The 72089-nt window shown below is 45.1% G+C and overlaps 1 protein-coding gene across 1 annotated transcript; it reads left to right on the forward strand.

Annotated features, from left to right (window-relative positions):
- The first annotated feature begins 15246 nt into the window (after positions 1 to 15246).
- On the forward strand, positions 15247 to 52946 carry LOC139263972 (vimentin-like). The gene is made up of 9 exons (XM_070880071.1): positions 15247 to 15965; positions 26208 to 26268; positions 33135 to 33230; positions 36963 to 37124; positions 42300 to 42425; positions 46644 to 46864; positions 51795 to 51835; positions 52335 to 52423; positions 52547 to 52946. Exons 1-9 carry the CDS (start codon positions 15460 to 15462, stop codon positions 52616 to 52618), a joined length of 1374 nt encoding a protein of 457 aa, XP_070736172.1. The 5' UTR covers positions 15247 to 15459; the 3' UTR covers positions 52619 to 52946.
- The last annotated feature ends 19143 nt before the right edge of the window (positions 52947 to 72089 follow it).

The following is a 72089-nucleotide window of genomic DNA, read 5'->3' on the forward strand; positions in this document are numbered from 1 at the left end:
ACGCCTTCAGTGCCTCTGAGCTCCCTCTCTCTGTGTCTCCTCTTCTGCGCATGTCATGATGACCCTGGACCTCCTGAATCGCGAGAATCGAGCGTTGCCATGCCGTTGCTAAGGACGGCCACACGTTATGGCAGAAGGTCAATAAAATTTAACGCTACCACCCATTTGATATCGCTCACGGTAATGCCCATTTTCAAAAATGTAAAATAGGTGTTTTGAGAATGGGCGAGACGTCGGTGAGCTGAAAACCCTTTTTTAATGCCCACGCCGGAAATAACGCCCATTTTTGGGCGATAAGCACAAAAGTGGAGATTCTAGCCCCAAGAGGGTAATCTCTGTGTGGAGGTGGAAGATGTTGGTATGGTTCTTAATGAATACTTTACGTCTGTTTTCACAATGGAAAGGGGAAATGTAGATACTGCTATTGAAGAGGAGTATGAAGTTCTCGATGAAATAAACACAGTGAGAGAAGAGGTATTAAGGGGTTTAGCAGCTTTGAAAGTAGGTAAGTTCCCAGGCCCGGATGAAATGTAAGAGTAAAAGCAGAGGCCTTGACCATCATTTTCCAGTCCTCTTTGGATTCAGGAATGGTGCTGGAGGACTGCTAATGTGCTACCCTTGTTTAAGAAGGGAGAAAGGGATAGGCCGAGTAATTACAGGCCTGTCAGCCTAACGTTAGTGGTGGGTAAATTATTGGAAAAAATCCTGAAAGGCAGGATTAATCTACATTTAGAAAGACAAGGATTAATTAGGGATAGTCAGCATGGATTTGTTAAGGGAAGTTAGTGTTTGACTAACTTGATTGAATTTTTCGAGGAGGGAACAAGGAGGGTTGATGAGGGTAGTGCGTACGATGTAGTGTATATGGACTTTAGCAAAGCTTTTGGTGAGGTCCCTCTTTGTGGACTGGTCATGAAGGTTAAAGCCCATGGGATTCAGGGCAAAGTGACAAGTTGGATCCAAAATTGGATTAGAGATCAGAAGCAAAGGGTAACGGTTGATGGATATTTTTATGATGGGAAGGATTTTTCCAGCAGGGTTCCGCAGGGTTCAGTACTGGGTCCCTTGCTTTTTGTGGTATACATCAATAATCTAGATTTGAATATAGGGAGTATGATTAAGAAGTTTGCAGATGAAACTAAAATTGGCTGTGTGGTTGATAATGAAGAGGAAAGTCATGGACTGCAGGAGGATATCAATCTACTGGTCAGGTGGGCAGGACAGTGGCAAATAGAATTTAATTCAGACAAGTGTGAGGTAATGCACTTGGGGAGGGCTAATTGATAGAGATTGTTGGTATGTGGGTGATGGGCATCCAGTCAATTGAGCAGTGGATGAGGCTAGTGGTGCAGTTGGTAGAATATGCCTTTTGAAGATGATCTCACTCACCTTGACAACTCGTGTCTTCTTCATGCACTGCATCCAAGTTCTTGGTGCAACACTTCTGGCATTGACTTCCACCGCTACTTCTTTTCACTGTCTCCTGAGCATATATCTGGAGGGCTACCTGTCCTCTGCGAATATAGGATGTCTCTAATTTTCACTTCTTCCACCAAGACCTCCAGTGCATTATCTGAAAACCTTTGTGCTCACTCTCTCACATGTTCAGCCATTGCTCAAAGTATCAGAGACCAGAATTGTTTCTGAAATAACTTCCACCACTTCTGCAACCACAATGCACATCCCCTTTAAGAGGAGCAGGCTGCCTTTAAGTAGTGGTAGTCACTCGTGACTTGGACAGGTTAGGTGAGTGGGCAAATGCATGGCTGATGCATTATAATGTAGATTAACGTGAGGTTATCCACTTTAGTGGCAAAAACAGGAAAGCAGAATATTATCTGAATGGTGACAGATTAGAAAAAGGGGAGGTGCAACAAGACCTGGGTGTCATTGAAAGTTGGCATGCAGATACAGCAGGTGGTGAAGAAGGCAAATGGCATGTTGGCCTTCATAGCGAGAGGATTTGCGTATAGGAGCGGGGAGATCTTACTGCAGTTGTACAGGGCCTTGGGGAGGTCACACCTTGAATATTATGCACAGTTTTGGTCTCCTAATCTGAGGAAGGACATTCTTGTTATTGAGGGAGTGCAGCGAAGGTTCACCAGACTGATTCCCGGGATAGCAGGACTGACATATGAAGAAAGACTGGATCGACTAGGCTTATATTCACTGAAATTTAGAAGAATGAGAGGGGATCTAATAGAAACATAGAAAATTCTGATGGGATTGGACAGGTTAGATGCAGGAAGAATGTTCCCGATGTTGGAGAAGTCCAGAACCAGGGGTCATAGTCTAAGGATAAGGGGTAAGCCATTGAGGACCGAGATGAGGAGAAACTTCTTCACTCAGAGAAATGTGAATCTGTGGAATTCTCTACCACAGAAAGTTGTTGAGGCCAGTTCATTAGATATAATCAAAAGGGAGTTAGATGTTGCCTTTACGGCTAAAGGGATCAAGGGGTATGGAGAGAAAGCAGGAATGGGGTACTCAAGTTACATGATCAACCATGATCATATTGAATGGTGGTGCAGGCTCGAAGGGCCAAATGACTTACTCCTGCACCTATTTTCTATGTTTCTATGTGATCCCCACGCACATTTATGGAGGTTGTCCTATTTCTACCATTTGTGTCTGCAGTTCAGGAAAGAGCCAGGTAAATTTATTGACTAGCTGTCATGGGGGCTTGTGGTTGTTTCCGCTCAACTGCCTCCAAATAAGCCCCTTTGAAAAGGGCTTTGTCCATCACTAAGTGTAAAGAACCAGTAACATTCTGTCATGTATGTACTTTTGGGACCACTAGCCACTAGATGGCGTCACTGTTGGAGACCATTGGCTACACGCACGTGTGTGCAGCCCAAGTATAAAAGGCCAGCAATTTTGTATATTTGTCACTTTGGGCCTTAATAAAGCAGAGCCAATGTCATACCTCTTGGAGTTAAACAGTACTCAGTCTAACAATTATTGCATACACAACATTTGGCGACAAGGCAACAAGAACCTTTGCATGCAAAAATGAGCACAATTGGATTGTTGGATTTGTGGAAGGAGAAGATTGGGCAGACTTTGTGAGCCATTTGAGCCAGTTCTTCGTGGCCAACAAAATGGAGGAGGTCGGCGACGCAGATCGGCGCCGGGCGATGTTCCTCACGGTTTGCGGTCCAAAAATTTATCGTCTGATAAAGAATCTACTGCTGCCTGTGAGTCCAACAGATAAAACATATGAAGAATTGTGTACACTGGTACAGGACCACTTTAAGCCAGACAAAGGCATCATCATCTCGAGATACAGATTTTGCATGCATGTTCACTCAGAGGGCCTGAATGCGGCGGAATTCATTGCCGACCTGAGACGTCTAGCAGGACCGTGTAAGTTTGGGGCTGTGTTGGCAGACATGCTGCGGGACTTCTTTGTAATCGGCATCAACCATGAGGTGATCCTGCGTAAACTACTGGCAGTGGAGACGTTGGACTTGAACAGGGCCATCACAATCGCTCAGTCATGTATGATGACAGATAGAAGTCTACAGCAGATATCAGTGAAAAATCGAAACTCGGCAAGTACTGTAAATATGATTGATTCAGCATTCGGCAGGGTGGCACATGGCAGGGCCTACCCAACTGCGTACACGAAACCTGTGGCTGCCTAAAGTCTGCCAGCGGGAATGCATCCGATTCTCCGTGTTGGCGTTGCAGGGGAAATCACCGGCACCAGCAGTTCTGATTTAAGCAATATAGTTGCAAAGACTGTCTGAGAGTAGGGCATCTCCAGCGCAAATGTCCGCAGATGAGCAAGTGTGCTGCGACACACTATGTGGAGGATGATGGTCAGACTAGCGTGGATCCGGATACGCAATCCAAGATACCAGAGGAGGAAGTATATTGACTGTACTTGTTCCTAACTAAGAGCAAACCAATAATGATCAACGTGAAATTTAATGGGGTGCCAGTAACGATGGAACTGGACACGGGGCTGAATCAATCGATAATGAGCCAGACGGCATTTGACAAGCTGTGGGATACTAAGGCTGTGAGGCCCAGGCTGAGTTCAGTCACTGCCAAGTTGCGCACGTTCACCAAAGAACTCATAACGGTGATTGGCAGTGCCACAATTAAAGTGTTGTATGACGGTGTGGTTCACGAGTTACCGCTATGGCTTGTCCCAGGCAATGGCCCTAAGCTGTTCGGCAGGAACTGGCTTGAAAAAATCAGATGCGATTGGAACGATATTATGGCGTTGTCGTCGGAGAAAGATGCATGTGCCCAAGTACTGAGCAAGTTCCCCTCGCTGTTCGAGCCAGGCATCGGCAAGTTCATGGGAGCCAAGGTTAAGATCCACATGGACTCGGATGCAAGACCCGTCCATCATAAAGCTTGGACAGTTCCGTATATGATGAGCGAGAAGGTCAAAATCGAACTGGATAGACTCCAGTGTGAAGGGATCATATCACCGGTTGAATTTAATGAATGGGTCAGCCCCATTGTTCCTGTGCTGAAAAGTGATGGCACAGTCAGAATCTGTGGAGACTACAAAGCTATGATCAACAGGGTTTCCAAACAGGATCAGTACCCATTACCGAAGGCTAATGACTTGTTTGCAATGCTAGCTGGGGGGAAGTCATTCACCAAACTGGACTTGACGTTGGCCTACATGATACAGGAGCTGGTAGAGACGTCGAAGAGACTTACGTGCATTAACACGCATAAAGGACTGTTTATTTATCACAGGCGCCTTTTGGAATTCGCTCGGCTGCAGCAATATTTTAGAGGAACATGGAGAGTCTACTGAAGTCCTTTCCCAGAACCGTCGTGTTCCAAGATGACATCTTGATGACAGGTCGTGACTCAGAGGAAATTCTACATCGTCGAAACAAAGTGGGACTCAGACGGAAATGCTCAAAGTGTGTCTTCATGGCACTTGAGGTCGAATTCCTGGGGAAGAAAATTGTTGCTGACGGCATCAAGCCCATGGACGCGAAAACCAAGGCCATCAAGAATGCATCCAAGCCGCAGAATGTGACGGCGCACCGTTTGTTCCTGGGTCTACTCAACTACTTCGGTAACTTCCTACCTAAATTGAATACAATATTAGAACCACTGCACGTGCTGCTCAGAAAAGGCGACAATTGGGTGTGGGGTGCGTCTCAAGACAGAGCTTTTGAGAATGCTGGTATATTATGACCAATGTAAATGTTTAGTATTGGCCTGTGATGCTTCATCATATGGAATTGGTTGCGTACTCCAATAAGCTAATGAGTCGGGTAAACTTCAACCAGTTATGTATCCTTCATAGAAGCATAGAAACATAGAAAATAGGTGCAGAAGTAGGCCATTCGGTCCTTCGAGCCTGCACCATCATTCAATATGATCATGGCTGATCATGCAACTTCAGTACCCCATTCAAAAAGTTTGTCTCAAGCGGAAAGAGCCTACAGCATGGTAGAGAAAGAAGCACTAGCCTGTGTGTATGGGGTTAAAAAGGTGCATCAGTATCTGTTTGATCTTCGGTTTGAACTGGAGACAGATCATTGGCTGCTCATTTCACTGTTCTCTGAAAACAAAGGTATCAATACCAAAGCTTCATCCGCATCCAGAGGTGGGCACTGAAATTATCCGCTTATGATTATGTCATTCGCCATAGACCTGGCACCGAGAATTGTGCTAATGCTTTGAGCCGTCTGCCATTGCCGACACCGGAGGTGGAAACGCCACAACCGGCGGACCTATTGTTAGTTATGGACGCTTTTGAGAGTGAAGGAACCCCTGTCATGGCTCAACAAGTTAAGACCTGGACCAGCCAGGACCCGATTTTATCGATGGTGAAGAGTTGCATCCTCAAAGGTGATTGGTCTGCCATACCCAAGCAAATGTGCGAAGAGACAAAACCTTACATTCGTCGCAAAAAAGAGGCATATAAATTGGTGAGAAAAAGCAGCAAATCTGAGAATTGGGAGAAATTTAGAATTCAGCAGAGGAGGATAAAGGGTTTAACTAGAAGGGGAAAATAGAGTATGAGAGGAAGCTTGCAGGGAACATAAAAACTGACTGCAAAAGCTTCTATAGATATGTGAAGAGAAAAAGATTTGTGAAGACTGACATAGATCCTTTGCAGTCAGAATCAGGTGAAGGGTCCACAGCCAGATAGGGAATGAAAGTCCAACAGGAAGAGCAGTGCAAGGAAGGTAGTGCAGGGATCCCCTGCGGTCATCCCCCTGCAAAACAGATACACCGTTTTGAGTACTGTTGAGGGGGCTGACTCTTCAGGGGAGAGCAGCAGCAGCCAAGTTCATGGCACCGTGGCTGGCTCTGCTGCATAGGAGGGCAGGAAAAAAAGTGGGAGAGCTATAGTGACAGGGGATTCGATTGTAAGGGGAATAGATAGGCGTTTCTGCAGCCGCAACCGAGACTCCAGGATAGTTTGTTGCCTCCCTGGTGCAAGGGTCAAGGATGTCTCGGAGCGGGTGCAGGACATTCTGAAAAGGGAGAGTGAACAGCCAATTGTCATGGTGCATATAGGTACCAACAATATAGGTATAAAACGGGATGAGGTCCGACGAGACGAATTTAGGGAGATAGGAGCTAAATTAAAAAGTAGGACCTCAAAAGTAGTAATCTCAGGATTGCTACCAGTGCCACGTGCTAGTCAGAGTAGGAATCGCAAGATAGCTCAGATGAATACGTGGCTTGAGCAGTGGTGCAGAAGGGAGGGATTCAAATTCCTGCGACATTGGAACCGGTTCTGGGGGAGGTGGGACCAGTACAAATCGAATGGTCTGCACCTGGGCAGGACCGGAACCAATGTCCTAGTGTTAGCTAGTGCTGTTTGGGAGGAGTTTAACTAATATGGCAGGGGGATGGGAACCTATGCAGGGAGACAGAGGGAAATAAAATGGAGACAGAAGCAAAAGATAGAAAGGAGAATAGTAAAAGTGGAGGGCAGAGAAACCCAAGGCAAAAAACAAAAAGGGCCACTTTACAGCAGAATTCTAAAGGGTCAAAGTGTGTTAAAAGGACAAGCCTGAAGGCTCTGTGTCTCAATGCGAGGAGTATTCGGAATAAGGGGGGTAAATTAACTGGTCAGGTGGCAGTTAACGGATACGATGTGATTGGCTTCACGGAGACATGGCTCCAGGGTGACCAAGGCTGGGAACTCAACATCCAAGGATATTCAACATTTAGGAAGGATAGACAGAAAGGAAAAGGAGGCGGGGTGGTGTTGCTGGTTAAAGAGGAAATGAATGCAATTGTAAGGAAGGACATTAGCTTGGATGATGTGGAATCAGTATGGGTGGAGCTATGGAATACCAAAGAGCAGAAAACGCGAGTGGGAGTTGTGTACAGGCCACCAAATAGTAGTAGTGAGGTTGGGGACAGCATCAAACAAGAAATAAGGGATGTGTGCAATAAAGGTACAGCAGTAATCATGGGCGACTTTAATCTACCTATTGATTGGGCTAACCTAACTGGTAGCAATGCAGTGGAGGAGGATTTCTTGGAGTGTAGTAGGGATGGTTTTCTAGACCAATATGTCGAGGAACCAACCAGAGAGCTGGTCATCCTAGACTGGGCGATGTGTAATGAGAAGGGACTAATTAGCAATCTTGTTGTGCGAGGCCTCTTGGGGAAGAGTGACCATAATATGGTAGAGTTCTTCATTAAGATGGAGAGTGACACAGTTAATTTGGAAACTAGGGTCCTGAACTTAAAGAAAGGTAACTTTGATCGTATGAGGTGCGAATTGGTTAGATTAGACTGGCAAATGATACTTAAAGGGTTGACGGTGGATAGGCAATGGCAAACATTTAAAGATCATATGGACAAACTTCAACAATTGTACATCCCTGTCTGGAGTAAAAATAAAACGGGGAAGATGGCTCAACCGTGGCTAACAAGGGAAATTAAGGATAGTGGTAAATCCAAGGAAATGACATACAAATTAGCCAGAAAACGTAGCAAGCTGGAGGACGGGAAGAAATTTAGAATACAGCAGAGGAGGACAAAGGGTTTAATTATGAGGGGGAAAATAGAGTATGAGAGGAAGCTTGCCGGAAACATAAAAAATGACTGCAAAAGCTTCTATAGATATGTGAAGAAAAAAAGATTAGTGAAGACAAACGTAGGTCCCTTGCAGTCGGATTCGGGTGAATTTATAATGGGGAACAAAGAAATGGCAGACCAATTTAACAAGTACTTTTGTTGTGTCTTCACAAAGGAAGACACAAATAATCTTCCGGATGTACTAGGGGTCCAAAGGTCTAGTGAGAAGGATAAACTGAAGGATATCCTTATTCGGCGAGAAATTGTGTTAGGGAAATTGCCGATAAATCCCCAGAGCCTGATAGTCTACATCCCAGAGTACTTAAGGAAGTGGCCCTAAAAATAGTTGATGCATTGGTGATAATTTTCCAACAGTCTATCGACTCTGGATCAGTTCCTATGGACTGGAGGGTTGCTAATGTAACACCAGTTTTTAAAAAAGGAGGGAGAGAGAAAACAGGTCATTATAGACCACTTAGACTGACATCAGTAGTGGGGAAAATGTTGGAATCAATCATTGAGGATGAAATAAAAGCACATTTGGAAAGCAGTGATCGGATTGGTCCAAGTCAGCATGGATTTATGAAGGGGAAATGATGCTTCACAAATCTTCTGGAATTTTTTGATGATGTAACTAGTAGAATGGACAGAGGAGAACCAGTGGATGTGATGTATTTTGACTTTCAAAAGGCTTTTGACAAGGTCCCACACAAGAGATTGGTGTGCAAAATCAAAGCACATGGTATTGGGGGTTAAGTATTGACGTGGATAGAGAACTGGTTGGCAGACAGGATGCAGAGAGTCGGGATAAGCAGGTCCTTTTCAGAATGGCAGGCAGTGACTAGTGGAGTGCCGCAGGACTCTGTGCTGCGACCCCAACTCTTTACAGTATATATTCATGATTTAGATGATGGAATAGAGTGTAATATCTCCAAGTTTTCAGATGACACTAAACTGGGTGGCGGTGTGAGCTGTGAGGAGGATGCTAAGAACTGCAGGGTGATTTGGACAGGTTACGCGAGTGGGCAAATACATGGCAGATGCAGTATAATGTAGATAAATGTGAGGGGGCAAAATACATCAGAATTTTAAACATTTCTATGAGATCCCCTCTCATTCTTCTGAACTCCAGTGAATACAAGGATGAGAGGGGATCTCATAGAAACATATAAAATTCTGACGGGGCTGGACAGGTTAGATGCAGGAAGAATGTTCCCAATGTTGGGGAAGTCCAGATCCAGGGGACACAGTCTAAGGATAAAGGGTAACCCATTTAGGACTGAGATGAGGAGGAACTTTTTCACTCAGAGAGTTGTTAACCTGTGGAATTCCCTACCGCAGAGAGTTGTTGATGCCAGTTCATTGGATATATTCAAGAGGGAGTTAGATATGGCCCTTGTGGCTAAAGGGATCAAGGGGTATGGAGAGAAAGCAGGAACAGGGTACTGAAGGAATGATCAGCCATAATCTTATTGAAAGGTGCTGCAGGCTCGAAGGGCCGGATGGCCTACTTCTGCATCTATTTTCTATGTTTCTATGTTTCTATGTTTCTTCTATTTATAATAGGGAACAAAGAAATAGCAGACCAATTGAACAAATACTTTGGATCTGTCTTCACGAAGGAAGACACAAATAACCTTCCGGAAATACTAGGGGTTCGAGGGTCTAGCGAAAGGGAAATCCTTATTAGTCAGGAAATTGTGTCAGTGAAATTGATGGGATTGAAGGCCGATAAATACCCGGGGCCTGATAGTCTGCATTCAAGAGTACGTAAAGCAGTAGCCCTAGAAATAGTGTGTGCATTGGTGATAATTTTCCAACATTCTATTGACTCTGGATCAGTTCCTATGGACTGGAGGGTAACTAATGTAACACCACTTTTTAAAAAAGGAGGGAGAGAGAAAACGGGTAATTATAGACCGGTTAGCCTGACATTGGTGGTGGGAAAATGTTGGAATCAATTATTAAAGATGAAATAGCAGCGCATTTGAAAACCAGTGACAGGATCGGTGCTAGTCAGCATGGATTTATGAAAGGGAAATCATGCTTGACAAATCTCCTAGAATTTTTTGAGGATGTAACTCATAGAGTGGACAAGGGAGAACCAGTGGACATGGTGTATTTGAACTTTGAAAAGGCTTTTGACAAGGTCCAACACAAGAGATGGGTGTGCAAAATTAAAGCACATGGTATTTGGGGCAATGTACTGACGTGGATAGAGAATGGGTTGGCAGACAGGAAGCAGAGAGTCAGAATAAACGGGTCCTGTTCAGAATGGCAGACAGTGACTAGTGGGGTGCCGCAGGACTCAGTGTTGGGACCCCAGCTGTTTACAATATACATCAATGATTTTAGATGAAGGAATTGAATGTAATATGTCCAAGTTTGCAGATGACACTAAACTGGGTGGTGGTGTGAGCTGTGAGGAGGATGCTAAGAGGCTGCAGGGTGACTTGGACAGGTTAGGTGAGTAGGCAAATGCATGGCAGATGCAGTATAATGTGGATAAATGTGAGGTTATCCACTTTGGTGGAAAAAACAGGAAGGCAGAATATTATCTGAATCATGACAGATTATGAAAAGCGAGGTGCAACGAGACCTGGGTGTCATGGTACATCAGTCATTGAAGTTTGGCATGCAGGTACAGCAGGCGGTGAAGAAGGCAAATGGCATGTTGTCCTTCATAGCTAGAGGATTTGAGTATAGGAGCAGGGAGGTCTTACTGCAGTTATACAGGGCCTTGGTGAGGCCTCATCTGGAATATTGTGTTCAGTTTTGGTCTCCTAATCTAAGGAAGGATGTTCTTGCTATTGCGGGAGTACAGCGAAGGTTCACCAGATTGATTCCCGGGATGGCAGAAGTGACATTTGAGGAGAGACTGGATCAACTGGGCTTGTATCCACTGGAGTTTAGAAAATTGAGAGGGGATCTCATAGAAACATATAAAATTCTGATGGGATTGGACAGGTTAGAGGCAGAAAGAATGTTCCCGTTGCTGGTGAGTTCCAGAACCAGGGGTCACAGTCTAAGAATAGAGGGTAAGCCATTTAAGACCGAGATGAGGAGAAACTTCTTCATTCATAGAGTGGTTAACCTGTGGAATTCTCTACTGCAGAAATTTGTTGAGGCCAGTTCGCTAGAGATATTCAAAAGGGAGTTAGATATGGCCCTAACGGCCAAAGGGCTCAAGGGGTATGGAGAGAAAGCAGGTTGAATGATCAGCCATGATCTTATTAAATGGCGGTGCAGGCTCGAAGGCCGAATGGCTTACTCCTGCACCTAATTTCTATGTTTCTATGTTTCTATGAAGTGTCTCTTCAGTCGGATTGTATACTTTTGGGTAATCGTGTTGTTATGCCCAAGAAAGGGAGAGAGAAATTTGTATGTGAACTACATAGCACACATCCCGGCATTGTAATGATGAAAGCTATTGCCAGGTCTCATGTATGGTGGCCGGGAATTGACTCTGAGCTGGAATCATGCGTGCATCAGTGCAACACTTGCAGCTCAGCAAGGCAGCAGCGGAATCGCCGCTGAGTCTGTGGTCATGGCCGTCGAAACCATGGTCCAGGATCCACATCGACTTTGCAGGTCCTTTCCTGGGGAAGATGATTTTAGTTGTGGTGGATGCATATTCGACGTGGATAGAGTGTATAATCATGTCATCCAGCACATCCACAGCTACCATTGAGAATCTCAGTGCCATATTCGCGACACATGGTCTGCCTGACATCGTTGTTAGCGACAACGGATCGTGCTTCACCAGTCAGGAATTTCAAGAGTTCATGAAACTCAATGGTATCAAACATGTAAGGTCAGCACCTTTCAAACCTGTATCCAATGGGCAAGCAGAACATGCTGTCCAAATCATAAAGCAGAGTATGAAGCGAGTAACCCAAGGGTCACTGCATACTGCTTAGTTACAGGACAAGACCACACATGCTTACTGGCGTCTTGCCTGCTGAACTAATGATGAAGAGAGGTCTTAAGACCAAGCTATCTCTTGTACACCCTAACTTGAATAATCATGTTGAATATAGAAGACAAATCAGCAAGGGTGTCACGATCGCGCAACTATGTCACGCGATATTTCTGTAAATGATCCTTTATATGTTCTGAATTATGGTTAGGGTCCCAAGTGGATTGCTGGTATTGTCGTGGCCAAGGAGGGCAACAGAGTATTTATTATCAAGCTCAAAAATGGGCAAACATGCAGGAAACATATGGATCAGACAAAGCTGCGGCACAAAGACGAACCAGAACAGTTGGAGGAAGAGACAATCGACGACCAACCAACCTACCCTCAGTCTTCAGAGGACTCAGTGGTCATCAGTGAATCGGGACTTTCAATCACTGACATGTTCAATGAAAATGGACTTTCAATCCCTGACATGGCCATTGCCACTCCCACCAGGTCAGCCACACAGCCACCAGTCACAGCAGACTCTGAACACTCACCCAAGGCTGGAGTTGAACTGAGATGGTCAACCCGGGAGCGTAAAACACCGGACCATCTCAATTTGTAAAAGACTGTGTTAATATCTCGACGGGGGCGGGGGGGGGGGCGGCGGGTATTGTCATGTATTTACTTTTGGGATCACTAGAAACATAGAAACATAGAAAATAGGTGCAGGAGTAGGCCATTCGGCCCTTCGAGCCTGCACCACCATTCAATAAGATCATGGCTAGCCACTGGATGGCATCACTGTTGGAGGCCATTGGGCTGCATGCACATGTGTGCAGCCCAAGTATAAAAGACCAGCCATTTCGTATATTTGTCACTTTGGGCCTTAATAAAGCAGAGCCAAGATCACACCTCTTGGAGTTAAACAGTACTCAGTCTAACAGTTATTGCATACACAACACATTCTGTAACAAGTACAGAAGCAACAAAACAATGTGTTATTCAAAAAGCAAAAATAAAGACCTTTCTTGGCAATATCAGCCTGTCCTTTAAAACAGATAGAGGCCGAGATTCAGTCGCGCCCTGGTTGGGCGGTAACCACTGCGAGGCGGGATTTCCTGCGCCCGGCATGGAAGACATGCCCCGACAGCGAAATTGGAGTTTCACGCGCTCCATTTCCTTTCGAGGGCGGGACTGGGATGCTAACCACGGGAATATTCCAATGCTAGTCTGGCAGGAACACAGGGCCCTCCCCTTCCAATTCTGCATAGGGGAGAAGGAACCACCACTTCACCACTAGGGTGTCTCATGTCGGGCATGCGAACGATATGGCCTGCTCAACGGAGCTGGTTGAGCGTGGTCAGTGCTTTGATGCTGGGGATGTTGGCCTGAGCGAGAATACTGACGTTGGTGCGTCTATCTTCCCAGTGGATTTGCAGGATCTTGCGGAGGCAGCATAAGTGGTACTTCTCCAGCGCTTTGAGATGTCTGCTGTATATGGTCCATGTCTCTGCATATGGTCCACTGTCCTGTAGACTATAAGCTTGGTGCCAGATTTAAGGTCCTGGCCTTCAAACACTCTCTTCCACAGGCGACCGAAGACTGCGCTGGCACACTGGAGGCAGTGTTGGACCTCGTCATGGTCCACGTTGTGCAAGGCTGCATTGTGGATTTTGATGACCAGGGGCCGTGCTGTGTGGTGGGGTCAGGTTGGTGGAGGACCTTTGTCTCACGGATGGTTGGTGTAAGGTCCATGATTTCGTACGCCTCGGTGAAGGTGTTGATGATGGCTTGGAATTCGGCCTCTGAGTGTGCACAGACGTAAGCATCATCCGCATACTGAAGTTCAATGACAGAGGATGGGATGACCTTGAATCTAGCCTGGAGGCGGCGAAGGTTGAACAGGTTCCCATTGGTTCTATAGTTTAGTTCCACTCCAGCAGGGTGCTTGTTGAGAGTGCAATGAAGCATTGTCGCAAGGAAGATTGAGAAAAGCATTGGTGCAATGACGCAGCCCTACCTGACCCTGGTCCAGATATGGATTGGGTCTCTGGTAAATCCGTTGGTCAGGATCACGGCTTGCATGTCATCATGGAGCAGGTGGATGATGGTAACAAACCTTTGCGGGTAGCCGAAACTGAGGAGGACGCTCCATAGTCCCTCATGGTTGACAGTGCCAAAGGCCTTTGTGAGGTCAGAGAAGGCCATGTAAAGGGTTGATGCTATTCCCTGCATTTCTCTTGTAGTTGTCGCGCGGTGAAGATCCTAAGCAAGTGCTCTAATTGGAACTCCTACATGGCAAGCGAGCCCAAGGTGGGCAGAGGAAACGTTTCAAGGACACCCTCAAAGCCTCCTTGATAAAGTGCAACACCCCTACTGGCACCTGGGAATCCCTGGCCCAAGACTGCCCAAAATGGAGGAAGCGCATCCGAGAGGGCGATGAACACCTCGAGTCTCATCGCCGAGAACATGCAGAAATCAAGCGCAGACAACCGAAGGAGCATGCGAAAAACCAGTCTCCTCTCACACCCTTTCCTTCAACCACTGTCTGTCCCACCTGTGACAGAGACTGTAATTCCTGCATTGGACTGTGCAGCCACCTGAGAACTCACTATTAGAGTGGAAGCAAGTCTTCCTCGATTCCAAGGGACTGCCTATGATGATGACCAGTGAGCGGGGTGCCGCGGCAGCAGCCTGGCACAGAAGCTGAGTGGCGGGCTGTAGCATCGCGGCACGGACCCCGCAAATTGGACAAGGCAAGGCCGCAAGTGCAAAGTCCCAGGCGAGAAGTTGCTTGCGCACCGTTAGCTCCCCCAGAGGTGCTAATGGGAGGCACAAACAATGCAAGTTTCTTCCCCATAGAACCTAAAGGGCAGCTTAGTAATCGGTAGCGGCAACTTTTTCTGGGAGCCGTTTGCCACTGAAGTGCACTGTAGAGGAAGTTTGTGTGTAATGCTATTCAGGTGCAAAATGGCAGCAAAGAATTAATGCCCATTTTTACTCTGAATTGCATTATTTTCTCAGGCACAATTTGGAAGCAGAGCAGTTTGGAATCAGCACTAATAGTTTGAATAATGACTAATATTTCTTTTTGTTTCTGTGTCTATTATTTCGAATATAATTTTTAACACATTTGTTTTCTACATATTAGTAATTTGAATACAAATGACTGACTTGTGAAACATTGTACAGGAAGACAGATAAAGTGGAAGTGGCATTTATGCAATGAGTAACGGGCTTTTGCAAATCACCACTTAATAAAATTGAACATTCAACATACCAGCAAACATTCCTACCCTCAAACCACACTGATTGTTGCTAAGAACCATTATCAACTCCTGGTTGGTTAGTTACAATGTCAGTCACAACATCAGCTGCTACCTCATAGCCTTAAAGCATTTAGGAGAAGCGTGTTACCTCGCTATAACTATCAAGCAACTTTGAGTCACTATCCTGTGCTGCTGAGTAGGAACGTGACTTCTGGAAAAACCTGTGCTAAAAAAAAGCAAAAAAATTATAAAATGAATAGTTCTGCAAATTCCAGATCATCATTCCGCAGATTGAGTATGAGGTCAAATTCAAATTCACAATTGTCTGCTGCCGGCTCATATTCCTCACCAGTTGTTTGCTCCTTCAAGAAAACAATGAGCTATTCCACCCCATCCACCACCTCAAGTTGGCTGAACAAGGACAAAATGTTTGCTGATAACCAATTAGACTTTTCCCTGCTGGACTCCGTAAGTGAGGATTTCAAAGTCTGCCGCACCAACGAGAAAGAAAAACTGATAGACCTGAACAACCGCTTTGTGAGCTACATCGAGAAGGTGAGGTCCATGGAGCAACAAAACAAGATCCTTAATACTGAACTGCAGGAACTGAAGGGCAAAGGCACTTCCAAGATCGGGTACATCTATGAACAGGAGCTTAAGAAACTGCGGCAAGAGGTGGATCAGATCTCGAAGGAGAAATCCAGGATTGAAGTGGCAAGAGACAACTTGTTGGATGATGTCCACAAACTCAAACAAAAGTATGATTGTCTTTTTTACCTTCTTTTTATTTTGAAAGGTGGGGGATAGGGGAGTTGGAGATTATTTCGAGTGTCAGCCATGGCTCAGTGAAGAGCATCCTTGCCTCTGCGATAGAAGGTTGTGGGTTTATAATCCCACTCCTTGAGCATGAAAATTTATGCTGACACTCTTATGCAGTGCTGAGGGAATGCTGCACTGTCAGAGGTGCTGTCTTTCAGATAAGATGTTAAACCGAGGCCCCGTCTGCTCTTTCAGGTGGACATAAAAGATCCTATGGTGCTATTTCGAAGAAGAGCCGGGTAGTTATTCCCCGTGTCCTGGCCAATATTTATCCCTCAATCAACATTACTAAAATTAGATTATCTGGTCATTATCACATTGCTAATTGTGGGAGCTTGCTGTGCACAAATCGGTTGCTGCGTTTCCTACATTACGACAGTGACTGCACTTCAAAAGTACATCATTGGCTTTAAAGTGCTTTGAGATGACCGGTGGTTGTGAAAGGCACGCAATTAATGCTAGTCTTTCTTTTTTTAATTTTCTTTCCACTTCTGACTGGTAAAAATATGAAACTTTTAGTGAGTAGAATTTCTTGTCAATTTCAAATATTTCATAAACTTAATCCAATTTGTTTTTTAGTTACCTGCAAAAATGGTTTAGTTTTAAAACAAACGGGCACTGGGTCTCATTTTGTTGCCCCTCCCAACGAGACTAAGGCCGAGAAATTCGGGTCATTGCTGTCTCCTGTTAGCGCCCCAGACCCTAAATTGGGTATCGCTCCCTAAAGCTGCGCCAGGCGATGCCAGCGACAGCTTTAGGGGAAGTGAACTGGGTGGCCAGCCACTCGCAGGGCCATAGTTAATGGGGACGTGTGGGCCTTTTAAAATAAAATATCTCCGATTTTGTCGTTGGTGCTTTGAACGCGGGATCCGTGCGGTGATCGGTTAGCCTGGCACTGTTGGCATTGCACACTCGCTCCCCGGTGGCTGAAGTAGGACTCTTTCATTACTGCAGAGTTTGCAGCTTGGGCCCTTCCCTTTAATTAAGGGAAGAGCCCCTCCATGCGGCCCAGTGTGTAGCGCTGCACCCCGCTCCTGACACGTCTGCCCCACTACTGCGGCAGAAACAAAGTGGAGTGTGTTATTTCAGGGGTGGTAACCCTAATTTCTCACGAGAGTCGAGACTTCTGCGCCTCGCGACTGTTACCACCCCCAAACGGGGAGGTGCGCAATTCTTCTCCCGAAGTTTGAAAAGCATCCAGGATAAATACTTAAATTGAAACTGCCTCGTATACATCAACATTTTCTTGTGTCTTCACAGTTGTCCCATTAAGCTGATATTTTAAAAAGTGTGATGTCTTAAAATGTCTGTTGGAAACAGGAAGCTTTGATAGTTTACAAAATGTCTAATTTTCTCACATAAATGAAATAATAATGACTATTCAAGTGCTATTCCCATCATTATTTTCTCCAGCAAATTGAAATTAATACATTTTTTTGAATTAGATTAGCCTGACACAATCTATTTACTGTTAGTTTTAAACATCTTGAATCTATGTTCCTATAAAAATTACCCTGAGCAAAGTAGAACTAAATCACAAGTACTGTCTATTCAGTCTCCCCGTGGAAACATCATCAGATTCCCTGACAATCATACTATTGGAATGAAAATCAGATGTGCTCTATAACATGTGAGTGATACACCCACCAGATGAACAGTCCTTGTTACCCCCTTCACCACTCCTGCCACTTTGCATTAAAGAACAGTCAAACCATTCAGCTAATCTCTATATCACTGACATTCTGACTATGCAGACTAACTACAGCTGTATTTGCAATGAAAAGAGACCACACATCAAAATTCCAAATACGAAAAAAGAGCTGAAACGTTATTTACAACAGAAGTTTTAACTAAAATCACCCAAGTGTTTTTCTTGTCAGAAGTTTTCTTCACTCTACATACCTATGAGATGCTCCTCCAGTGGCTTCAGCTGAGTGGGTGAAAGGCTGTTGTTTCTGATGCGGGGACCTTTGGTATGACTGTGGTTGGTGACTCCTGGGTGCTCGAGTCTAAGAGGCCCCAGCTACAGACTGTTGCATTTTGGCTTCCGCTAGCCGAGTCTAACCCAGATGGCTTCCTGGCACAATACTGGGTCGTGGGTTGAGGGGGTGGTGAGGGAGCAAACAAGCCAACATTCTGAGAGAGGTCAACACATGCCAGTCCCGCTGCACCAGTGCCACTCCTGTGGGGCTGAGCTCATTACTTCCACTTATCTGTGGGAGGGCAGAGTGCAGAAGAAGTGATTCTTTGAAACACCCTATCCACTTGATCCACCATTCTCTCCAAAGTTGACATCTGCCTTTCCAAGGTGGATGTCTGTCTATCCAAGATGGAGCACAGGTTTGAGCTCAAAGATTTCATGGCAGCCATTTGAGCTACCACCAAAGCTGCAAAAGGCTGTGAACATTGACTCCTGTTGTGAGTACTCTGCTGCAGTGTCCCTGGAGGTGGCCACACTCTTCAAGGCAGAGTGCTGATGCCCTGGGAGAGGACACAACACAGCAGTGAAATTATTTGCCAGGCCTTCCAATATCTCATACAACTGCTTGTGTGAGGCAAGCCATTTTTTTCTAATTGCTGGCCCCCTGAAGTCCACATCTCTGTCCAATTCGACAGAGCTGGGAGAGGACCTTGCAATGTGGTGAGCTGACTCTTGGGCTGTCCCTGCCACCACTACCTGTTCATACGCATGAGTCTTCGGTGCATCACCATGTGCAGACCCTGCTGAAGGGTTCCCAAAAATTCCCATGAGTCCCTCTCTCTGAAAATTAAAGAAAAGTTCCTCTTGGACTGTTAAGGTGAGCTTTGGATTTTTCAAGTGGAGATCTAAGTTTTAAAAGGAAAAAGGCAAAAGTCGGTCAACCTCATGGAAGCCCCCCCCGCCCCCCCCCCCGCCACCCCGCCTAGTGTTTGGACTTTTTGAAAAGAGAATTCAAAATGGATCTAAATTACAGAAGCCTGAGATCCCCTAAACATCTATGGGAAGGAGCTTATCAATTTTAAGATTCTACAACATTTTGGCTGCGAAAAAGAGTTACCGAATACAGGAGGAGGGGCTAACCTCTGTAAAGCAAATTCATGTATTAAGGATCCCAGACTGTCTGGGGGAACTATGCAGCACCAATTCACCCCCTAAGAGATAATCAAATTACCAGCCATTATCTAAACTACAGAACTCATCCAAAATATGCAAGAAGCCGATTATCCAATCAACTACTATGGAAATCATGAGCCCAACTAGATGGCCAGGAAACTGGACAATCCTAAAACAATGCAAAACCAGTGATAGCACATTATCACACCCTAATCGAGTTATTGCTGACAACTGCTTTGGGCTGAAGATAAGGAAGCCTGTTTTAATATAATTGAAAGCCTGTTCTAGCAGTTAGGGCTGCTTCTAGAGACACTATTGAGGTAGCAGTCTCGTTGCATAAGGTTAACACCAGCCTCAAAAAGTGGGACCCCGGAACATCGGTGAAAGGAATCTCTAAAACCCAGAAGGACAACACCACGACAGCAAACAGGCTTTCAAAACGACTATCAGAAAGTTTCAGACCATCGCGACCAATCAAACAGTCAACCGGAACCAACCCGACAAAACCGAAGAAAAACCAAAGATTTTTCCACTCTACAAGCTAGTCCTACGCTACCAAGGGGTAAAACATTACCTAACGGAACTTTTAAGACTACCCTGACCAAGGAAAAGTGAATACTCACCCCACAAGTCCAATACGCACCTTACTGCATCAGCGGACTCAGCCCAACTAAAGAAGTGACGCAGGTTGAGGTCCTCAACGAGGTCCGGGGTACAGACTACAGAACCCGAACAACTAAGGCGAACCCCAGAGTTTGGAACAGGACCAGGACAACTAAGGCGAACCCCGGAGTTGGAACTGTCAAAAGGGAATTGGCGAGCATGGTCCCTGAAACCCCAGAGTTCTAACCTAGCTAGATAGTGGGTCTGGGAGGTTGGGTTTTTCTTACTGTTCCTACCTGTTGATGTTCTTGTATGTTTTCCCCTTCCAGGTTTTGGGAGGTGGGAGGACTGTGTTCTTTTAATCTGTTATATGTGTTATGTGTTCTTCCCAAATATAGAGCATTTGAGTTGCCATTTCTCCCAATTTGTACCTGATTACTGTGATTATTATAAACGTGTCCTTTTACTCTGTTTGAACACAATAAAACCACCCAACTGACTCTGTCTCAGTTTCTCACAACCCCCAAATCGTCCACAGTCTAGAATCCAGGGTGTGGGGCGCCTCGAAAATGCCAAGGAGTCAGAGAAACCTGACCAAAATAACACCCTTACACCGCTACCATCAAGTAGCCCAGCCATGGTGCCAATCTCTGCTGGTACTTTGGAGTGATGGAGCACATGCCAATGCCTCCTCCAAAAAATTCTCCTCCTCTGGGCTGTATTCTGTAGCGCCCTCTGGCTGTTGAGAAGGACCTAGAGGAAACGGAAAAGAGTTAAGGTGCCATTGGAAGGCTACAAAGTTGCAGAAGACATGCATCACAATATAATTTGATGCGGTCAAGTTGGCTGAATGTGCGTTCTTCCATTACTTAACGAAGGGGTATAAGTAATTATAAGAGACCCTTTTCAGTGACACTCAAGCCTTGGAATGCCCATTATGCACTGCTCTAGCGGGCAAACTTGGATTGCTGCTCCAGCTCATTCAGGATCATGAGGCTAGTTGTGCTGGTAGTGCCTATGCTGAGAGGGAGAAGAAGCAAGATAAAAGCAGAATGAGGAAGTGTTGAATGGGGAGCATGTGTGTGGAATATGAAATGAGGAAGGAGTCCTTGGAGAAGGTGGTGATTATGCAAAGGTTAGCAAGTGAGGAGAATGCTGCGAGTGGCTGGTTTGAAGGGAGGAAGGAAGAGGCAAGTTTGTGTAATGAGAATGAAAGGTGGTGTAGTGTTCCCTTGTAATGAGTGGTGAAAGAAATGATGGATGGAATGGAATTTTTCAGAGTGTTCAGAGGTGGAGAGTAGAACTAGTGCCATGTGTTCTAGAGAGGGGGATAAATAAAGTGTTCAGTCTTACTATTCTAGTGAGGTCATTGAAATGCTTCCTGCACTGGATCTAGGTCCTGGGGGTAACACTCCTGTAACTAATGATGTCTAAAATCTCTCCATACCTGGAGGACAACAGTTCTGGCATGGCTGGGAAACAAGAACTCCCTCTTTGCCCTCAACTCTGCAAATACCACCAGGGAGGCTTCTGACAACCTGGGAGTTTGCCAACGACTCACTTCTCAGACGATTCTTGTTGCAGCACTCTGGAAATGAAAGAAGCCAGAAAGGAATGCAACCTTGCTTTAAGAGATGCATTCCCTCTTTAAATAGACTTCTGACTGACCCGCCGGAAATTGTGCCCCGGTTGGGTCAGCAAATTCAGTGGGAAACCCGCCAGTGAGATGATAATGAAGCCTGGAAATTAAAGTATTCTGGATATGTTTTTGACTGCAGTGGGTAAGTTTTAAAATTAAATTAAAATTCACCCACTAAAAACAGACTCATCTTGCAAAATGTACCCTTCCGTGTAGGTTTTAAACCAAATGAGACATGGTTTAAAGATCCCAAAATCTGCAAAAAGAGCAGAATACATGTTTCCCTCAAATATAATATTTTTATATGACAAATCATGTTCCCCGCCCTTAGAAAACTGTCGGGTTAAACCAACAAATCTAGTATGCACAATAAGGTCACATAGTTCTGAAACAGAGAAAATTGTTGCAATATCATTTTTGCACTGTTTTACCCAGAAAGATCTTTGCATAACATGCTTTTGGAAATCTATGCTTATGACAAGGCATCTTTACAATGAGATGGTGCAACCCACACCACATGCTACTCACAAGAAAGCAGAGAATGGGGGGAACTATTTGTCCTATCCTTCGACAGGCTATTGGTATGTGAATGAAGGCAAAACCCACAGAATGCATTTGATGGTTAGTCCCAGCTCTTTCAAAACCATACTTCAGCTGATTCTGCTATGTTGGAACTCAGAAGCAAAATATATACTGTCTCTGACATGTGTGATAGCCAATAAAAATAGGCACAGAACAAAGTAGTGGACAATATAAGGCTTTACTTTAAAAATAGTGGGCTGGATTTTCGGTTCCGCTCCGCTCCGTTTTTTGCCCCGGAGCGGTGGCAATGGCGGCGGTGAGGTCTTCTGGATGGGCGGTCAGCCTCCAGCGCCCGGCAGTGAACTTCGGGTCTGGTTTTGTGGTGGTGCGGAACAGCACCGCCTGGAACAGCTGCGCCGGTGTGCAATGCCTCTGGTTGCGACACCGGCATGAATTTGAGCTGCTGCCCGACCCGTCCACCCGAGCACGCCTTGCAATGACCACCTGAGAAATCAGGGCGGTCCAACCATTCCGTCAGAGATGAGGTGAGTAATGGACTCCTAAGGTAAGTGTGATTGTTTTTTATTTTTATTGTTTTAGCGATTTATGTTGTGGTGGCATGGGCAATGTTTTGGGAATGTTTTTGTGGGGGCTTTTTCAGTTCACTCCCTCCCCCCCCCCGACCAGGCGCCTCACGGAGCGCTCCCATGCCAGCTCTTTAGCTTGGGAGTTTCCCATCCTAGCACCAAGAGAGGTGTACAACACCTCCCTTAGCGCTGCGCCTCCTGATGCCCAAACTTACCTACTAAGGCGCAAACTATTCCTGGCCGCTAACTTTTCCGCTCTGCCACCATTATCGCCCCAAGAACATAAAAGCCTAAAATCCAGCCTATGTTAAAAATGCAATGCCAGGTCAAACAAATACTTTTTATTAAATACTAATTAAATGTTGCATGGAGTTCCTTTCACTTCAACACTTTTAAACAAAGTGAATATATCAATTGAAACAATGGTCACTAGGTGCACTGTTGGTACTACATGGTCATCATTTAAAATATGGCCTGGAAAGATAAATATGGCAATGTTAGCTTTTCAGGTAAATAATTTTCAGGACTATAGGCCCAAATTTGGCCCGCCGTTTTTTTCGGCGCACCTCCGAGCCCCCCGCCGACATTTTACATCAGAAGCAGTGCCAAAAAAAATCCGTGCGATCATGGCTGATTCTCGGGCTGTCTGTGGAGCTGGTGTGGTGCAGAAGATAGCGAGGGGGGTGGAACTAGGTCCCGGCACTGAAAACAGTGCTGGGACCACTGCACATGCGCGCTAGAGTGGGCTCCGAATGGGCTCCCTCATTGGCGGCCCACTGCTTTCCCTAAGGTAGGAGTTCTATTTTTTATTTGTTATCTACTGATTGATTTTGGTGCTTTAGGTGCAGGGTTCCTTCTATTTTTTTATTTGTTATTTATTGATTGCTTATTACTTTGGTCTTGGTGCTTTAGGTGCAGGGTTCCTTCTATTTTATTTGTTAATTAATTGCTTATTATTTTTTGTGCTTTGTTTGGTGCTTGGTGGTGCTTTAACTGTAATTACTTGCACCGATTCCTTAACTGTAAGTAAGGTCTTTCTGTGCGGACAAAAGTGGACACCAAAGTGGCCCTAAGTTAGTTTACTGTAAAGTCCTTACACAATACCACAAATCCATATGAGGCACATTCTATGGACGAGGTCACTCTGTGACCTGCACCTTTATTCACAGGACCAAGAAGTGCTCTCCTGTGTGGGACCTCCCTTTTTATATACCTGGATGACCAGGTGAGGAGTGTCTCCCACAAGTTCACCCCCTGTGGTCAAGGTGTGCATTTCACAAGTATATACAGTATTGCAGTGTTGTTACATGAAGGTGACATACATGACATTTAGTATAACTTTTTTCTGGCCAAATTGGCATAAATGGTGTAAGTGGCCGGGAACGCCCCCTTTTGAAAAAGAAACTGACCTAACAAAATACCTAACTAACTCACTTATACTGGCGCAAATTAAGTGGCCATATTTGCAACTAAAAAGATACACCAGAAAAATCAAGTTAGACCAAAAAAAACAGTGCAACTCATGGGGAAATTTGGGCTCTATAACTCAGTAATAAGGTAATAGTCTCCACCTGCAAGATAATGCTGCCACTGAATAATGAATATTTTCATTGAACTATTGGAGGACTTTGATTCCTGATGTGGCTTCACACATGGTGGCATTTCCATGGTTTGCTGCCTGAGTGGAGCAAAGAATTTGTGGCGTTAAATTCATCTTGGATGGTAGTGTAAAACATAGCCAATCGATAGTTGGTTTTACACTCCATCCAATTTTATTTTCCATTGAAGTAAATATAATTTAAATACCTTCCTCCTATTAGTTAAATCTGTTGAACTCGCTTACATAGAAACATAGAAACATATAAAATAGGTGCAGGAGTAGGCCATTCGGCCCTTCTAGCCTGCACCGCCATTCAATGAGTTCATGGCTGAACATGCAACTTCAGTACCCCATTCCTGCTTTCTCGCCATACCCCTTGATCCCCCTAGTAGTAAGGACTTCATCTAACTCCTTTTTGAATATATTTAGTGAATTGGCCTCAACTACTTTCTGTGGTAGAGAATTCCACAGGTTCACCACTCTCTGGGTGAAGAAGTTTCTCCTCATCTCAGTCCTAAATGGCTTTACCCCTTATCCTTAGACTGTGTCTCCTGGTTCTGGACTTCTTCAACATTGGGAACATTCTTCCTGCATCTAACCTGTCTAACCCCGTCAGAATTTTAAACGTTTCTATGAGGTCCCCTCTCATTCTTCTGAACTCCAGTGAATACAAGCCCAGTTGATCCAGTCTTTCTTGATAGGTCAGTCCCGCCATCCCGGGAATCAGTCTGATGAACCTTCGCTGCACTCCCTCAATAGCAAGAATGTCCTTCCTCAGGTTATGAGACCAAAACTGTACACAATACTCCAGGTGTGGCCTCACCAAGGCCCTGTACAACTGTAGCAACACCTCCCTGCCCCACAAGTAAACTCTAGAAATATTCAACAGGTCAGTCAGTTTTGTTTTAGATTTCTAGCACCTGTAGTGTTTTGCTTTTTGTTTGCAAGTGAATTCTGACTCACTATCCTTGTTATCCTCAAACCTGGTCAAAAATACACTTGCACATCTTCTCTGTCTGAAGCTGAGATAAGTCTCCATCATTTCTACACAACATAAGATTTGCTGAAAAAAATTGCGTGTCTAATCGACGCACACTATTGTGGCGAGGATGAGATACCTGTGAATTGTGAATCACTGCAAGTTGCTAGCCGATTTACATCACTCCGCCATTAGCTTTGCGAAAACAGCGTCTCAGCCTTAACCTCCCCATGATTTTCATGAAGTTGCTGCATTTACACATTAATTGACCATTAAACTCACCACAGATAGTTTAGTCTAGTAATTAATGGCATAAGTACCCTTTTAATAACGTGATAATTGTCAATGACTGCTAATCAGCATCTCGCCCAGAAAATGAACAATTAAAAGTGTGGTGTCTCATTCTTTCATGTTGTGAATTGTTGGTAATTTAAAAAATGTCGAATTAAAAAAACATTTTCTTACTTTTTCTATCTGTCTCTTTTTTCTCTCTCTTAATCCAATCTTTCTTTCCCTCTATATTTCTCTTTCTGTACCTGATTTTGTAAAGTCCTTACTCTACGGTATGAAACCACACGAGGCACATTCTGGGGATAAGATCACTCTGTGACCTGAACTCTTTATTCACAGGACTCCAAAGACTGTGACCCTGCGTGGGACCTCCCTTTTTATACCTGAGTGATCAGGTTAGGAGTGTCTCCCACAAGTTCACCCCTTGTGGTCAAGGTGTGCATCTCAGTTGAGTGTATACAGTAATACAGTGGTGTTACATTGTGGTTACAGACATGACAGATTTGGCATTGAATTCACCCAATCTAATACATTCTTCGTCTCCATTGTTCATCTGTTTATTTTTCAATCCTTTAATCTCAATAGTTAAGGAGTTTGTCCCATTGTTCACCAAGGTCCCCAATGCCCTGCTGCCCTCATTTCTCTATTATCAACTCACACTTCCAGCAACTTTGTGGGCAAAAAAAAATTAGAACCTAAATGTGCACAAACAAATCTAACTAACAGGACATGTCATGAGATGCCCCGTTTCAGAAAAATCTGAGCCATTAATGACACCTGGATGGATGGACTGTAGACTGACTGGTAATGGTTGACATGTTAATGTTATGTGATCTAAAACTCACTTTCTGAACTGTTCTTTTCAGGCTGGTGAATGAAATGCAACAACGAGAGGAAGCTGAAAACACCTTGTCAGATTTCAGAGAGGTAAGAACTGTGAGGAATTGGCAAATATCATATTGTTATTAAATAAATCAATTGTTAAAATTACCAATTTGCTGAATTTCCTCATCAGATCTTTGTTAGTGTACTGGTTAATGTGTTTGCATTAATATCTGGCCTGTGCTATTTTAACAGTCATTAAAGTAAATAGGTTACTAATAGCATAAAGATTTAACACAAACACATCAGAAAGTGCTGACAAAATACTGCACAAATGAAGTGTCCAATGATTCAAACTGCATATAGGGATACATTCTGTGTGCCTTCCTGGAGAACAGGTGTGCTATGAGTGGAAAGGGAATGCAGAATTGGGAGAACATATCATTCAGTTTCTACTGGGTTGCTATTCTGCAATCTACTGCATTTTGTGTCAGAAAGTATTCTCGCCATTTTAGTGACTTGGCCTTTATAAAGACCAAGGTTTGATGCAAAATATGTAACTAAATACCTAGCAGAGTTCTATGGGATTCGTGCCAGGTTTGCTCTTTTTTCTCTTGAGTGCATATTTGGAATGGGTGCAAGGAAATCTCCATGGATGAAGGAGCTCATAAAGTGGTAGGTTTTGTATATTTGTTTACAATATTTATGACATGGTTTAGTCCAATGTTGTTTTATTAGATTGAGCAGCATTGATTGTGTATCCAGAGATGGTCCAGATAATTTAATCCTAGTTAAGCCAAATAGCTAAGTGCAGAAGTCTGATTAAAAGATGTAAAAGCTTGATAAAACATATACATCAACCAATCAAAAGACAGCTACACACCTGACTAAGAGAGAGAGCTACACACAGACCGAGAGACAGCTGCAGATTGACAGAGAGCAAGCTACACACCGACCACGAGCGAGAGAGAGAGAGAGAGAGAGAGCTACACACCAACTGAGAGAGAGAGCTACACACAGACCGAGAGAGAGAAAGAGAGAGCTACACACCAACTGAGAGAGAGACAGCTCCACACCAACTGAGAGAGAGAGCTATACACAGACCGAGAGAGAGAGAGAGAGCTACACACTGACCGAGAGAGAGGGACAGCTATATACTGACCTAGAGGGAGCTACACACCAACCGAGAGAGAGCTACACACCGACCGAGAGAGAGGGACAGCTATACACTGACCAAGAGAGAGGGATAGCTATATACTGACCGAGAGAGAGCTACACACTGACTGAGAGAGGGAACTACACACTGACCGAGAGAGAGCTACACACTGACCGAGAGGGAGCTACACACTGACCGAGAGAAGGAACTACACACTGACCGAGAGAGAGCTACACACTGACCGAGAGAGGGAGCTACACACTGACCGAGAGAGAGCTACACACTGACCGAGAGAGGGAACTACACACTGACCGAGAGAGAGCTACACACTGACCGAGAGAGGGAACTACACACTGACCGAGAGAGAGCTACACACTGATCGAGAGAGGGAGCTACACACTGACCGAGAGAGAGCTACACACTGATCGAGAGAGGGAGCTACACACTGACCGAGAGAGAGCTACACACTGATCGAGAGAGGGAGCTACACACTGACCGAGAGAGGGAACTACACACTGACCGAGAGAGAGCTACACACTGACCGAGAGAGGGAACTACACACTGACCGAGAGAGAGCTACACACTGACCGAGAGAGGGAACTACACACTGACCGAGAGAGAGCTACACACTGATCGAGAGAGGGAGCTACACACTGACCGAGAGAGAGCTACACACTGACCGAGAGAGGGAACTACACACTGACCGAGAGAGAGCTACACACTGATCGAGAGAGGAAACTACACACTGACCGAGAAGGAGCTACACACTGACGGAGAAAGCTCTACACACTGACCGAGAGAGACAGCTATACACCAATCGAGATCTATACACCGACCGAGGGAGAGCTACACACTGACTGAGAGAAGGAACTAGACAGTTATACACCGATCGAGATCTTTACACCAACCGAGGGAGGGATACACACTGACTGAGAGAGGGAACTGCACACTGATCGAGAGAGAGAGAAAGACATACTGACTGAGAGATACACACTGACTGAAAGTGTGAGCTACATACCGACTAAGGTGTCTTTACCCAGTGAACCTTCAGATAATCAGGGCAGACCAGGAATCTATGCCTTTACAGACTGAACCCTCAGAGGGAGATTCACTTAAAAAGCAACAACTGTTGTTGCATTTGTGGGCCTTGCTTTAATGGTTGGAGCGGTAATTCAAGGCCGACAGTTGGCTAATTAGATACTGTAACTTTTTATTGTAACATTAAGACACTGTGCACTGATTGTAACAACGTTTTGATCCATTTGATAAAGGGCACCTGGGATAAGGAAGAAAGTCTTCTGTTTCTGGCCAGGACATATCTCCTCTAATCTCCCTCATGTTGATGTAACCTGAATTCCCGATGTGTTCATTTGCACATGCATTTTGGCTCCTGCATTGGACTCGAACCCATTACTTATTATCCGCCTCTTCAGCCGTTCTCTCCTTCCTCGTTTTGTCATCTAATCTTTTCTTTCCTCTTGGGTGCTTTGCCTCACCCATCCCTACCCAAAACTACTCCTCTGCCGTCCTACGCTCCTGCTGCCATTCCAGGCTTGAATCCCCCTTGGATAAGCTCACAATGAACCTTTGTGCATCTTTCAGCATTCTCCGAAGGACCCAAAGAGGCACCCATCATTATCTCCTTACATGCAGCACCCCAAGTGCCCCATCCTCCTCTCTTGTCGTCTGACCCACCCAGCGTGCCCGCCTCAGGATTAAATTGGCCGTCTTCATGTTGGCGAGCTGGATGAGTCTGATGCTGGCCCCTCTAGCCCCAACGCTTAACACTTACCCCATTTTAAAATCAAGGCTTATAATTGAACCCATCTGATCAGCTGCTTCTACCATAACACCCACTTCTCCTTACCTTGAAGTCAATGGAAATAAAAATTGGGAGAGATGTAAAACAGGCTCCTGATTCACTATCACCTATGTTACATAGTCACACTAAGTCAAAATTATTCCAATTGAGTAGTAAGTGCAACCTAGAAGATTAAGAAGGAAACTATATGACAAGCTTTCTGATACTGTTGACAAACATCTTTGTCGTGAAATATGGTTGCACATCCTTCTTGATTTTCTCTCCACACCCATGATGTCATACTTTCTTCTTCTGTAAATTTCATTACATGTGCATAACTGAACAGAGACATTTTCTAAATAAATATATGTATGTGTGTGTGTGTGTGTGTGTGTGAGGGGGAGGGTGGTGGGACTGCTGCAAAGGTATTGCTTAAATTGCATGTCATTTGAACTTCATTTGTTTTTCTTTCTTTTTTATACTTTTCATCTTATTTTGTATCTCCCTGGTTCAAGCCATCTCCACAAATAGTGTGAATGGGCCAGTGGTGTCACTTGGTCATGTTGAGGGATTTGGGATGAGGCAACTTCCCCACAGGGAAAGTGGTCCAACCGTGGCTAACAAGAGAAGTTAAAGATAGTATTAGATCAATGGAAGAGGCTTATAATGTTTCCAAAAAGAGCAGTAAGTATGAGGATTGAGAGGATTTTAGAATTCAGCAAAGGTGGACCAAGAAATTGATCAAAAAAAGGAAAATAGAATGAGAGTAAACTATCGAGAAACATAAAAACAGACTGTAAAGCTCCTACAGGTATGTAAAAAGGAAAAGATTAGTGAAAGTAATCATGGGTCCCTTACAGGCTGAGACAGGAGAAATGATAATGGGAAATAAGGAAATGACAGAGAAATTAAACAAATACTTTGTGTCTGTCTTCACGGAAGAAGACTTAAAAAAACCTCCCGGACATATTGGAGAACCAAGGGTCTAGCGAGAATGAGGAACTGAAAGAATTAATATTAGTTAAAAAATTGTACTGGAGAAATTAATGGAACTGAAAGCCGATAAATCCCCTGGGTTTTGAAAGAGGTTGCTGTAGAGATAGTGGATGCATTCGTTGCCACCTTCCAAAATTCCATAGATTCTAGAATGGTTCTCACAGATTGGAAGGTAGCAAATGTAACCCCACTATTTAAGAAGGGAGGGAGAGAGAAGACTGAAAACTACAGACCAGTTAGCCTGACATCAGTAGTAGGGAAAATGCTAGAATCTCTTTATTAAGAACGTGGTAACAGGGCACTTAGAAAATAATAATAGAATTGGGCAGAGTCAACACGGATTTATGAAAGGGAAATCATGTTTGACGAATCTGCTTTTTGAGGTTGTAACTAGCGAATAGATAAGGAGGAACCAGTGGATGTGGTGTATTTAGATTTTCAGAAGGTATTCGATAAGTAGCCACATAAGAGGTTATTAAATAAAATTAATGTTCATGGGATTGGGGGTAATCTACTAGCATGGATTGCGGATTGGTTAACGGACAGAAAACAGAGAGTAGGAATAAGGGTTGGCAGATTGGAACTAGCGGGGTACCGCAAGGATCAGTTCTTGGGCCTCATCTATTCACAATCTATATCAATGATTTGGACTAGGGGACCAAATGTAATGTATCCAATGTTGTTGATGATACAAAGCTAGGTGAGAATGCAAGTGGTGAGGAGAATGCAAAGAGGCTTCAAAGGGATATAGACAGGCTAAGTGAGTGGGCAAGAACATGGCAAACGGAATATAACGTGGAGAAATGTGAAGCTATCCTTAATTACTCCTTCCAGGTGAAACAGTGATTTACTTGTACTTCTTTCAATTTAGTATGTTATATTCTCTGCTCATTATGTGGTCTCCTCTACATTGGGAAGATCAAGCGTAGATTGGGTGACCACTTTGCTGAACACCTCTGTTCAGTCGGTTAGTGTGACCCTGAGCTTCCAGTTGCCTGTCACTTTAATTCTCCACTTCACTCCCACTTTGATATCTCCATCCTCAGACTCCTACACTGTCCAATGAAGCTCACCGCAAGATCGAGGAACAGCACGTCATCTTTCGTTTAGGTGCTTTACAGCCTTCTGGACTCAACATCGAGTTCAACAATTTCAGAGCATAACCTCTGGCCATCTTCAGCTCCCTTTCCCTCCCCCCTCCCCACCCGCCATCATATGTTTTTTTCTTTTTTCTCCCCTTTTTTTTCTCTTTGTCTATAATAGCAGCTGGTTATTATTATGCCATTCACACACTATCCAGATTAACCCGTTTCTAACTTCTGTCATTACCATTTCAATTCGGCCGATCATCCCTTTTGTCTCTCTAATCTCTCCTGCCTTCCATCTATCACAGACCTTCCCTTTAATTCTTTCTTCCCCTCCCCCTTTCAGTGCTTAAGAATTATTTTTTTTTGAACATTCGATAGTTTTGACGAAGGGTCATCGACCCAAAACGTTAACTCTGTTTTTCTCTCCACAGATGTTGCCTGATCCGTTGCGATTTCCAGCATTCTCTGTTTTTATTTCAGGTTCCAGCATCTGCAGTACTTTGCTTTTGTGAAGTTATCCACCTTGATAGGAAAATAGAAAAGTAGAGCATTTTTTAAATGGCGAGAGATTGGGAAATGTTGCTGTTCAGAGGGACCTGGGTGTCCTTGTCCACGAATGACTGAAAGTTAACATATAGGTACAGCAAGCAATTAAGATAATGGCCTTTATTACAAAAGGATTTGAGTATAAGAGTAAAGATGTTTTTCTGCAATTATATAGGGCCCTGGTGAGACCACACCTGGGGCCGGAGTTTCGGCAGGTTTGCAACTAGATTTTCGTGTGATTTGACCCTCCGCAGCGAAAACCCGGTTGCAAAGCCCGGGCGGGATCCTCGAGTACCTGTTTGCGGCGGCGCTTCCAAGTACTGCCGGGAAGAGGTGTGCGATGTGCAACGACGCGGATTGCTTTTGCGTCGTACCTTTGGCACTCTCCCGACCCGTGTGCACCCAGAATAGCAACAGGTCAAATCTGTCAGTGCAGCCCTGCAGCAGGGCTTAAGATAAAAACTTGCAAAAAAGGTAAGTTAAAGTTTTTATTTTTTAATTTTTTTCAGCGATTCGATCTTGTAAATTTTTTTGGAATGTTTTTGGAATGTTTTATTCTACCGCCTCTCAAGGCCTCTCTCGCGGCGCTCCCAGCCCCGGCGTAAACATTAATTTTGACATATCATTACCATTTTTGCCGAAAAACTCCGAAAGCCAAAAATCTGGCCCATGTATTGTATACAGTTTTGGTCTCCTTACCTAAGAAAGGATATACTTTCCATAGAGGGAGTGCAACAAAGGTTCACCAGACTGATTCATAGGATGGGGGGATTGTCCTGTGAGGAGAGATTAAGCAGACTAGGCCTACATTCATTAGAGTTTAGAAGAATGTGAGATGATCTCATTGAAACATACAAATTTCTTACAGGGCTTGACAGGGTAGATGCAAGGAGGATATTTCCTATGGCTGAGGAGTCTAGAACCAGCGGTCAGTCTCAGAATAAGGGGTCGGCCATTTAGGACTGAAATGAGGAGAAATTTCTTCACTCAGATGGTGTTGAATCTTTGGAATTCTCTACCCAAAGGGCTGTGGAGGCTCAGTCGTTAAGTAAATTCAAAACAGAGATCGATAGCTTTTTGGATATTAACGGAATCAAGGGATATGGGGATAGTGCAGGCAAGTGGAGTTGAGGTAGAAGATCGGCCATGAGTTCATTGAATGGCGGACCAGGCTCGAGAGGCTGAATGCCCTCCTACTCCTACTTCTTATTTTCTTATTTTCGTATGTGGCCTCTCTGAAGTTACTTTGCCCAACCTCAGGGAAGCGGCAATGGGGTTTGGAGTTCCTGTACTTGCTTTCCTTAATAGCACTGCAACTAAATTTGTAAAGATTTTACTTGACTCTTTTTTTAAATTACTCTTTATACAAACCTTTGCCCAACAGGATGTGGACAATGCGACTCTAGCATGTGTAGATCTGCAACGTAAACTCGATGCATTACAGGATGAAATTACCTTCCTAAAGAAATTTCACGCAGAAGTAAGGACATATTATCATTTAAAATTTCAACAATTAATATATTTATAATATTTATTTAAATACATTTTTAGCAGTCATTAGAAACTGGTAGTCAAGGCTGTGTGGTGGATGAGGAAATTATCCTCTGGTCTTGAGTTTGAAACCTGCTTGTATTTTAATTGTACCATGGAGTTACTTCTATTGGTTCTGTAATATGGATTTGTTCTCTTGCTGCTGAATCTAGACTGTTTCTACTGTGTAGTGGATTCAACAATGAGTTCGTCACGTACATAGTTACTGCAAAGTTGCAAATCTTGAATCAAATCGTACATGTGTGAACCTTATATATGCCTCGTTTGTGCATGTCTGGCTAGTGCCTTCAATGTTGCTGGGAGAAGGACTATACAGGGGAGAAATGCCAAAGACCAATTGATGTCTTGTTCAAACAAGCTGAGCGGTTAGCCCACTCAGTCAACAATGCATTTTCAACAATGTCTTTCAGCCAGCTACATGCAGACCTAAAATGGCATACTCGCCCTTGATGCTGCCAGCAGTATCTGCTGTGTATGTTTTACTGCACTGGCACGCGGCAGTTGGGGGCACTCGGTAAAACCCCCTCTCCATTGGAATGTTGTTACCTCCAACAGTATTGATGTCATTATGTTTATTTTACAGAGATGCCTCTGACAATATGATTGATGGTGATGGTAACCTTGTAAAGTAGATGGGCAACACACTGATGGAAAGCACATCTACTCTATTTTCAGGTTGCGAGGGCTGTAAGTGGCATACATTTGAGCAGACAATTTAGTTCCCATTTGGAATTAATATGTAGCACAAAATTGCCCAAAGTACAACTCCAACTGGTACTAAATTGTCAGTTTCATTCAACAAAATGGCAGGTGTGGGAAAAGTAAATACTGCACTGGGCTTTATCTCGGGGCTGGGATTAAAATGCTTTTTGAAGCACTGTAAAAATAGTTTTATCCTGCATTTACATAAGAAGATAAGAAATAGAAGCAGGAGTAGGCCATTTGGCCCCTTGATCTGATCTGATCATGGGCCCAGCTCCACTTCCCTGCCCGCTCCCTATAACCCTTTATTCCCTTATCGCTCAAAAATCTGTCTATCTCCGCCTTAAATATATTCAATGACCCACCCTCCACAGCTCTCGGGGGCAGAGAATTCCACAGATTTACAACCCTCTTAGAGATGAAATTCCTCCTCATCTCAGTTTTAAATGGGCAACCCCTTATTCTAAAACTATGCCCCCTAGTTCTAGATTCCCCCATGAGTGGAAACATCCTCTCTGCGTCTACCTTGTCGAGCCCCCATTATCTTATATGTCTCAATAAGATCACCTCTTATTCTTCTGAACTTCAATGAGTACAGGTCCAAGCTGCTCAACCTTTCTTCATAAGTCAACTCTTCATCTCAGGAATCAGCCTAGTGAACTTTCTCTGAACTGCCTCCTTAAATAAGGAAACCAAAACTGTACATAGTACTCTAGGTGTGGCCTCACCAATACCCTGTACAGTTGTAGCAGGACTTCACTGCTTTTATACTCCATCCCAATTGCAATAAAGGCCAACATTCTATTTGCCTTCCTGCTTACTTGATGTACCTGCATACTAACTTTTTGTGTTTCATGTACAAGGATCCCCAGGACCCTCAGTACTGTAGCATTTTGTAACTTTTCTCTATTTAAATAATAATTTTTTTTTCTGCCAAAGTGGATAACCTCGCAACTTTCCCACATTATACTCCATCTACCAAATGTTTGCCAACTCACTATATCCCTTTGCAGATTTTTTTGTGTCCTCCTCACAACTTGCTTTCCCACCCATCTTTGCATCATCAGCAATCTTGGAAACTTGGCTACGTTACACTCAGTCCCTTCATCCAAATCATTAATATAGATTGTAAATAGTTGAGGTCCCAACACTGATCCCTATGGCACCCCACTAATTACTGTTTGCCAACCGGAAAATGACCCATTTATCCTGACTCTCTGTTTTCTGTTTGTTAGCCAATCCTCTATCCATGCTAATATATTATCCCCAACCCCTGAACTTTCATCTTGTGCAGTAACTTTTATGTGGCACCTATCGAATGCCTTCTGGAAATCCAAAAACACCACATCCACTGGTCCCCCCTTATCCACCCTGCTCGTTACATCCTCAAAGAACTCTAGCAAATTTGTCAAACATGATTATCCTTTCATAGCGCCAAAATTTGGCCCTCCGGTTTTTTCGGCGCACTTACCTGAGGTGCGCCGACTTTCTGCTCCCAAAACCACGCCGAAAATGTAGCTCCGTATTCTCCCCGCTCTGTGGCCTCTCCCATGGCTAGGCTTCGTGTGGTCTGTCCATTAGGGGGCGGAGCTAGGGCCCTGCACGAAAAACAGTGCTGCAGTTCAACACATACGCACTGGAGGTTTTGTGCATGCGCAGTAGCTTCTGCCCCCAGCCAGAGGTTCCTCAGAGAAGTCCTCGGAGAAGTCCCTTGGAGAAGTCCTTGGAGAAGTCCCTCGGAGAAGTCCAGTTCTTGGAGAGGTTCCTCAGAGAAGTCCAGTCCTCAGAGAAGTCCCTTGGAGAAGTCCCTCAGAGAGGTCCCTCAGAGAAGTCCCTCGTAGAAGTCCTTGCAGAAGTCCCTCGGAGAAGTCCAGTCCTCAGAGAAGTCCCACGGAGAAGTACCTCGGAGAAGTCCCTTGGAGAAGTACCTCGGAGAAGTCCCTTGGAGAAGTACCTCGGAGAAGTCCTCGGAGAAGTCCCTCGAAGAAGTCCTCGGAGAAGTCCCTCGGAGAAGTCCAGTCCTCGGAGAAGTCCCTCGGAATAGTCCCTCAGACAAGTCCCTCAGAGAAGTGCAGTGAAGTTCCTCAGAGAAGTGAAGTGAAGTCCCTCGGAGAGAGAGTCGGTGCATTCTCCCGCCCCTATCCCCGGCCGAGTGGCCTCCTGCACTGGCCGGCCCGGCCCACTGACTTCTCTGGCCAGGTAAGACCTGAGTTTTATTTTTTATTTATTGATGGTTGTGCTTTGTTTTGATTGTGAGGTGGGGGGGGGGGCGGAGGAGGAGAGTTTTGATATGAAGGTAGGACTTAAGTTATATTTTTTATTTTTTATTTATTTATTCTTTATTGATTATTGATGGTTTTTATGCTTCTTGAATGTTGTTTTGAAGGTGTTTAGTGCTTTCCAAGGTCCTCTGTGCTTCCCTTGCCCCCCCGCCCCCCATCTCTGGCTACCTGCGCTGATTTCTTAAACTCTCTGCAAGGGTTTTCTGTGCGGCCACAAGTGGCCACATACGTTGGCCTAAGTTAGTTTGGAACAACTATTAGCCGTCTAAACTGGCTTGAATGGCCAAAACAGGCATAGGTGGCTGGTAACACCCACTTTTGAAAAAAAAACGAAACAAAAAAAATCCGAACTAATCTACTTACACTGGCGCAATTTAAATCTGCAGAATGGGGATTTTTAAGATACTCCAGAAAAATCAAATTGCTCCAAAAAAAAAACGGAGCAACCCCTGGGCAAATTTGGTTCCATAAAACCATGCTGACTCTGCTTGACTAAATTATGCTTTTCTCAAACTGTATGTCACCTGTTTGATGCCAAAAATGAATGAGAAAATAAACATTTTTTTCCATTCAAGACCGGTAACACTTAACTTCATAAGTGCAACATTTTACAAAAAGAAAACATTAAATCTAAGAATTTGAATAAATGATGACTTGAAGTTATATTATTTCTTCAGGAGATTCATGACCTGCAGGTTCAAGGCCAAGATCAATTTGTCAAGATTGAAATGGATACGGCTGGACCTGATCTTTCTTCAACGCTACACGAAGCTCGTTCTCAGTTTGATAAACTGACTGTTAAGAACATTTGTGAAATTGAGGAATGGTACAAGTCAAAGGTACATTTTCTGATATTTATTTATTTATTGCTTAGTATTCTAACCTCGTTTAAATTGCCGCATTTGGAATATTGTGCGTGAGGAAATATTCTTGGAGTGGAGATTTTCAGAGAAATGTAACATTCTGGGACTTAGGGGCCGAAATTGGTGAAAGTGCCACCTACATCCGCCGAGGTTCTGACGGAAATAATGTTTTTTTTTTAAGAGATTCCTGTGGTACCACCCATCTGCCGCCCACTTGCTGTCCGGCGGGAGATTGGTCGCAGAGGTTCTGCTGGAGCGACATGCTGTTGCCTGCCCATGCCGGAGGCGGGAAATCCGGCATTTTCCTCAGGCGCGATCCACTAAGATCACCCTGCTGCCCGCCAGAAGGACCGCCGGCAAAAAGCTGGTCTGAGCTGGCTGTGAGTCGGGTGGCAGGGAGAATCGCTGAGAGTGCTGCAGCGCTCCACATCTCGGGTATCGTGCAGATGCTGCAGCATCATCAGTGGCTCTGAAATCTTGATGGGATGGACCTTAACCCGCACACAAACAGTTGAGAAATGTAAATCCATATGACTCTGTTGAAGGGAAGGTGTGGGAAAGGAAGCACCAATAAGTATCGAGAGATGTTAAAGGCTCAATGGTGCCCTACAAGAGTGTTGACACCATTTCAGGCGGACCATATTTAGTGACAGATTGTGACTGCGCAGATGGTATCTTATGTTAGAGTGAATAAGAGACCGTTAGAAGATGTAAAACTATGGCAGCACACTGCAAGCGATAGTGAGAACAACATGACATGAGGTATGGAAGATGGAAAAATACATATAATGGATTGCAATGTCACTGATGACCATGTCATCTCAGGGGTGGCACTCCGCAATGAATGTCGTAATAAAAAGTGGGTTGAAGTGCAAGCCTTAATGTGTGCCCTGCAAGTAGTTCAACTGATTGGCATTGAATGGCAGCCTTCCAGCATTGTTAACCCTCACTTGTCGTTTCGCTATGGCCTGATGACAGGTCCCATTATACAGTCCAGTCATATGTGTAGGGCAAGATATTCCTCTTAGAGCAGAACATCTGAGGGAGAGCTGTGTTTTTCTCAGAAGGCACCACACATTATGTAAAAATGAGACACTGACCAAGAGAGGGTGAACAATGTGATTGTATTGAAAATCCCAGCAGACCAAAAGTGACATAACATAATAACATGAAGAACATTTGCACCACCAACACTCACCCCTCTACCCGCTACCACCACCTCTCTCTCCCCCACTCAATTATCCTCTTCTTCGCCCCGCCTTCAACACAGCGTGCCACACCCCTGCCCCTCACTGACTCTGCTTGAGCAGGTTGTGCAGGAGGGCAGCTGGATCTCTGCTGACGAGTCCGTCTTGGCGAGAAGGTAGGGGGCGTGATTGAAGATGCCGGCATGTCCAGCTCCTCGGGATCCGCCTACCTTGAGGATGTGGGCTCGGGGGCTTGCACGACCTGGCCAGAAGCCATTGCTTGCCTCATCGCCTCAACAGAATCGCTGGTGCGCTCCAGCGCACTAATGAGCCGCTCCATGCTGTCAGTATGCTGCTAAGCAAAGGTTTCGATGTTGGCAGCTACCCCAGCCATGGTCTGCAGAAGGTCGTGACCTATCTCCACGCTCGTCCTCGATAGCTGCATCATCTCGTGAATAGTTGCGAGCCGTCCTGCATCCTCAGGTGATTGTTGGGTGTTCACGCACCTTGGCTGATTTAGAGCCATGGCCTCTGTGCCTGTCAACACTTGTTTCTGGTTCTTCCGGTTGGAAGCCCATGAATTCAAACCCCACGCTGAGGATCTCTGGACAGATGGTACACATGTCATGGGGCTGCTGTCCTCCTCTTCCAGCTCCTCTACCTCAATTGGCCCTTCTCCCTCATCTCGCTCCTATTCTTCCGGACTCTGGGTGGTGGAGTTGGGTGTGGTGGGTTTGGGTGATCGTGGGGAGGGGTGGAGGAAGGAGCCACTGTCTTGGGCTGGTGACACTGTTGGGGTGGGAGACATTGGGGCCACACTCCTCCTTTGTGTGCCAGAGGTGGATGGTGTGTATTGGTTGTTGCTGTCCGGATCACCATCTGCAAGTAGAGGCCAACATTTCAGCTTGGAGGTGGGGTGGGATTGGTGACACTGACATGTAAGGCGTCCCATCTCACATTGTGCCATCAAGGAGTTCCATCGCTACATGGGCACACCAATAATGGCCAAAAAAATGTGCGAGAAATCCCATTTGACTTAACATTGCATGAGCTTTCATGCCATCAGCATTACGCACAGCGGAAATTAGTATAAACTTACCATGCTCTAACATGGGATCTGCATCACCCTTTGTGGTTGCATGATGGTGGTCATCCACCAATGCAAAGGCACACTCCTCCAGGCTGCTCAACTCTATCAGCTCTGCTAGGCCCCCTCCCGTGGCACTCAGGCTTGCTGCTTTGGATGTATTTTTCTTCTGCAGAAAGAAAAGTGCCAGCCTTGACCCCTTTTGCTCATGCAGCACACACACACACAAACACACACAGACACATCTGGCACAGAGCCTTTTGGTGTTCTATGGGAGGCCTCCAATAAATGGTTACTCACTCTTGCTGACGCCACCACATTGTTCCAATGTTTCCTACATTGGTCTCCATCCTGCACAATGTTGCCCATTGAGGACACGGCCTCACCAATCTCACTCCAAATCTCTCTGTATTGTGGTGGTGGAGGCTTGCCACGACCATCCCGGGTGAGGTCTTTATACCTGCGCTCGACTTCTGATACAAGCCCCTCCAGTTCTTCATCATTAAACCAGGGAGCTCTGGCCTTGGTTTTAACAGTCTTCCCTGAAGCCTTTTGTCCACTCATTTTAATGCCTTTGATGGATGGCTGATGATAAATTTGGTCCTTTCTATTTCCAACACACTCCCCTCTCCAACTGGCAGTGGAAAGGGAGTGAGCAAAATTTAAATGCATGCGCAGATATTCCAGCAGGCCCAATCGCGGCAAATCTGATGTCAGCTGCTTAATAAAACTACAAAAAAAAACAAGTCTCGCGCATGCACGGTGCACGGCCTCTGAATTTTTCTGATTTGTGAGGCCTGCACCTGTCGCCCACTGCTGCCTCCGCCCGCTGACACCCGCCAACCCCCGCTGCCTGCTGCTGCCATTGACACAACCGCGATAAATTCGCTCCCGCCTGGCCCCAGTGGCAGCGGGCCTCAAAAAGGTAGGTGCCGCCCGGGGACCACCGAAAAATGGACGGGCCTTACAGTCACCAATTTCGGGGCCTTAAATTCTAAGGTAGGAAGGAAGGCTCATAGAATTGAATTTGTTTTTACTAAAGACCTTTGAGAGGAGAAATGATCAAGGATTTAAAATGCTGCAAGGAATGGATAATGTAGATCCAAGAAAATAGTGTACATACCAGGAGACACAAGTTGGTAAGGAAGTCAGGAAGAATTTTTTTAATACAAAGCATTGTGGAATAACTTGTCAAAGAAGACCATTAAAGAAAACTGCATGAATGTGTTCAAGGGTCAACCAAATGTGTTTCTAGAGTGAGGAGGGACTGAAGTGTGTTGTCATAAGGTAGGAAAGTGAGGGAGAGCTCAATCAAAAAAGAAAAGTCCTGTTGGGCCCAATTCCCTTTTCTTAATTATTCCTAACATTTCTTTGTTCTAAGCAGGTTATTTAATTTGGATTGTGAGCAGTACTAGAGGATACAAGTGAAAATGATCGAACCTCAAGCAATACTTGAGATTAGAAGAATTTCCCCCTCCCAACCCACACAGATATATGTGGAATAAATTGTCAACTGAAGCAATTATTGCTGCATCCATTAGCATCTTTAAGAAAAACTGGGCAAATATCTGGTTAAGAATGGGATTAAAAAGAAAAAGAAAGACTTACATTTAATAGCGCCTTTCATGACCACCGGGTGGGTGTCTCAAAGCACTTTACAGCTAATGAAGTATGTGTGCTACCCACTTTTTTTTTGATAGTCCAGATATGGTTACCATGGTGATATTATCGTAATAATATTTCATATCAATCTGCTCTTTATCAATGAATTCCAAATCACAAAAAAATTTCCCATTCATTCCTGACCAACCCATCTTACTCTACATCAAACTTAAGCTGGCTGAGCACTGCCTATTTGTTCTGGAATGTTACAGCCAGAGAGTCTTAGGTTCAATACTCAGCCTGCAATAGGTAAGCACATTTCAGCAGGGGCGGCTACACTTGACCTCAGTGTCCTGAACTAAATGGGGGGGTGGGGGTGGGGGTGGGGGGGCGGGGAATCGGCCAGGCTTCCTGTTCCTGATTGCTATCCATTAATCCTTGCTGGAATGTGTGTGTCTGTGTGTGTGCACTTCAGATGAGGACAGAATGGAGTTGGCTACAATGACACTGCAGTTGCATATCTGACACTCGGATGAATTTCCACTGAGGTTCTCCTGCTCGCCCGTTTCAATTTTGGTGGTAGAGCCTTGGAAATTCCACTCGGGGGAGGAGTTGGTGCAACTGCATGCCAGTCTGGATCAACCACCTTCAGCAAATGAGAAAAGAAAATAAAGACTTGCATTTATATAGTGCCTTTCACGACCACCGGACATCACAAAGTGCTTTACAGCCAATGAAGTATAGTCACTGTTGTAATGTGAGAAATGCAGCAGCCAATTTGCACACAGCTAGCTCCCACAAACAGCAATGTGATAATGACCAGATAAACTGTTTTTGTTACGTTGATTGAGAGATAAATATTGGCCAGGACACTGGGGATAACTCCCCTGCTCACAAAATAGTGCCATGGGATCTTTTACATCCACCTGAGAGCGCATATAGGGCCTGAGTTTAATGTCTCATCCAAAAGATGGCACCTCCGCCAGTGCAGCACTGTACTGGAGTGTCAGCCTAGATTTTCATGCTCAAGTCCCTGTGGGACTATGAATCCACAACCTTCTGATTCAGAGGTGAGTGTGCTACCCACTGATCCACAGCTGACACTTAAGTGTTGTAGTGATAATTACAGATAGAGATGATTAAATTGTGTGGAACATGATGGCTACGATCTTGGAAGAATTATGTCATGGCGGACAACTACTCAAGGAAATACAGAAAGGTCACCGCTTTGATATTGTGTTAAGATGCACTTACTGAGATTGTGTATTTGAACAGGTTTCAGACCTTTCTCAAAATGTTACTCGTAACAATGAAGCTCTTCGCGTAGCAAAGCAAGAAGCAAATGATTACCGCAGGGAGGCTCAGACACTCAAGTGTGAAGTTGAAGCACTTAAAGGAACGGTAAGTTGCCCAAGTGTGAATAACTTGCGCAGTCAGATGTTGTATCTGTTATAAAGTGCCTTTGTCAAAAAAATACATTTTTGTATGCAGAGATATAATTGAATGTGTGCCAAGGGATTTACCATTATCATATTAATATGAAATGTAATTCATAATTTTGCATGATTATGGTATATTTTCTTTGGAATTATAGGGCTGTCCACCGTGCTAATAACATTAAAAAGAAGCAAAGTGCTGCTGCTTAGAAATGGCTGTCAGTCTTGGCTACTTCGGAAAACGGCAGGGAAAAATTCCAGCCTTATTTCTAAATGCATGCTCACTCATTTGATTGAACTTCATTTATATTACTTCAGCTGGAAATAGAATAGCAATACTCAAGATTGATGCTAAAACTGCTGCTTCAAAAAGAAGTACAGTTATGCTACAATCAAGCAACCAAGTGATTAATAACTTTCTGTTTGCATTTGATATTGTCCACTATCTTATCTGTACAATGAAAAGGTACTGCTTATTTGTGCAGAATTGATTTTTACCCTAGTTTTCCAACCTTTCCCTGTACTACACACCATCCCTGATGGGGAAACAACAAAAACAACAACTTGTATTTATATTGGCATTTAATATAGTAACACGGCCCAAGGTGCTTCATAGGAGCATTATAGCTTCACACGTAAGGAGATATTAGAACAGGCGACCAAAAGCTTGGCCAAAGAGATAGGTTTTAAGGAGCATCTTAAAGGAGGATAGAGAGGTAAAGAGGCAGAGAGGCTTAGGAAGGGAATTCCTTAGGGCCTGAGCAGTTGAAGGCACAGCCGCCAATGGTGGAGCGATTAAAATCGGAGATTCACAAGAAGCCAGAATTGGAGGAGCACAGAGATCTCGGAGGGTTGTAAGAGTGGAGGAGGTTACAGAGATAGGGAGAGTGAGGCCATGGAGGGATGCGAAAACAAGAATTTTAAAATTGAGGCGTTGCTTAACTGGGAACCAATGTAGGTCAGTGTGCACATGGGTGATGAGTGAACGGGACTTCAGAGACGGGCTGCAGAGTTTTGGCTGAGTTCAAGTTTATGTAGGGTGGAAGATGAGAGGCCGGTCAGGAGAGCCTTGGAATAGTCAAGCCGAGAGACATTCAGCAACAGATGAGCTGAGGCAGGGTAGAGTCGGGCAATGTTACGCAGGCGGATTTGTGGTCGGAAGCTCATCTCGGGGTCAAATATGACACCAAAGCTGTGAACAGTCTGGTTCAGCCTCAGACAGTTGCCAGGAGAGGGCTGGGGTTGGTGGCTAGAGAACGGAGTTTGTGGCCAGGACCGAAGACAATGGCTTCGATCTTCCGAATATTTCGTTGGAGGAAAGTTTTGCTTATTCAGTACTGGATTTCGGACAAGTAGCTTCACAAATCAGAGACAGTGGAGGGGTTGAGAAAGGTGGCAGTGAGGTAGAGCTCACGAAAGGTTCATTAATATCATTTAGGAAAGGAAATCTGCCATACTTACCTGGTCTGGTCTACATGTGACTCCAGACCCACAGCAATGTGGTTGACTCTTAACCGCCCTCTGGCCTAGCAAGCCACTCAGTTGTAAAAAAAAAACGCTATAAGAAACAATAAGAATAAAACTGGACGGACGACCTGGCATCAACCTCGGCACCAGCTATGGACATGGCAATGATAAAACCAGCCCAGTTGACCCTGCAAAGTTCTCCTCACCAACATCTGGGGACATGTGCCAAAACTGTCTGATTCTGCCTCTGTGAAGTGCTTTGGGATAGTTTTCTACATTAAACATGCTATATAAATGCACGTTGTTGTTGTTCATGGTCGCAATTCATTTTATGATCTTATGCTTCAACTTTGAAAAAAATATGGTAAACTCACATCAGTGAGATTACATTTATGGAAATGCTGATATAAGCAAAGTTCAGATATGATGAGGTTTTTATTACGACGTAACTATTTGTACTGTACTTTTTTTGACAGACAGGTGTCTATCAAGCCCCGCCCCCATGACTGTACTGCACTTTGTTTGACAGACATGCGACAAGCCGCGCCCCTGTCAAGCTCCACCCCTCCCCACCCCCGGCCCGAATCATTTCCTCCACGTGGTGCCAAGAAGCAGGACCTGAGGCTCCGACTCTCTCCCACCTCCCGGCTGGCCGGGGGCCGAGAGTGGCGGGCCTGGGGCCGAGAGCAATGGGCCTGGGGCTGAGAGCAATGGGCCTGGGGCTGAGAGCAATGGGCCTGGGGCTGAGAGCAATGGGCCTGGGGCTGAGAGCGGTGGCAGTGGCGAGCAGAGAAGCGGCAGGGAGCCGAGTGAGAGAACGGCTGGGAGAGAGAGAGAGAGAGAGAGAGAGAGACTGGGGGAGGCTGGGGGAGAGAGAGGCTGGGAGAACGAGAGAGGGAGAGAGACACACAGGTGGGGGGCGGCAGACACGAGTGGGGGGAAGACGGAACAAGGGACATTGTTGGAGTGGATGATATCCAGAATTTATGACACTGTCACTATTTAATTCATACCCAATAAACTTGTTAACAATCTGTGCACAATGCCTGCCCCATCTATGGTGGGGGGGGTCGGGGCGGGAAGGATGCAATTGCACTCGGGTGAGGCATTTTGGCTGGGGGAGAGATGTACTTTGGCTGGGGGAGGCATGCACTTGGACTGGGGTAAGGCACTTTGGCTGGGGAGACATGCACTTGGACTGGGGTAAGGCACTTTGGCTGGGGAGACATGCACTTGGACTGGGGTAAGGCACTTTGGCTGGCCTTTGTTCTCTTCTGGGGAGTTCTGTCCTCTGTCACTTCAGGAAGTCAAAGTGGATCGAGTTGCAATTTGCAAAGTCAGTGAGACCTTGGAATAGGCGGTTCCATTTACACATTCCTGTGAAACTTCAGGGTGTGGCTTATCCTCCAAGAGGGCCAATCATGGACAAAGGATGGAGCATGGCGGACATTTTGGCAGTACAAATAAGCACATAGAAAATAGGTGCAGGAGTAGGCCATTCGGCCCTTCGAGCCTGCACCGCTATTCAATGAGTTCATGGCTGAACATGCAACTTCAGTACCCCATTCCTGCTTTCTCGCCCTACCCCTTGATTCCCCTAGTAGTAAGGACTACATCTAACTCCTTTTTGAATATATTTAGTGAATTGACCTCAACAACTTTCTGTGGTAGAGAATTCCACAGGTTCACCACTCTCTGGGTGAAGCAGTTTCTCCTCATCTCAGTCCTAAATGGCTTACTCCTTATCCTTAGACTGTGACCCCTGGTTCTGGACTTCCCCAACATTGGGAACATTCTTCCTGCATCTAACCTGTCTAAACCCGTCAGAATTTTAAACACTTCTATGAGATCCCCTCTCATTCTTCTGAACTCCAGTGAATACAAGCCCAGTTGATCCAGTCTTTCTTGATATGTCAGTCCCGCCATCCCGGGAATCAGTCTGGTGAACCTTCGCTGCACTCCCTCAATAGCAAGAATGTCCTTCCTCAAGTTAGGAGACCAAAACTGTACACAATACTCCAGGTGTGGCCCCACCAAGGCCCTGTACAACTGTAGTAAGACCTCCCTGCCCCTGTACTCAATCCTCTCGCTATGAAGGCCAACATCCCATTTGCTTTCTTAACCGCCTGCTGTACCTGCATCAATGACTGATGTTCTATCCTTTTTATTAAGTCCCAGAAGTAATTATTTTTATGTGTAAGGAGTGTTGGCTATATTTCAGTGTGTTCCCACTACAATAAAATACCCAAACCTGGTTCTCTTGACTAGATTTTTGACCAGAATTTTATTCACGATAAATCAGGATTCCACTATATTTTTATTGATCACGAAGTATGATGTAATTTGTACCAGCATTTTCATTTCACCTAATGGGATAGTGTTGTGGATATGGAATTTGGGTGTGTGGTGGGGTTGTGGGGGGAGGGGGGGGTGGGGTTGTGGGGGGAGGGGGGGGTGGCGGGGGGAAGTTAAATGCCTATCTGAGTTCAGACTTTGGCAGCAATTAATATTGAACCGGCGACCATACAGTAGAAGGTCTGTGACAAAACAATAGGCACTGCATCCCATGTAATGAAAAATAACTCTTGCAAACTCACCTTCATGGATTCATAAAAAGGATAGTCCCTTCCCATAATGTACACATATGGCTAGAACACAATAGTGGTCACAGGGGAAATGGAAGAAAATAAATATCTATATGTTATCCTTGAAACAGAAAGACTTTCTTGAGCATCACAAGGTAGAAATGGAGGAGCTGTTCAACAAGGAAGCAGCCAAGTACCAGGAATCTGTCACTCGCCTTGAAAATGAAATCCAAAGTCTGAGTGATCAGATGAGTCATCGTTTGTATGAATATCAGGATCTTTTGAAAATTAAAATGGCTTTAGATGTTGAGATTGCAACATACAGGAAATTACTGGAGTCTGAGGAACACAGGTGAGATGTTTGTAATTTTCATATAATATTTGATTAATGTTTTTAAAAAGCATTTGACAATATAGGACTAATATATTAGCTCAGCAATCAATTAATGACCTGTTTGTGAGACAGAGCTCATTCGCATGGCTACTATGTATAAAAATTGCCATATGTAAACTAGGCTGAGCTTTCGACCACATATCCACAGCATAACTAAGACCGCCTATTTTCACCTCCATAACATCACCCGTCTCCGCCCTTGCCTCAGCTCATCTGCTGCTGAAGCCGTCATCCATATCTTTATTACGTCTAGACTTAAGTATTCCAACGCACTCCTGGCTGGCCTCCCACATTCTACCCTACATAAACTAGAGGTAATCCAAAACTCGGCTATTCATGTCCTATCTCACACCAAGTCCTGCTCACCCATCACCCCTGTGTTCGCTGACCTACATTGGCTTCTGGTTAAGCAATGCCTCGATTTCAAAATTCTCATCCTTATTTTCAAATCCCTCCATGGCCTCACCCCTCCCTATCTCTGTAATCTCCTCCAGCCCCACAACCCTCCTAAGATGTCTGCACTCCTCTAATTCTGCCCTCTTGAGCATCCCTGATTATAATCGCTCAACCATTCTGTTGCCTAGGCCCTAAGCTCTGGAACTCCCTGCCTAAACCTCTCCACCTCCCAGCCTCTCTTTCCTCCTTCAAGATGATCCTTAAAACATACTCTTTAACCAAGCTTTTGGTCGCCTGCGCTAATTTCTACTTATGCGGTTCGGTGTTAAATTTATATTTCATAATACTCATGTGAAGCGCCCTGGGCCGTTTCAATACATTAAAGGTGCTATATAAATAAAAGTTGTTGTTGTTGAGTACTGTAAATGGAAACACCTTCCTATAAGTTAGTTATGTAACATCGCTGGTAACAATTTATTCAGCTATATGTTCATATTACCTACTAAAGTTAGCCGTGAAGGTATATTTTTCTCATTAATATAATGGCAATTTTGAATCTTTACCCTGCTGACATTTGAATCATAGGGCTAGAACCTCCACTTTTTTTTCATGCTTAACGCCCACTTGACGCCCATTTTACTGCTGAAATGACGTATAATGCCCATATAGCGCCCATTTTAGCACAAAATGGAAATTGACAGGCATTTTTAGGAAACTTATCGCCGAGCGTTACTTTCCCTATGTGCTTAATGCCGGGAAAAAATATTACCGCCCGGCCACTTTTTTTGGGCAGAATCATCAGAATGGGTGAAATCAATGCCCATAATATCACCCAGCATTACTTTCTGCATGGAATTAACGCCGAGATTCAATAATACTGCCCGCCCATTTTTTTTGTCGTAAAGAGCACTAACGCCCAGGAGATCGCCCAGCGTCACTTTCACCACCTCGCACACATATCACCCACAATATCGCTCGCCCAAGAAAACGCCCAGAAAAAGTGGAACTGTTCTGAACGAAAGCCAGCGGTGTGGCTGCCATTTTTTAAAATCGCAGGTCGCTTCATTCAAAAGGTTGCTGTGCTTCAGCCTCAGCGGAGTTCGAATGCACTCTGCAGGTACTCTGTTGGAGTTGACGTGAACATCTCTACAAACATCTTGACCATACTGTGCCCGATTGGAATTGAATAGGTGTCTTCGTCGGGACATTCCTTGTTTGTGACCGATCAGTGGAAAAGAGAGAGCTACTGCAATGGGGCCTGTCCTTTCTCACCCTCTCTTGGTGAACAATTGCATGCAGCAGATTCAAGATCACTGAAGGTATGCTCCACTGCATTATGTACCCAATGTAAGACTGATGAGGAGGACCAGACGTTACACCCCCCCGCAAGTACAAGGAGAAACATTCTTACCTCGATTTGCCCGACACCACCTGCCTTTGGAGACTGCGCTTCCACAAAGAGGTTATCACTGAGGTATGCCAGCTGATAAGAGCAGATCTGCAGCCTGCCAGCACCGTCAGTACTGCACTGTCCATCCAGGTTAAAATCACCGCGGCACTGTCATTCTACGCCTTGGGTTCTTTTCAGGCCACAGCTGGAGACATTTGCAAACTTTCTCAGCATGCCATACATCGCTGCATTAGACAGGTCACTGAAGCCCTGTACACATGCAGGAGGGACTTGATCAGCTTCCCTATGACCAGGTGGCACAGAGTGAGAGGGCTCTAGGATTCTCCAGAATTGCAAACTTCCCCAAGGTGCAGGGAGCAGAGGTTTTCAGGAACTCCTTGAATGTCCAACTGGTTGTCGACCACCAGCAAATTATACTGGCAGTGAATGCTAAATTTCCGGGCAGCATCCATGATGCTCACATCCTGCGTGAGAGCACTGTATCTGACTTGTTTAACAATCAGCCAGAAGGTCAATGTTGGATGGAGTCAAAGGATATGGCCTCGCCACCTGGCTGAGGACCCTGCTGCGTGACACCTACACCAAAGCCGAGAGACGATACAACGAGAGCCACAGAGTAACTCGCAATATCGTGGAGAAAATCATTGGAGTGCTGAAGCAGCACTTTAGATGCCTAGACCACTCAGGCAGTGAGCTCCAATACCACCCTGAGCAGGTAACTCAATTTGTGGTGTGCTCCATGCTGCACAACTTGGTTATCAGAATTGCGTGATGAGTCTGACAGTCCACCTCACCAGAGAGAGGAAGAGGAGGACAAGGAGGCGGACGCTGACATCAGCCCAGACAATCAGACCATGCCCCCATCCCCTGTAGACCGCATGAATGGCCCGTGGTGGCATGATAGCTGCAAGAGCATTACATCAGGAGCTCATCAATGATAGCTTTGCTTGAAAGAATGTTGGTGTTATTTACAAGGCTGACACACTGTTGGGTGTGCTGGTCATACATCAATGGTGGGCATCATCTTAGTGACAGTTAAAGTTTAAGTTGATTGAAGTTAAATGTAATTATGCCCTTTGATGTTAAGGAATCACCAGCGTGTAACGGTGCAGCTATCTGAGCCAATGCGCTACAAGGTTTTGTTAAATAAAAAACAATTAAACTGAACATTAGTCTGAAATCATCAATATTTCTGTACAAACCAACCCTACCCTCTGCCCCGCCCCCGCTTCTCCTCCCCACCTCTATCCTTTCCCCTCCTGACTCCAAGCCGCCTGGCCGAGGAGCTCCTCAGGCGATGCTTCATTGGGTGGGGGGAGGGGCAGTGACGGCCGAAATGCTGCTTGGACGGATACGGGAGAGGACAGTCCCGAGGTGGGAACGTGCTCCTGGCTCTCGTGTGGTTGGCAATGGGGGTGCGGTACCTTGGGATGCAGTACTGTGCTCCGGGACCACTGGGAGCCCTCTGCCACCAGTGTTCTTGGCTACTAGCTCCAGGGCCTCCACCATCTCTTCGATGTTATTTGTTGGACAAAAACTCGGTGCCAACTATGTTCTTGGTGCTTAGTAGGCTTTTTGCTGCTGGTGAATCTCCCTCATGCATCCCACAACAGCCAGGCAAGCACACACCACAGCCACACACGCTTTCAGTGCCTCTGAGCTCCCTCTCTATCTGTCTCCTCTTCTGCACATGTCATGATGACCCTTGACCTCCTGAATCGCGGGACTCAAGCGTTGCCATGCTGTTGTTAAGTACGGCGAAACTTTACCGGAGAAGGTCAAAAAAATGTATCGTTAACGCCCATTTCATATCGCTCGTGGTAACGCCCATTTTCAAAAATGGTGACTAGGTGCTTTGAGAATGGGCGAGTAGTTGACAATCTGAAAACACTTTTTTACCACCCATGCCGGAAATTTGGGCGATAAGCACAAAAGTGGAGGTTCTAGCCCCTACAAACTTTATTGCATCTCATTTGGGCTAGAAGGGAGTTGAAGAAGGAATTAAAACATTGGGAGTGAAATTGGACTTTGCAAAATGGGTAATATTGGACGAGGTGTTAAATGGGTAACTGATTCACGATATCCATTTTGTGCTATCACCAAAGACCAATTTCATAAGAACACAAGAAATAGGAGCAGGAGTAGGCCACCTGGCCCCTTGAGCCTGCTCTGCCATTTAATAAGATCATGGCTGATCTGATCATGGACTCAGCTCCAGTTCTCTGCCCACTTGCCATAACCCTTTATTCCCTTATCGCTCAAAAATCTGTCTCTATCTCCACCTTAAATATATTCAATGACCCAGCCTCCCTCTCTGGGGCAGAGAATTCCATAGATTTACAACCCTCTGAGAGAAGAAATTCCTCCTCATCTCAGTTTTAAATGGGCGACCCCTTATTCTGAGACTACGTCCCCTAGCTTTAGTGTCCCCTATGAGAGGAAATATCTTCTCTGCATCCACCTTGTCGAGCCCCTTCATTATCTTATATGAGTCGATAAGATCACTTCTCATTGTTCTGAAATCCAATGAGTATAGGCCCAACCTACTCAACCTATCTTAATAAGTCAACCGCCTCATCTCCGGAATCAACCTAGTGGACCTTCTCTGAACAGCCTCCAATGCAAGTATATCCTTCCTTAAATACAGAGACCAAAACTGTACACAGTACTCCAGGTGTGGCCTCACCAACCTGTACAGTTGTAGCAGGACATCTCTGCTTTTATACTCTATCCCCCTTGCAATAAAGGTCAACATTCCATTTGCCTTCTTTTCATCCCTGTTGTCTATTTTAAATAGTGGCAAGTGCGAAACCTCTGACATCCTGTTACCATGGAGCTGAATTGTTTAGGATAGAAATGCATGTCTACTTTTATTCCCATCCTCACTCCCAAGGGAATTAATGGGAATCAAATAACTAATACTTGCATTTGTCTCGTGTCATGTAACATCAAGATATCCAAAACACTTCACACAATGAATTACAATGGAATGTAGTTACATATGTTGGCATGAAAAATTAAGGATGTAATGAAAAAGGTATAAGCAAAAGAGTTATGCTAACCAAGTTCTTTATTTTGTAGGTATTGTATGCCTTGTCCAACTACCCCTCTTAACTTGCAAGGTATGTAGTTCATTGTATTATTACAGTAAAATAGGAACAAGAAAATGTTCAAATTTGACAAACTGTTCTTAAAATGTTATGTTTTTTTTTGCCTACATGGAGTTAGTGCTGTTTTAATTAAAATATATATTGTTTAGAACTGTGGCAGTAACACTAGTGTACCATTACTAAACACTCACTCGAAACCTATAATCATTGATCAGATTTATCAATGCAGTTATCTTTAGGAATCTTATATTCCTACCATCCTTGTCTTCTTGGTAGCACTAATTGTACAATATATTCATTTGCAAATTATCTGTTCTTCCACTATCCAAGAATCACTCTTTCTTTTAAAAACGGCTACAGTCTGCTCATCCATCCCATCCAATTGAAAGTTTATAGTAGCATAAATGATTAATCAGTTCAGTAAAGAAGAATTTAAAGAAAATTAATAGCTCAAATCAGATATAAACATTTCACATTAAGTCACTATTTCATTATCTTCCTTGTCTTACAGAAACAGAATTGGAATTGGACGAACAACCTGAAAATCGTTCCGCCGTAAGGAGTCTGTCCATGAAAACAATTGAGCTACAAGATGGAGAGGTTAGTTCGTGTTTGTCACTATTCTATAAAAGGATCCATTTTAAATGAATGATTATAATATAGGTTTAAAGTAATTATAATTAAATGCATATATTTCTTCTTGTTTTTTTTTCCTCTTTGTAGGTACTCAGTGAAACTTCCCACGAGTTTGAAATACAGATGGCCAATGAATCTACTGACTTGACTGAAGATTAAACTTACAGTTAAAGTCTATGAATCCTGCCTTCCATGGACCAATTTTAAAAACATAAAAAGCAAAATGAGAATGGTGTTTTTCTCTTTGTGAAAAAAGAACTTTTAGATTTTATGGCTTTCTGGATTTATTTGAAAAGCTACATAGGAGGGCTAGATCAGATCATTTGCAAAAATAGTAGTGATATTTAGTCAAACAGTACACAATGACAAAATATTTAGTCAAACAGGCTTGAATTTGAATTTTAAAAATGTATTGCTTCATCTTAACCATTAATTGAAAACTGCCATCACTGCTTAAATAAAACTCACTGCTTAAATAAAACTCACTGCTTAAGTAAAACTTAAGAAAATCAGTATTTATTGTCTTGAGTCCTTACTTAGTACAAATATGTATCTCAGTAATATTTAAAGGCCCAGTATTGTTCACTCTTTGAATGCATGGAAATTAACTGTTTCCAATAGCAACAGCATCTTTCTGAAGTTAACAGCTAAGAACTATACAGAACCAAGAACTATGCAACCACTTTTAAAGACATTTTAACATTTAGAATATTTATTTGCTTGCAGTAAGTCACTGCACCATGCTGAAGCTGTTGGTCAGTTTTTGCTAGTTTTCTAGGTTGGCACGTGTGTCATTAGAACAAGGAGTATTGAGTGCAGTTCCAGGCACCCAATTAGAGGAAGCAAATTCAAAGGGAAACTCACCTGCTTTCATTTAAAACACTGCAGGCTTGGGAGAGCTTTTGCTGGTAATTCATATAGGTTTTTTTGGCTTCTTCTGGGAATTGCAATCTGTTTACAGGAAGAAAGAAACAAAGCTGAAGCTGCAGGAAGACCAGATAGAAAGAGATATGCTCATAGGAATCTTTATCTAAAAGAGTGTATAGGCCCAGGACAACATATTTGCACTTAGCAAAAGAGCAGTGCATGAGGAAGCTGCCCTTTTCTAGAGAGACTGTCACAGATTTGTGTTGCTTCCTGCAACAAGACCTGCAACAACTGTCACAACTAGCACAGAATTGCCTGTTGCAGTCAAGTTCACTGCAGCCCTGAACTGGTTTCCCTCCAGCTGCTTTCAAGTTGCAATAGGAGATATCAGTAACTTCAGTCAATTTACAGTTCATACTTGCTTTAAGCAACTAACATGCTTGCTAAAGCAGCTGTCATGACACATTTCTTTTGTGGCAATCCTCCCCCAGAGGGGGCGAAGGTCCCCGATGGAGTGCACTCTACGCGGGAGTCCTCCCACTATTTATCGGGGACTTGGCCTGGAGGGTAGTGCACGGAGCAGTCCTGTGCAATAAATTTTTAAGTCGGTTCACGGGCTCCCAGGCCACCTGCAATTTCTGCGGTCTGGAAGATCCGTGTTCCACGTTTTTATTGAATGTACGAGGTTGCAGCCCCTGTTCCATTATTTAAAGGGGCTGCTCCTCAATTTCTGGTTGCACGTCAGTCCCACACTCCTGATCTTTGGGCACCCTGTGCGGAGGGGAGCGGGTAGGTCCGAAGGCCTCCTTGTAGGACTGCTCCTGGGCACAGCCAAGGGTGCCATCAGCCGGTCCAGGCAGCGGGCGGTCGAGGGGGTCGTTCAACCCGATTGCCTGCCTCTCTTCTGCGCCTACATCCACGCCAGGAGGTCCTTAGAGATAGAGCACACGGTGTCCACCGGTATGCTCGCGGCCTTCCGCGAGAGGTGGGTGCCGCAGGGACTGGAGTGCATCGTTACCCCCGGCAACCAAATTTTAATTTGATTTTATATGTTTTAAAGTTTAATTTGTTTTAATTGCCGGATTTTTAGTGTCCCCCTCCCCTTTTATAGGGGGCACTTGTAAAATATATGATTTTAAAGCCCAAAAAAAAACACAAAAAAAGAATCCCCCAAAAAAAACAAAAAAACAAAAAAAGGGCATTTGAAAAGTGTCTGGAATGTCCCCCAGATCGGGTGGCACTTGATCTAACTGTTAATTTTGTCTCCTTAAAAGAGTTGTGGAAGTCCTCCATCCCTCAACTCTGGCCCGGCACAGAAAGTGAGAGGCTGGCTTCTTGGGAACAAGTGCTATCCCCTGTACACTTGGTTCATAACTCTTCTCAGGAGCACATGCTTGGTGGCTGAACTGCGCTATAATCAGATCCACGGGTCAACTGGAACCCTCATCGAGTAGATCATTTGAGTCCTCGAACAATGTCAATGTTGCCTGGACAGCTAGAGTGCCAATAAACTACATCTACTCAATGACCAACATTGATATTCTTGTCACCTGAAATTGCAGGGTTACCTACACTACAGGAAAACTTTTCACACAAAAATTTCAAAAGGTTTTATCATTTCATTGGCCTTCACAAATATCTACGCACATTATCACCCAGATGTGAGTCCATAGTGCCTGTCTTGTGTGATCTCTTACCCAGAGCTCCTAGAGATGCTCCCGCAGTGCCTACAGCATGGGAGGCGGAAAGTTGTTGCATCTCAGTTGAGGGCTCTTGAGATGTTGGCCGTTAGGAGCCTGGGAACAACTCAGAGGTGCAGGGCAGTCTGGCCCAGTTGGCTTTCTGGTACCAGGGTGGGGATTGGTTGAGTGGGTGGAGAGCGTGCAGACCATTGGACTTCTCAACTAATTACTACATTGCCTGGACAAGTCTGGTGGCTTCCCGCATTACAGCCAATGCGATAGTGTTGTCATCCTGAGGGAGGGCAACATATGCCACTCCTATTGCGCGACTGGCTGTTCCTCAGGACTGCAGCTCAGAACTCCCATTCACCTGCAGGAGAGCAGACTGTAAGTGATATGTGATCCAATTGATGGCCCTATCCATTCAGTTTCCCAGCCTCTCCAAGGTGGAGCAGGTGGTGAAGCCCGGAGCTTGCACAGCCCCAGTATGAGCATCCCTGAGAAATACTACTTCTGGTGCCACAAGATCTTGCAAGGAAGGCCCAGTGTCCATTTTGGTGACTACACACTCCATGGCTGATTGCAGAGTACGTGCCAGAACCCCACATAAGTTGGTCGTGGTCTCCTCCACATCTTTGACATGTTGCGGTAGCTCCCTGGCAGGCAGCCCAATATATTCAGCAATTGCTGATACACAGGAAGCATTTTTCTTTTAAAAGCAGGGCTGCTAAAATCTACAGCAGAACCAGAATCCAAACTTAGCCTTGGGTGATCCATTTCCTGGCCTGACTTTTCCACTTGCACCTGCTCATTTGTGCTCTGTGAATTACAACAACAACATGAATTTATATAGTGCCTTTAATGTAGTTAAGCATTCCAAGGCACTTACCTTGTGCAAACTGCTCTATACCACACTAAGTGCCATTTTCTGTGTTGGTGCTTGCAAGGGTAATAGTGAATCAAAGTGCATCTTCAAGAAGAATGTCCCTCTCCTTCCGTGTCTGCAGGGCCCAAGCCATCTGAAGGACCGAGTAAAAGTGTAGAGGGACAAGGGTTATCATGCAATGGCAAGGGTGTGCTGAAGCAGAAGAGAGGCAATGCAGTATAGCCCAAGTCTGTGTCTGTGAGTGTGAGCATGTGAGCTAGAGAGTTAAGTGGAAAGAGAAAATAGTACTTGGCCTCCAGCCTTGCCATCTCCAGCGCTGCCTATCCTTTTTCTGCCAATGATGTTGATAGCGGCATCCTCCATTGGAGTCAAAGTTTCCAGAATAGCACAACGACCTGATGTTCTTGAGGTCTCCCTCCAAGGACAGCTTCTGTGCAAGCAGAGTGGGTGTGGATTAATGTGTGTCTGCAAATGTATGAGGCAGCTTAGTGCTGTGTGCAAGCTCAGAGGAAGAAGCAACAAGTGAGGGCAAGAGAGGAAAGTCATTGTGGCAGCAATAGCAGGTGCTGAGTGTGTGAGTGAATGCAGAAGGAGGCATATAAAAATGTCCTGTTGTGATTGGAGAGGAGGCATGTGAAGCGAGAGAGGGAAGGTTTGAAATTGCTGAGGCTAAAGTAAAGAAAGGAAGAACTTGCATTTATATAGCGCCTTTCATGATCTCAGCACATCCGAAAGCACTTTACAGTCAATGATTTACTTTTAAAGTGTAGCCATTTTTGCAATGTAGGAAATGCACGGCTAATTTGTACACAGCAAGCTCCCACAAACATCAATGAGATCATTTGTTATTAGGTGTTGGTTAATTGATAAATATTGGCCTAGAAACGAGGGGGAACTCACCTGCTTTTCTTCGATTAGTGTCTTGGGATCTTTTACATCCATCTGAGAGAGTAGACTGGGCTTCAGTTTAACATCTCATCTGAAACACCGCATCTCCGACGGCACAACTTCAGTGCTGCACTGGGTGTGTCGGCTTAGCTTATGTGTTCAAGTCTCTGGGGTGGGGCTTGAACTCATGACCTTATGACTCAGAGTTGAGAGTGCTACCCACTGAGCCACGTCTGACACCCATCGAGTGTTGCAGGATTGATTATAGAGTAACAGAGACACGAAGAAAGTCTTACCTTAGCAAACCTGGCAATTAAATTTCTCAGCTCCTCGGAACTATGCTGTTCTCATTGACCAACCCAGCCTCCTCTCTCCACTGCTGCTGGATAATTTTCCAGCACATTTGAAGGAAGGAAGGGCTGCTTCATATTTCTCACTTGCTCCACAAGGACAACCATCGGTGAATTGGGGTACTCTTACCTCGATCATGCTGGCTGCTGCTCCAGTTATGCGCAATCAACTGACCACCTATAAAAAGTGCATCTCTCTATTAAGAGCTGCAGGCTGCCTTTAAGCGATGGCAGGCCCGCCTCTCAAAGGGTGAACTTCCTATAAACAGCACGATTAGTGCCGGCAGCGCACCTATTCAATGAAATTAGCGCTCGACCACCAAAATCTATCGTGCCTCCCACTGACGTCATCGAGTGGGCAGAGCAGATGCCCCACCCAGCGCCTGCCTGATCTCTGCCACATACCAACATTCAAGCTGAAAATTCCCCCCCTCTAATTTAGTTGCACTGATACTCTTCCCTACCCCCAAAGTTCACGATGGAGATGAAAGAAAAATAATATATCGGAAAATATGTGCCTAATAGAAATGCGCAAGAAAGCTCCTGCACAAAGCTTTGTGCTGAAGTATACACCAATACGAGTTATACAGTGAGAGGTGAAATTGTAAATTGTAAAGAGGTTTTATGTGACTAGAATATTCCAGATCTCTAGCAGGATGCTTGAACTCTAAATATTTAGGATTTCAAATTCCTTTATCTTGCGTTCATGTCCAAATTAAGAATCAATTGTGCTTCAGATTAGGGACTGTCTTTGAACTCAAGCCACAATGGAGCAGCTCCCATCTCTTAGGTAGATGTTTGTAGATCACAGAATAAAATTTCAGTTCCTGTTACAGATGTGTATTCCTATTTTCCCATTTTTTTCCACCTTCTATCCTCCTCTCCTGAAAGCATTGACACATACTGGGGACAGGGTACAGTTTCTGAACGACTGGTCTGCCTCCGGCATGTTCTTCATGTGTGAGCTTGACAGAGTGTAAACAGGCTATCTGACCAATAGTGGCGGTTGGTACAGCCAAACCTGATCCTATCCTTACCTAGCATCTGCACGTGCGCACTTTGCAGACGTTTGCTATTCCATTTCCGAGCCCAGGGGATTTGAGGCCAATTGCAGCGCTCTACTATTAAGTCAGCATGGACAAGGTTATATTTTTTTTGAGTTTCTAACCAAAAATAGATGGATCATTTGGTATTGTACCCATAGAGGCTCCAGATTCAATTTCTAAACTGTCTTGTTCTCAACTGGGGCAGTGATGTGACACCGCAATTGGCCTCTATATCCCTGGGCTGGTAGGAGGAACAAAAAAACTTCCAAGCTTCCAGATCCTAATCATTATCCAGTGACCCTGGTTGGAAAGTGTTTATGTGGAACTGTGAGAACAGGGCAGGACCAGGGCCAACTGGTTTTAACTCTCTCAGCTCACACCTAGAGAATGGCCATTTGGGCAAGGGGGTGGAGGACTATTAGTTCCACTGAATAGCATCCCAGGATAAGTCACCACTATCATGAGAGGAGCGGAAAAAAAGAAGTAAAATTACGGAAGAGAAAATAGTTTCATTATTTTGAATAAAATGCCATAATACTGTTACCATAATATTGGAATTATTCAAAAGTGAGATTATAACCACACATAAAAATTCGGGGACATTTTTCCACCCATTACCGGCAAAAAGTTGTGTAAAGAGGGTGACCGTCCCTCCTTCACCAGCTGGTGGCGGGTCCCGCGGCATCCTCCATTTTCCCAGGCCCGACAGCAGTTCCGGTAAGATCCATCACTCTGCAAATTAAGATGAGGGAGAGTTGGAGCGGGATGTCGAGGAGGCCTACAAAAGGCCCAACAGGCGTCAAGCAGCCAGCGGGAAGTCAGAGAGCCGGAGCGGGACGTTGAGGAGGAGGTCAGCTGGTGCAGCTGCAGCAGGGTGAGAAGGCAAAAAAGAAGTGGAAAGAAATCGAAGGGTGACGTCACAGCCAAGGGGGTAAGTAATTGGCTGGTGATTGGTGAGTAGTTTTTCTTTTTTTTCCCTTTATCTATGTAACCTTTATCATTATTGTTGCCAAATTAAGTTAATCTAGGGGTGAAGCCATGGCAGGAGAGCTCGGACACATGTCATGCTCCTCCTGTGCTACATGGGAACTCGGCGACTATTCCAGTGTCCCTGACGACTACATGTGCGGGAAGTGTATCCTGCTGCAGCTCCTGACAGACCGCATTGTGGCACTGGAGCTGTGCGTGGATTCACTCTGGAGCATGCTGAGGATGCCGTGAATAGCACGTTTAGTGAGTTGGTCATACCACAGGTAAAGGTTACACAGACAGATAGGGGATGGTTGACCAACAGGAAGAGCAGTGGAAGGAAGGTAATGCAGGGGTCCCCTCCGGTCATCCCCCTCCAAAACAGATACACCGCTTTGGGTACTGTTGGGGGGGATGACTCATCAGGGGAAGGCAGCAGCAGCCAAGTTCATGGCACCAAGGGTGGCTCTGCTGCACAGGAGGGCAGGAAAAAAAGTGGGAGAGCTATAGTGGCAGGGGATTCTATTGTAAGGGGAATAGATAGATGTTTCTGCGGCCACAATCTAGATTCCAGGATGGTATGTTGCCTCCCTGGTGCAAGGATCAAGTATGTCTCGGAGCGGCTGCAGGACATTTTGGAGGGGGAGGATGAACAGCCAGTTGTCGTGGTGCATATAGGTACCAATGATAAAGGTAAAAAACGGGATGAGGTCCTACAAACTGAATTTAGGGAGCTAGGAGTTAAATTAAAAAGTAGGGCCTCAAAGGTAGTAATCTCAGGATTGCTACCAGTGCTACATGCTCGTCAGAGTCGGAATCGCAGGATAGTCAGATGAATATGTGACTTGAAGAGTGGTGCAGAAGGGAGGGATTCAAATTCCTGGGACATTGGAACGGTTCTGGGGAAGGTAGGACCAGTACAAACCATACGGTCTGTACCTGGGGAGGACTGGAACCAATGTCCTAGGGGAGTGTTTGCTAGTGCTGTTGGGGAAGGGTTAAACTAATATGGCAGGGGGATGGGAACCTATGCAAGGAGACAGAGGGAAGTAGAATGGGGGCAGAAGCAAAAGGTAGAAAGAAGAAAAGTAAAAGTGGAGGTGCAGTGAAACACAAGGCAAAAATCAAAAAGGGCCACATTACAGCAAAATTTTAAAGAGTCAAAGTGTGTTAAAAAAGCAACCTGAAGGCTCTGTGCTTCAATGCAAGGAGTATTCATAATAAAGTGGACGAGTTAACTGCACAGGCAGCAATTAATGAATCTGATATAACTGGTATCACAGAGACATGGCTCCAGAATGACCAGGGCTGGGAACTCAACATCCAGGGGTATTCAAAATTCAGGAAGGATAGACAGAAAAGAAAAGGAGGTGGGTTAGCGTTGCTGGTTAAAGAAGAAATTAACGCAATAGTAAGGAAGGACATTAGCTTGGATGATGTGGAATCTGTATGGGTGGAGCTGCAGAATACCAAAGGGCAGAAAACGCCAGTGGGAGTTGTGTACAGACTACCAAACAGTAGTAGTGAGGTTGGGGACAGCATCAAACAAGAAATTAGGGATGCGTACAATAAAGGTACAGCAGTTATCATGAGCGACTTTAATCGACATATAGATTGGGCTAACCAAACTGGTAGCAATACGGTGGAGGAGGATTTCCTGGAGTGTATTAGGGATGGTTTTCTGGACCAATATGTCGAGGAATCAACTAGAGGGCTGGCCATCCTAGACTGGATGATGTGTAATGAGAAAGGAATAATTAGCAACCTTGTTGTGCGAGGCCCCTTGGGGAAGAGTGATCATAATATGGTTGAATTCTTTATTAAGATGGAGAGTGACAAAGTTAATTCAGAGACTAGGGTGTGAACTTAAGGAAAGGTAACTTCGATGGTATGAGACATGAATTAGCTAGAATAGATGGGCGAATGATACTTAAAGGGTTGACGGTGGATAGGCAATGGCAAACATTTAAAGATCACATGGATGAACTTCAACTATTGTACATCCCTGTCTGGAGTAAAAAAAAATGGGGAAGGTGGCTCAACCATGGCTAAAAAGGGAAATTTAGGACAGTGTTAAATCCAAGGAAGAGGCATATAAATTGGCCACAAAAAGCAGCGAACTAGAGGACTAGGAGAAATTTAGAATTCAGCAGAGGAGGACAAAGGGTTTAATTCGGAAGGGGGAAATAATGTATGAGAGGAAGCTTGCCGGGAACATAAAGACTGACTGCAAAAGTTTCTATAGCTATGTGAAGTGAAAGAGAATAGTGAAGACAAAAATAGGTCCCTTGCAGTCAGATTCAGGTGAATTTATAATGGGGAACAAAGAAATGGCAGACCAGTTGAACAAATACTTTAGTTCTGTCTTCACGAAGAAAGACACAAATAATCTTCCGGAAATACTAGGGGACCGAGGGTCTAGTGAGAAGGAGGAACTGAAGGAAATCCTTATTAGGTGGGAAATTGTGTTAGGGAAATTGATAGGATTGAAGGCCGATAAATTCCCGGGGTCTGATAGTCTGCATCCCAGAGTACTTAAGGAAGTGGCCCTAGAAATAGTGGATGCATTGGTGATCATTTTCCAACAGTCTATCGACTCTGGACCTATGGACTGGAGGGTAGCTAATGTAACACCACTTTTTAAAAAAGGAGGGAGAGAGAAAACAGGTAATTATGGAACGGTTAGCCTGACATCAGTAGTGGGGAAAATGTTGGAATCAATTATTAACGATGAAATAGCAGTGCATTTGGAAAGCAGTGATAAGATCGGTCTAAGTCAGCATGGATTTATGAAAGGGAAATCATGCTTGACAAATCTTCTAGAATTTTTGAAGCTGTAATTAGTAGAGTGGACAAGGGAGAACCAGTGGATGTGGTGTATTTGGACTTTCAAAAGGCTTTTGACAAGGTCCCACACAAGAGATTGGTGTGCAAAATTAAAGCACATGGTATTGGGGGTAATGTACTGACGTGGATAGAGAACTGGTTGGCAGACAGGAAGCAGAGAGTCGGGATAAATGGGTCCTTTTCAGAATGGCAGGCAGTGATTAGTGGGATGCCGCAGGGCTCAATGCTGGAACCCCAGCTATTTACAATATACATTAATGATTTAAATGAAAGAATTGAGTGTAATATCTCCAAGTTTGCAGATGACACTAAACTGGGTGGTGGTGTGAGCTGTAAGGAGGATTCTAAGAGGCTGCAGGGTGACTTGGACAGGTTAGGTGAGTGGGCAAATGCACGGCAGATGCAGTATAATGTGGATAAATGTGAGGCTATCCACTTTGGTGGCAAAAACACTAAGGCAGAATATTGTCTGATGTAAGGCAGATTAGGAAAAGGGGAGGTGCAATGAGACCTGGGTGTCATGGTACATCAGTCATTGTAAGTTGGCATGCAGGTACAGCAGGCGGTGAAGAAGGCAAGTGGTATGTTGGCCTTCATAGCTAGGGGATTTGAGTAAGGGAGCAGAGAGGTCTTACTGCAGTTGTTCAGCGCCTTGGTGAGGTCTCAGCTGGAATACTGTGTTCAGTTTTGGTCTCCTAATCTGAGGAAGAATATTCTTGCTATTGAGCGAGTGCAGCGAAGGTTCACCAGACTGATTCCCGGGATGGCAGGACTGACATATAAGGAGAGACTGGATCAACTGGGCCTTTATTCACTGGAATTTAGAAGGATGAGAGGGGATCTCATAGAAACATATAAAATCTGACAGGACTGGACAGGTTAGATGCAGGAAGAATGTTCCCGATGTTGGGGAAGTCCAGAACCAGGGGACACAGTCTAAAGATAAGGGGTAAGCCATTCAGGACTGAGCTGAGGATAAACTTCTTCACTCAGAGAGTTGTTAACCTGTGGAATTCCCTATTGTATTCCTAACACAGATGAGGCTGCACACAGGGAGATTAAAGTAACAGTGACCTCAGTCTTTAATAAGACACTCCAGAGTGAGGAACAGGCTTATATATAGTGCTCCCAAGGGATGCTCGGATCCCTTGGGACTTCAGGGGATGAGCTCCCTGGTGGCGAAACATGGGAGTGCATGCTGTACAGATACACAACATCACTCCCCCTCCAAAGTCAAAATGAAAACTATTTACAAGGTGAGGCGGTCGGGAGCCTTTCTTTCCTTGGTGGACCGCCTCGCGACAATTGTCTGTTCTGGTGTGTTGGCTGTGTCCTCGCTGGGCTGGCGTGTTATTGGACCTACAGGGCTGCTAGGTGAGCCTGGCCTTGCCGGGCTGTTGGGCGTGATGGGTTCGGTTTCCTGGTCCGGCGTGGTGTCATTGATCCTTTGGGTGTGTGTTGTGGGCTCGAAAAAGGTGGTGTCTGCTGTGGGTTGTTCAGGGCAGTCTGAACCGCAGCCTCGTTTGATCCAGGTGCTTTCTGCAAATTTGTCCATTGTTGAGTTTGACTACAAACACCCTATTCCCTTCTTTAGCTATCACCGTTCCCGCGATCCACTTGGGACCATGTCCATACACAGGGTCATTCAGATCAATTTTCCGTGACACAGTGGCGCGAGCATCGTTTACATTTTGTTGCTGCCGCCTGCTCTCTACCTAATCATGCAAGTTGCGGGGAACCAACGAGAGTCTGGTTTTAAGTGTCCTTTTCATGAGTAGCTCAACCGGGGGCACCCCTGTGAGCAAGTGGGGTCTCGTGTGGTAGCTGAGCAGTACTCGGGACAGGCGGGTTTGGAGTGAGCCTTCTGTGACTCGTTTAAGGCTCTGTTTGATGGTTTGTACTGCCCGCTCTGCTTGCCCATTGGAGGCTGATTTAAACGGGGCCGAGGTGACTTGTTTGATCCCATTGCGGGTCATGAATTCTTTAAATTCGGCACTGGTGAAACATGGCCCGTTGTCACTGACCAGTATGTCAGGCAGGCCGTAGGTGGCAAACATGGCCCTCAAGCTTTCAATAGTGGCGGTGGTGGTGCTTCCCATCAGTATTTCACATTCAATCTATTTTGAAAAAGCATCCACCACCACCAGAAAAATTTTACTGAGAAACGGGCCCGCATATTCGACATGGATCCTCGACCATGGTCTGGCGGGCCAGGACCACAAACTTAGTGGTGCCTCTCTGGGCGCGTTGCTCAGCTGAACACATACGCTGCATTGCCGTACACAGGACTCTAAGTCAGAATCGATACCGAGCCACCACACGTGGGATCTGGCTATCGCTTTCATCATTAGTATACCTGGGTGTGTGCTGTGGAGATCCGAGATGAACTTCTCCCTGCCCTTTTTTGGTAGCACTACGCAGTTCCCCACAACAGACAGTCTGCCTGAATGGACAGCTCGTCCTTTCGCCGCTAGAATGGCTTGATTGGCTCTTGCATTTCAACGGGGATGCTGGCCCAGCTCCCATGCAGTACACAGTTTTTTACTTGGGACAGCAGAGGATCTTGGCTGGTCGAAGTCCTAATCTGGTGGGCCGTGACAGGTGATTTATCATTTTCAAACGCTTCCATGACCATCAACAAGTCTGCGGGCTGCGCCACCATCAACAAGTTTGCAGGCTGCGCCATTTCTACCCCCGTGGTGGGCAATGGTAGCCGACTGAGAGCATCCGCACAGTTCTCGGTGCCTGGCCTGAGGCGGATGGTATAGTTATACGCTGATAGCGCGAGTGCCCACCTTTGTATGCGGGCCGAGGCATTAGTATTTATCCCCTTGTTTTCAGCGAACAGGGATGTGAGGGGCTTGTGATCGGTTTCCAGCTCAAATTTGTGGCCAAACAGGTACTGATACATTTTCTTTATCCTGAACACAAATGCTAATGCCTCTTTCTCAATCATGCTGTAGGCCCTCTCGGCCTTAGACAAGCTCTTGGAAGCATAGGCGACAGGTTGCAACTTCCCTGCAACGTTAGCTTGTTGTAATACACACCCGACTTCGTATGACGATGTGTCACATGCTAGCACAAGTCTTTTACATGGGTTATACAATACAAGCAGCTTGTTGGAGCATAAAATGTTTCTGGCTTTCTCAAAAGCAATTCCTTTGTTTTTTCCCCATACCCAGTTCTCACCTTTGCGCAATAACACATGTAGGGGCTCTAAAAGAGTGCTTAACCCCGGTAGGAAATTACCAAAATCGTTGAGGAGTCCCAGGGACGACTGCAGCTCTGTGACATTCTGTGGCCTGGGCGCGTTCCTGATAGCTTCTGTCTTGGTGTCTGTGGGCCGAATGCCATCTGCTGTGATCTTTCTCCCCAAAAACTCCACTTCTGTTGCCATGAAGACGCATTTCGACCTCTTCAGCCGCAGCCCTATGCGATCCGGTCACTGGAGGACCTCCTCCAGGTTTTGTAGGTGCTCGGCAGTGTCCCGACCCGTGACCAATATGTCGTCCTGAAAGACCACCGTGTGTGATACCGACTTGAGTAGGCTCTCCATGTTTCTCTGGAAGATCGCTGCAGCCAACCGAATTCCAAATGGGCATCTGTTGTAGATGAACAGTCCCTTGTGCGTGTTGATGCAGGTGAGGCCCTTCGAAGACTCCTCCAGCTCCTGCGTCATGTAGGCCAAAGTCAGGTCGAGCTTGGTGAACGTCTTGCCTCCTGCCAGCATTGCAAATAGGTCGTCTGCCTTCGGTAGCGGGTATTGGTCCTGTAGCGAGAAACGATTAATAGTTACTTTATAATCGCCGCAAATCCTGACCGTGCCATCACTTTTGAGTACTGGAACAATCGGACAGGCCCACTCGCTGAATTCCACTGGGGAGATGATGCCCTCGCGTTGCAGCCTGTCCAGCTCAATTTCCACTCTCTCCCTCATCATGTGAGGTACCGCTCGCGCCTTGTGGTGAATGGGTCATGCCTCTGGGGCCAAGTGGATCTGCACCTTCACCCCGGAAATGTTTCCAATGCCTGGCTCAAAAAGGGAAGGAAATTTGTTAAGAACCTGGGTACTTGAGGCCTCATCGAGATGTGATAGTACTTGGATGTCATCCCAGTTCCAGCGGATTTTGCCTAGCCAGCTCCTTCCAAGCAATGTGGAGCCATCGCCCGGGACAATCCAGCGTGGCAGTTCATGCACCGTGCCCTCGTAGGTCACCTTGACCATGGTGCTGCCCAGGACAGTGATAAGCTCTTTGGTGTACGTTCTCAGTTTCATGTGGATGGGGCTCAGGGCTGGTCTGAATGCCTTGTTGCGCCACAGTCTCTCAAACATCTTTTTACTCATCATGGATTGGCTAGCGCCAGTGTCCAGTTCCATGGCTACGGGTAAGCCATTCAACTTTACGTTTAGCATTATAGGTGAACATTTTGTCGAAAATGTGTGCACCCCGTGTACTTCAGCATTTGCATTCTCTCTCTGAGGCTCGAAATTGCTTTGATCCACCATGGACTGATCTTCCTCTGCCACGTGGTGGTTAGCAGGTTTTGCAGAGCTTGCAGTTCGTTTGCAAGCTTGTTGGAGGTGCCCCATTGTTCCACAGCTCTTGCAAACATATCCTTTGAAGCGCCATGTATAGGTTGAATGGAAGCCTCCACAATGCCAACAAGGTGTGAATTGCCTTGCATTCATCCTTTGTTGGAGACTCTGAGTCATCTGGGTCATCTGAGGCCTGCTGGCAGTTGCAGACACGTGGGTTCTGCCCTGTACATGTCTGCTCGCAAACACAGTTCCAGTTAATTTATGAACATTGCTAGCACTTGTGTGCTGAGAGATTTGTTTGGTGTTATCACTGGTGGACATGACGCCTGTGCTATCGCAATGGCCTTACTGAGGGTCGGTGTGTCTACAGTCAAAAGTTTTTGTAGGATGGTCTTGTGGCCAATGCCCAGTACAAAAAAGTCTCTGAGCATTTGCTCCAGGTAGCCATAAAACTCACATTGTCCTGCAAGTCACCTTAGCTCGACGACGTAGCTCACCACTTTCTGACCTTCAGATCGTTGGCACGTGTAGAATCACCATCAGCACGCTCTCCCCCGGGTTAAGATGCTACCGAGCCAGTGTACACAGCTCCTCATATGACTTATCTGTGGGTTTCACCGGAGCCAGAAGATCCTTCATGAGGCTGTAGATCAGTGCCCCGCAGACTGTGAGGAGAACCGCTCTCCTTTTTGCAGTGCTTCCTTCTCCGTCCAGCTCATTGGCTACAAAGTACTGGTCTAGCCATTCGACATAGGCTTCCCAGTCCTCACCCTCCGAGAACTTCTCCAGGATGCCCACAGTTTGCTGCATCTTTGCATTGGATTCGTATACTCGTCGACAGTTATTGTGTTCCTAACACAGATGAGGCTGCACACAGGAAGGTTAAAGTAACAGTGACCCCAGTCTTTAATAAGACACACCAGAGTGAGGAACAGGCCTTAGGGGCTGGCTTATATACAGTGCTCCCAAGGGATGTTGAGATCCCTTGGGACTTCAGGAGATGAGCTCCCTGGTGGCGGAACATGGGAGTGCATGCTTTACAGATACACAACATTCCCGACCGCAGAGAGTTGTTGATGCCAGTTCATTGCATATATTCAAGAGGGAGTTAGGTATGGCACTTACGGCTAAAGGGATCAAAGGGTATGGAGAGAAAACAGGAAAGGGGTACTGAGGTGAATGATCAGCTATGATTTTATTGAATGGTGGTGCAGGCTCAAAGGGCCGAATGGCCTACTCCTGCAACTCTTTTCTATGTTTCTAAGTCGGCATGCAATGCCGACTTAATGTCACCACGGTGAACTTGGACCTTTGTGCTGAGTTCAGTGTTGGGTCCTCAGCTTGCCATGTAAACCTAGCTTGGAGAAGACTGACAGAGGCGCTGTCAGCACCTCTTAATGGGACACATAAATCTTTCAGGTAAGTTTGCATTTAAGCTTTTGGACTAAGTTTTTTGATCTTATTGAACCAGTGGCTTGGTGCAATACGTGTTAAAAGGACTCGGTTGTAAAGAAATCCCTCTGAGAAGGTAGAAAATGCTACAAATACTCAACAGGCAACATCCATGGAGAGAGAAACAAAGTTCAGGTCTCAGATCAAGATGCTGCCTGACCTGCTGAGTATTTCCAGCATTTTATGCTGTCATTTCAGATTTACAGCATCCGCTCGTGGAGGGGAGAGGAAGATGCAGAAGAGAAAGAAGCAGAAAGAAGGATGCAACCAAGACAGACCCTTTCTGGCCGGGATATCCTGGAGGCAATCATTCGTCTGCAGTACCAGTGACCACGACCTCTATTCCTCTTTCAACATTGGTCCCACACCTTACCTTCCCTCTGTTACTGACCATCAAAGCGTCCTCTTGGCCTCTTTTTGACCAACCACTTATTGGGCAGCTGCATTTCCTGGGTGTGTGAAATGAGGAAGGCACAAGGATGGAGTTGTGAGAGAAGGTGGGAAAACAAGAGATGCATGTCAGAAGGATGATAATATATGAGGATACCAGCATCTTTTATACTTTCTGCCCCACCTCTGGCCACCGGTTCAGCCATGCCCCTGCCAAGAATGGCCAGCTCATCCAAGAGGGTGAGGTGAGACTAGGAACGTGAGGTGTGCCTCATGATTATTGGTAGGTGAGTGATTGGAGGTGGGGGTCGTGCATTGAACAGTGTATGAGGCGAGTGGTGCATTTGGTAGGAAGTGGCTCTTGAAGATGCATTCACTGACCTTGACCACTGGTCTGAGGTCATGAAGCTAGTTTGGGCACTGGTGCCAGGTGGTGGGGGTGACATTGCTGGCAGTGAAGGCCTCGGAGATCTGGTCCCACATCCTTCTTTCTGAAGGGCCTTATGGCCCGTGGGTAGAGGACTTCTCTTGCTGTGTTGACCCCTGGCACAAAGCTGGAGTGCTGTGGCGAGACCCTGGGTGCTTCTTCCCTGACTTGCTCAGCCATTTGTGTTAGTGTTGAAGCATTTTCCCATTTTTTGAGGTTTGGAAGGCAATTCAGCTTTCAGAGCTGAAGACTCATATAAGAACATAAGAAATAGAAGCAGGAGTAGGCCATTTGGCCCCTTGAGCCTGCTCCGTCATTCAATAAGATCATGGCTGATCTGATCATGGACTCAGCTCCACTTCCCTGCCCTCTCCCCATAACCCTTTACTCCCTTATCACTCAAAAATCTGTCTATCTCTGACTTAAATATATTTTATGACCCAGCCTCCACTGCTCTCTGGGGCAGCGAACTCCATAGATTTACAACCATCTGAGAAGAAATTTCTCCTCATCTCAGTTTTAAATGGGCGGCCCCTTATTTTAAGTTTCCCCTCTGAGTGGAAATATTCTCTCTGCATACACCTTGTCGAGCCCCTTCATTATCTTATATGTTTCAATAAGATCACCTCTCATTCTTCTGAACTCCAATGTGTACAGGCCCAACCTACTCAACCTATCCTCAAAAGTCAACCCCCTCATCTCCAGAATCAACCTAGTGAACCTTCTCTGAACAGCCTCCAATGCAAGAATATCCTTCCTTAAATACGGAAACCAAAACTGTACGCAGTACTCCAGGTGTGGCCTCACCAATACCCTGTACAGTTGTAGCAGGAATTCTCTGCTTTTATACTCTATCCCCCTTGCAATAAAGGCCAACAATCTATTTGCCTTCCTGATTACTTGTTGTACCTGCATACTAACTTTTTGTGTTTCATGCACAAGGACTCCCAGGTCTCGCTGTACTGCAGCACTTTGCAATTTTTCTCCATTTAAATTATAATTTGCTTTTCTATTATTTCTGCCAAAGTAGATAACCTCACATTTTCCCACATTATACTCCATCTGCAATTTTTTGCCCACTCACTTAGCCTGTCTATATCTTTTTGCAGATTTTTTTGTGTCCTCACAATTTGTTTTCCCACCCATCTTTGTATCATCAGCAAACTTGGGTACATTACACTCGGTCCCTTCATCCAAGTCATTAATAGTTGAGGCCCCAGCATCGATCCCTGCGGCACCCCACTAGTCATTGCCAACCTGAAAATGACCCATTTATCCTGACTCTCTGTTTTCTGTCAGTTAACCAACCCTCTTGAAGGCATACAGAGAATCAGCAACCACCACACCAGGCAGCAATGTATTCCAAAGGAACACTACTCTCTGGGAAAAAAACTACACTCTAGGAAAAGATCACGTTCATCTTTCTTGTTACATGATTTATCATGATGGCAACTCACACATTCGTCATAAGAACATAAGAATATAAGAAATAGGAGCAGGAATAAGCCATTCGGCCCCTCGAGCCTGCTCCGCCATTTAATACGAGTGTGGCTGATCTGATCATGGAGTCAGGTCCACTTCCCTGCCCGCTCCCCATTACCCCTTATACCCTTATCAGTTAAGAAACTGTCTATCTCTGTCTTAAATTTATTCAATGACCCAGCTTCCACAGCTCTCTAAGGCAGCGAATTCCACAGATTTGCAATGCTCTGAAAAAAGAAATTCCTCCTCATCTCAGTTTTAAATAGGTGGCCCCTTATTCTAAAATTATGCCCTCTAGTTCTAGTCTCCCCTATCAGTGGAAACATCCTCTCTGCATCCACCTTGTCAAGCCCCCTCATAATCTTATACATTTCGATAAGATCACCTCTCATTATTTTGAATTCCAATGAGTAGAAGCCCAATCTACTCAACCTTTCCTCATAAGTCAACCCCCTCATCTCTGGAATCAACCTCGTGAACCTTCTCTGAACTGCCTCCAAAGCAAGTATATCCTTTCTTAAATATGGAAAACAAAACTCTACGGAGTATTCCAGGTGTAGCCTCACCAATACCCTGTATAGCTGTAGCGAGACTTCCCTGCTTTTATACTCTATTCCCTTTGCAATAAAGGCCAAGATTCCATTGGCCTTCCTGTTTACTTGCTGTACCTGCTACGAATCTTTTGTGTTTCATGCACAAGGACCCACAGGACCCGCTGTACTGCTGCACTTTGTCATTTTCTCCATTTAAATAATAACTTGCTCTTTGATTTTTTTTCCTGCCAAAATGCATAACCTCACATTTTCCAACATTATACTCCATCTGCCAAATTTTTGCCCATTCACTTAGCCTGTCTATGTCCTTTTGCAGATTTTTTGTGTCCTCCTCACACATTGCTTTTCCTCTCATCTTTGTATTGTCAGCAAACTTGGCTATGTTACACTCGGTCCCTTCATCCGAGTCGTGAATATAGATTGTAAATAGTTGGGGTCCCAGCATTGATCCCTGTGGCACTCCACTAGTTACTGATTGACAACCTGAGAATGAACCATTTTTCCCAAATCTCTGATTACTCTTAGTTAGCCAATCCTCTATCCATGCAAATATATTAACCCCAACTCCATGAACTTTTATCTTGTGCAGTAACCTTTTATGTGGCACCTTGTCAAATGCCTTCTGGAAGTCCAAATACACCACATCCATTGTTTCCCCTTTATTCACCCTGTTTGTTACATCCTCAAAGAATTCCAGCAAATTTGTTAAACATGACTTCCTCTTCATAAATCCATGCTGACTCTGCCTGACTGAATTATGTTTTCCCAAATGTCCTGCTTCTTTAATAATGAACTCCAACATTTTCCCAACCACAGATGTTAGGCTAACTGGTCTATAGTTTCAGCTGGCCAAACTTGCCTAAATGGTCAGAATTGGCGCGGGTGGCAGGTTATGCCCCCTTTGGCTGAAAAAAAAACTTACCTAAAAAAATTGTAACTAACTGAGTTACACTGGTGCAAATTGATTGGGGTAACTGTGATTTTTTAACTTCGGCCAAAAAAAGCTGCCTGCTCCAAAAAAACGGCGCAAATCACCGGGGAAAATTGAGCCCTATATCGAGCTGCCCGAATGCACATTACACAAAAGACAAACATGAACAATTTGACTTTTTCATTGTGGTTGCAAGAGGAGTTGATATTGGTCAAATTTTCTGCATAATATTCAACAATATTGTAAATCAGTTGGAAAGAATCTTAAAAAGGGAAGTAGATACACATTTGTAATAATAATTTAAACACCAACCATATCT

The sequence above is a fragment of the Pristiophorus japonicus genome, chromosome 5 (genome assembly GCF_044704955.1).
Source record: "Pristiophorus japonicus isolate sPriJap1 chromosome 5, sPriJap1.hap1, whole genome shotgun sequence".
NCBI classification, from domain to species: Eukaryota; Metazoa; Chordata; class Chondrichthyes; family Pristiophoridae; genus Pristiophorus; species Pristiophorus japonicus.

Bases quoted from the DNA above. Each gene is read 5' to 3' on its own strand.
- LOC139263972 (XM_070880071.1), top strand. From the start codon at position 15,460: ATGAATAGTTCTGCAAATTCCAGATCATCATTCCGCAGATTGAGTATG. The intron at 26,269-33,134 runs GTAAGAACTGTG...TTTGCCCAACAG, and splicing joins CCTTGTCAGATTTCAGAGAG to GATGTGGACAATGCGACTCT. The intron at 52,424-52,546 runs GTTAGTTCGTGT...TCCTCTTTGTAG, and splicing joins TTGAGCTACAAGATGGAGAG to GTACTCAGTGAAACTTCCCA.